The 60,948-nt window shown below is 47.0% G+C and overlaps 4 protein-coding genes across 5 annotated transcripts in view; 2 read left to right on the top strand and 2 right to left on the bottom strand.

The window, feature by feature from the left end:
- The first annotated feature begins 2,693 nt into the window (after nt 1–2,693).
- On the top strand, nt 2,694–3,397 carry LOC134496781 (zinc finger and SCAN domain-containing protein 2-like). Its single transcript, XM_063302492.1, has 2 exons — nt 2,694–2,745; nt 2,853–3,397. The coding sequence occupies exons 1-2, from the start codon at nt 2,694–2,696 to the stop codon at nt 3,395–3,397; spliced, it is 597 nt and encodes a 198-aa protein (XP_063158562.1).
- Nucleotides 3,398–4,872: 1,475 nt separating this feature from the next.
- On the bottom strand, nt 4,873–28,492 carry TGFB1I1 (transforming growth factor beta 1 induced transcript 1). Its single transcript, XM_063302491.1, has 11 exons — nt 28,303–28,492; nt 20,048–20,190; nt 18,233–18,312; nt 17,051–17,193; nt 15,017–15,113; nt 14,062–14,161; nt 12,592–12,858; nt 11,721–11,894; nt 10,060–10,141; nt 8,844–8,992; nt 4,873–6,643 (listed from the first exon to the last, which is right to left on the bottom strand). Exons 1-11 carry the CDS (start codon nt 28,490–28,492, stop codon nt 6,377–6,379), a joined length of 1,692 nt encoding a protein of 563 aa, XP_063158561.1. The 3' UTR covers nt 4,873–6,376.
- Nucleotides 28,493–31,745: 3,253 nt separating this feature from the next.
- ARMC5 (armadillo repeat containing 5) lies at nt 31,746–42,096 on the bottom strand. Of its 2 annotated transcripts, XM_063301402.1 has the most exons (6): nt 41,674–42,096; nt 39,825–39,932; nt 37,319–38,150; nt 35,026–36,302; nt 34,095–34,227; nt 31,746–33,327 (listed from the first exon to the last, which is right to left on the bottom strand). In XM_063301402.1, exons 1-6 carry the CDS (start codon nt 41,996–41,998, stop codon nt 32,532–32,534), a joined length of 3,471 nt encoding a protein of 1,156 aa, XP_063157472.1. In that variant the 5' UTR covers nt 41,999–42,096; the 3' UTR covers nt 31,746–32,531. The 2 variants fall into 2 exon arrangements, with proteins under 2 accessions (XP_063157472.1, XP_063157473.1); XM_063301403.1 differs by lacking the exon at nt 41,674–42,096 and having other exon boundaries at nt 39,809–39,886.
- Nucleotides 42,097–59,412: 17,316 nt separating this feature from the next.
- Nucleotides 59,413–60,948, top strand: part of LOC134496779 (carbonic anhydrase 4-like) — an 8,204-nt gene continuing 6,668 nt past the window's right edge. Inside the window, exon 1 of the mRNA XM_063302490.1 lies at nt 59,413–59,611. Coding sequence (XP_063158560.1) covers nt 59,413–59,611 — 199 coding nt within the window. The remainder of the gene's footprint in view (nt 59,612–60,948) is intronic.

Genomic DNA, 60,948 nt, shown 5'->3' with positions numbered 1-60,948 from the left:
TGATAGCCACAACAGTATGATTAAAGACCCGCCCCTTTTCATCTGTGTCACCCATGCATGTGTCACCTACAATTGCACTGTTGCAACCCCCATCTTGACTTTGTTGACCCTTCCCTGCAGATGCCACTGATGAGAAGGAATTTGGGCAATTGTTGATAGGACAAAAAATTGAGAAGAAGGACTAAGTGAACTGAAAGAAAAGTGGATACTCTTAAGTGCCTATTCTCCCATTTTCCCCACACAAATGCTGGATTCACACAGTACATTAGAGGAGGCTCGACGGTGGTTAGGTAATTTAGAATCTAACATGTTGTGGGAACATGTTGTCTCAACCCATTGTAGGAACCTGGCTATCACACTGATCTCTAATAAGGTGTATTTTGCTTAGACATGACATGCTCTGTGGAGAAGTCGTTGCATGGCTGGCTGGCTGGGGAATTCTGGGAGTTGGTCCACAAACCTAAAAGCGGCCAAATTTGAGAAACACTGAACTAGTAGAAAAAGGTGCAACCGGATTTTTGGCCACCATAGGCCAGGACGGCTCTCCTCCTCCAAGTGGAGACGCACCTGTCCCCATCATTTCCCCAAATCTCCCTTATTCCGGGTGAAAAGGGAGGGAGGAGACCAAACTTGCCCGGATGAAGCCATCATAGTCTCCCCTTAGTGCAAAACTCAAAAGCGTCCGAGATGGCGAGCGAGGAGTTAAAACCACCGAGCGAAGGTGGTATTCCTAGCGATCTGCGGCTGACCCGCGGGAGAGTGGCGGGGGGATGCTCTGCCTTTCCCTTCATGCCCTCCGGAGGTTTTGCTTTGTGTCCCGCGCCCTGCAAGGAGATGCTCTGCGCCGCCCGGTGCAGCGACTCTTGTCGGGAGCTGCCCGCCGCTAATGCGGGACGGCGGGGACGCAGTCGCTCCCGGAGCGTCGTACGTTGGTAGAGGTCGCGCCGGGGAGCGGGGAAGCATGGGGGTTGGTCCGTCTCGGCGGCAGAAACTGGGCGGAGGGCAAAGCCTCCAGCGACGGGGAGGAGCGCCTGGAGGGACCAAGAAAGAGGCGGCGGGGGAGCTCCGGAGCGATACCTAGCCATAAGCATTTCCGTCCTGCAAACAGTTACAGCGTTGGCATCAACACGTAGCCGTTCGCCTCTCCGTCTATCCAGAGCAGAGGAAGAATATATCATTTGTAGGAAAGGCCACCCCAGTTTGAGGCTCTCCAAATGGATTGGACGTGGGTACTACAAAGTCCCTACCAGCCTAGCCAAAGGATACGCTGGCTGGAATTGATAAGAATAAACATCTGGGGATGCGTTAAGATGTTTTTTGGAAGTCAGACTATTACACGTGTATAAGCATGGTGTCTTCAACTTAACTTGCACTTAGCTGTATCTCCCCTAGAAAAAATGCATTTTTTCCAACAGTGTCCAAAGCTGCAGTCAGCTCTGATTACATTCTGCTGTCCAATAAGCTCAAGACATTTTTTTTTAATTTGTGGTATACTTATTTCAAGTAAGATTCTCTGTAGCCCAGCTTGACTTCAGGTCTGTGTAACTAGCTTTATATCGTTTTGAGGAATATTCTCAAACCTTCATATATAAGATATCAGCAAGTTTTACATCAGTACCATAAAGTGGGATAGTTTTATTATCTTCTTATTGCAGCTAGGGTGGATTAGAGCCTTTGAAGAACAGTAGGTAAATGTTAAACACTTCAAGTTCTTTAATAAATTCACTGGCCTACCTGCAGTGAAAGTTATTCTAATTTACTCAAAGGTACGCTAAGTTGGTGGATCATGAATTGGGTGCATGTGTTCAGTTGTGTTAGCTGGCAAAATTATCTGTCTTCCAGATACAGTGTCTACTATACTTTAAACACTGGAAATGTTTGAAGTTTCTCAGGCCACCAGATGTTTACTGAATTCAGAGCTGCCCCCAAAACCCACCTTCTCATGAAGTGTTTGACATAATGTCTATGCATACTATATCATTAGTAAGATATACTGTATATTCACTTTAGTAAAGATGGCAGCTGTTGATTACACTGTCTTATTTAATAATCCCATTGCCTTACTCTGCCTATCTCAGCTTTTAAAACTAGCCTCATATACATCTTGAACTAATCCAGCTGGGAAGTTTCAAGGGCCCTGATGACTGAAACAAAGCTTACCTCTATAAATAAGGATTTCTCTGCCACCAGTAAGATCAAAAAGCAGCTCCAAACTAGAAGATTTGATGTGAGAGAGCATAAGCCTGTCCAGAGCATCAGTGCCACTTTCAGCCCACTATTAAGCAGAACATTGATTTATACTTTCAACCTCTTACTTGGTCTAATGAAAAAAAAAATTGCTAGAAGCATTTGTATAGTATTATTTATTTTTTTATCTGAATGTATAAGCCACCCAGCTCCAATGGGCTCTGCTTGCTGTGAATCACCAAAAAACCTCAGTGGCTTCATGTGGGTAGGGGTGCTGTTTAACCACTACATCAACCTAAGCTTTTTGGAAGGCAGGTAGGCTGGGATATAAATATTACAAGTAAGTACATAAGACAATGTGTGAGTAAACGTAATGACTCACATGGTACCCATATCTTTTTTTTCCCCTCCTTCCAGTCTCTGTTCCTAGCTATCCACACTTAGAATGGAGCAAGGGTTTATTTTCTCAAATTTCAGTAGATGTATCTAAGACTCCAGAAGGCCATATGGCAGATGGTGAACCTGGTATGGAGGAACTCATGGACAAGCGGGCCCCCTGTAAGTGTTCCATCTGCCGAAAGGGTTTCACAAAGACTTCAAATCTTGTCCAGCATGAGAAGATCCACACTGGTGAAAAGCCCTACAAACGTTCCTTGTGGCAAAAGGTTCACCCGGGACAGAAGTCTTGTTGAGCATGAGGATCCGCACAGGGCAAAAACCTCACAAATGCCCCGAGTGTGGCAAGACCTTCAACCGCAGCTCAGTCCTGCTGAGGCACCAAAGAATCTACAAATGCCTGAAATCTGGCTTTGATGAGAGTGCGAGGCTCCAGGTACGCCAGAGGACGCATGGGACAGAGATGGCCCACCTCTTTGACAGCAACGGGGAAGCCACAGCTGTTGCGACCACCAGAATGGCTCACAGCTGCCCTAACTGCAGTGAGACGTTTAGCTTTAATCTGATTAAACACCAAAGAATCCATACAGGAGAGAAGCCCTACAGAAGTGTCCAGTGTGGGATCAATTTCAGTGAGGCTTCTAACCTGATCCAGCGCCAGAGGTACCATGCCTGGGAAAAACCTTATAAATGCTCCATGTGTCAGAAAAGTTTTGGCCAGAGTTCCCATCTCAGCACCAGAAGGTCTACACTGGAGAACGGCCTCACCAATGCCCTGTTTGTGGGAAGAGCTTCACTGAGACCTCAACTCTGAAAAAGCACCAGCGAGTCGACACCAGAGAAAAACCTCACCAGTGCCTGGAATGTGGGCAAAGCTTTAGCCTCAGCTCCCACCTGGTGACACATCAGAGAAGTCGCACAGGAGAGCAACCGTACAGATGCGAAGATTGCAGCAAAGGATTCACTGATATGTCATCCCTCATTATTCACTGGCAAAGCCACACAGGGGAGAAACCCTACAAGTGTGGTGTGTGTGGAAAGGGGTTTGTCCTAAGCTCTGTTTATCTGAACCACCACCAGACTCATACCAGAGAGAAACCTTTTGGATGTTCTGATTGTGGCTGGTCTTTCCGCCAGTGGTCCCAACTGGTCATCCACTGGAGATTCCATGCAGGGGAGCAACCCTACAGATGTCCTTGTTGTGACAAGGGATTGTGTGATAGCTCTACCCTGACCAAACACAAGAGAAGCCACACTGGAGAGAAACTGAATACGTGTGTAGATTGTGGGCTCAGCTTTGGCTCAAGAACTCAGCTTCTGGAACAGCAGGCATTCCATAGAGAAGAGGCATCAACTATGTCATCCTCTAGGCCAGCGTTTCTCAACCTTGGCAACTTTAAAGATAGGTGGACTTCAACTCCCAGAATTGAAGTCCACCCATCTTAAAGTTGCCATGGTTGAGAAACACTGCTCTAGGCCTAGCCTGGAACTTTACCTTACATACAGCACAGTATTAACTTCAATTGCCCATGAAATAATTGGATCACGCCTACTGATCACCTCTGTACATCTGCGTTCGCTCTTGATCCTGTGCTTCCAGTGCTGGTTAGCACTGTGGCCTTCATCTCTTGCCTTCTCATGAGCTGAATTGGGTGGGGATGCAGATGGCCCTGGAATGAACATGGCTGCTGGAATGATAGCTAATGCAGAGGTGTCTCTCTGAAGATGGGAATTCAGAGTGATCCCCACATTTGGCATTTACACAGGGAAGGAGATTTCCCCCTCATTCTTAACTAGCAGGGATGTTTGAGGCTAGTGAAACAGTTCAGGTGGGGAAGGCAGATATGGTTGTAAAACACATGAACGCAAGGAAATTTCTGCAGAAATAAATGTTCTTCTCTAACCTTTCTCTGTGCAATATTTGAAGAATATTCAATTTGCCCATCAATTTGACTCTAGTGATCGGCAAATCACAACCCCACATGCTTTGTTATACACACACACACTGCACCTCCCCTAAATAGTCCCTAATGATCAAAATATTGCCCACAGAACAGCCTAATATTATTCTTTCAGGTGCAGCACTGGTCAACTGCAGAAATAAATGTTCTCTTTTATCCTTTCTCTGTGTAACAGAGAAGTGAAAATAAGGCACTTCAGCCTCCCCAAGCTTATAATGGGATTGTCAACTCAAAACACAGCAAACCTTACCTCAGCTTGCTGAGGTACTTGGGGGAAAAAAATCTAAATGCTGCTCCCCACACACAGCAACTGACCTAATTGCTTGCTTTTTTTTAATTAAGTGAATTTTATTATATAATACAGCAGTGAGCAGGTAAAAAGTTGGCATAAAAACTGAGTGGCAGAAGGTGGAGCACATGCTCCTTATTCCCGGCCAAGTTGCATTATAATAAAAGCCACCATGGGGGTTTACACCATAAGATAAAAATGGCCCTGATACAGCCAAACAAGCTTTGATGGATTTCCCTTCCCTACTTTCTCCACAGTTTTTTTTAAAAATAAAAGACATGTTGTCATTTGTGGCATTTTTTCAACATGCAAGGGAAGAGGGCAGGACAAGATGCCACATCCTTTTCCTCCACATCAGCTGGTCGCTTATCAAAAGGCTCCTTCAAGGAACTGCAGCATCCCATAAACCACAGACCTCCACAGCAGGCCACAAGAAAGGAAAAATAACATGTGCAAGGTGACATCATGATGCAACCTCCACCCTTAAACACTTGCATCCTGAGATCTGATGCAAATGCATAAGATGCAGTATTGCACAAGAATGTGTGTTTTGTCACTCCCCCCACCCCCCGCCATTGACACAGATGCTTGTGCTACTAAGTTCCTCAGAAATACTGACATCCCTTGCCCCCTCCCAGGAGAAAGACATATCCCTGCCCCACAGAGGAACCACTCAACCCATCAAAACTCAACCCTAAGCCAGTGTGCAAAGCTCCAAATGTTCCTAAGCTTTTTCATAGCATCTTTCTCATAGCTGGCTGGATCTTTGGGGAGTTGTGGTTTTTAGCAAAGTTTCAATGGTCATGGATTCTGCATTCCTACATGATTAAAAAAAAGAAGTGGGCTAAGGAGTTACTATTAATCCTCCTTGGTTACAACAGAATTAATTGGGGGGTTGAGATCATTAGGGCTTTCAGGTAGACCTGGAGCCAAGTGGTCACTGCTGTCCACAAATTAAATACCAGGATAAGAATGCCTAGAAGTTCCAAACAACCTTGGATGTGATTTGGCCACCTCTCACAAGGGTGGCTTTATGGTTTGGAAGAGCTGTAGGGCCAAGCAGCTCAACCCCTGCGCCCCCCTCCCGTACAACTGGACATAATGGTAAAGATATCAGAGGTGTGGTTCTACCACAGCCTGGTCTCCTGCTCCGAGGGCCTCACCAGCTGGTCTTGTGGATGGGGCTTAAGGCAGTGCCTCCTGTCAGAAGTGCTGGTGCTGCGGGGCTTAAAGTGGCCTGTGATGAGGTGGGAGCTAACACTCGGCTGCTTGTGCAGGAACAGAGGCCTGGCTCCTGAGATTGGGAGGAGCAGATCCATCCTGCTTCCCTCCTTCCTTATTTGCGTGTGGCTCTGATCTACGGGTGTGGTTTTTGGCAATGGTGCGTGGGCTCCCGGGATGAGGGGCAGAGCCCCTAAGGCACAGGTCTTTCCCATGCGTGGCAGTGGGCGTGGCTCGCTCAAAAGCCGACGGTGGGCCCTCCCCCTTTCCCATGCCAGCAGAAGGCGTGGCTTGGCCACAGCGGGGCCAGGGCCCCTCCCAGTCACCCAAAGAGCTTGATAAAGCAGGGGTGGCAGTACGGCTTCTCGTTCTGCTCCTTGAAGGTGCCCTTGTTGAGCTGCTTGAGACAGAAGGCGCAGACAAAATGCTCCGGGTGGAACTTCCGTGCCATGGCTGTGATGCAGCGGCCGGTGATGGGTTTCTCGCAGCCAGAACAGAGCGAGCCGCGTTGCTTGTGGTAATGGATTTCACAGAACGGGCGCCCGGCGTGCTCGAAGAAGCTGCCATTCACGAATGGGGTGTAGCATTCCTAGAATGGAGAACCAAGCAGGGAAGGTTAAAGAGGGTCACCCACAACCCCTTGGAGGTCTAGGAGGCTGAATTTCTCTCCAATGGCTTTCCTACGCTCCGGGCAAAATCACACACAATCCCGGCCCAGTGCACATGCTCATCCTACACATGCCTCTCCCCATCTGGGGTCTTCACATTTGTTGGCATACAACTCCTGCCATCTCCCCAGCCAGGAAGGCTAATAGAGTTTGAAGTCTGGCCCATCTGGGAGGCAGCAGTTGGGAAAGCTGTGCAATCTAGCCAGGACCAGTTCACAAATCCGTGGGATTTGACTGTCTCCAAGCAAGGTTTGAGCAGAAGTTGGTTTCAGGCTGAATATTTAGAAGATGAGCAATGCTGGAGTTTGTCAAGAATCTCTGGAGCCTGCCAGGTAGACCTGTGATGTCCTCATTTGTTTTCACTCGACTTAATGTTGCTTAGTAGACATCTTACTTGGTTTTCCTAACTTGGGCAGATCTTTCATTTTGTAAAAGAAAATTTCCTTGCCTTTTATGCTTCCTGAACTCAGCCTAGAAATCCCTACTAAGGTTCCACTTCCGCCTGATGGCATTTTTCCCCCCTAATTCGTGCCATACATTCTGGTTTAGCTTCTATTATTTTGGCTTTAAACAGTGGCAGCTGCAGGAAGGGGCCAAAAAAGGCAAGGTGGTGGAAGGGGCATTGCAGTGCATTGTGTTTCTTCATAAAATTAAACACAACCATGCTGGGTCATTTTCAGCAAGAGGGTCCGGCCTTCCATAAGACAGGGAGAGTCCCCCACCTCAAGTGGCAGAGCAGGAAGGGGGGTGGATCGCTGTCTCCCTCCTCCCCCTCCCACCCTGGCACAGATTCAGATATGCACCAACTCCCTTGCCCTGCAACCAGAGTTCTCCATCCCTACCAGCATGACCCAGTGCATCCAGGTAAGGCATTGGGCCCGCTCTCCAAAAACAGCTTTGCTAGCCTCCCTCTCTCTATGGCAAATGCCACGGGATGAATGTGGCTACTGCAGTTCCCCAGCTGACCCAATGGCACATTCTGAGGACATCTTCTGCACCTTGGCTCCGTTCCTTTCCAGCAACACACATGTTGTACTGTTAGCGCTGTTCTGCATCAGGCCAACCCCACATACAGGTGACTTGACTTACGACCACAGTTGGGACCAGGATTTCCATCATAAGTTGTTGCGGTCATAGGTTGAGTCACCACGTGACCAGACCCGATTTTACAACCACTTTTTATGGCAAATCATGGGTCATTAAGCGAATCCAGCTTCCCCAATGGGCGTTTTTTATTCTTCAATTTATTTATTCTTCACATTTCTATCACCGCCCATCTCTCCCAAAAAGGGGACTCTGGAAAACAGCAAAAAACGTTGCAAAACGTGATCATGTGACTGCAGGACGCTGCAACTGGTTGTAAATGCGAGCTGGTTGCAAGTGCCTGAAATACGATCATGTGACTGCAGGGGGGGCGACATTTTGTGACACTCAGAACTTTACAGACCATAAAGCACCCATTCCGAGGCCGTCAAAACTTCAGACCGTCATTAAACAAATGGTTGTAAATCAAGGACTACCTGTACTTGGCATTACGTATGAGAATCTAGGATCACAGCTGTTTCAAGGCTCAATCATTTAGTAGGTCCACATGTGCTTGGTCTCTGTCCCACTTTAACATGCATATGAACCCCAACATGAGGGTTCTTGAAGGTACTCAACCTACCACACTCCCCCTAATTTCATAGCTTCCTTCAATCGGCACAAAAGGATCGAGTTATTTTGCTAAGTTAAGAGAAAGAAATAAGGAAAATCCTAAATTGCTTTCAGGAGCTAGTTTGAAGAGGAGCAGTGATCGGTTGTCTTCTTTGTCTTGCAAATGCAAATGGGGGCGATGATACAACCATTATTCTTCTCCCCATCACCTTTCCAAGGAAGAGCCACAGGTAGAAATAGCAACAATTCTTCCCCCCAGAGAGTTTCCCCATCAGCTGTAGCCAAGGCAAAATTAAAACTAAAGCAGTAAGACTGAGAGGGAACGGCAGCCTAGCGGTTCTATTTTGAGCTCGAGAACTCAAGGTGACCACATCTTCTTCAGAAAAGCCATTTCTCTTCCCTGGCTTTCTGGCCCTCCCATCAAGACCACCCACAACCCAGCCCTGGCCCAGAGCTCGCGCTTACCCTGCAAACAAAACATTCTGGGTGCCACAGGGCGTTTAGAGCCGAGATGTAGTTCTCCAAGATGGCCTGGCTGCACCCTTGACAGCGGGTGGAGAAGAGCTCGTAAAAGTCCTGGCGGCAATACTGCTTCCCATCTTTCTCATGAAAGCCTGCAGGGGGCGACAGAGAGTCGGCGTGGAAGGGACCAAAACTGATGCAGCTCAGTGGCCACACAGGGTGAACCACAGTATCCCAAGAGATCCAGCTCCTGACCAGGCCCGATCCAGATTTCTTTTCCAATGCTGTCATCAGGATCGGGAACCTGTGGAGCTTTAGTTAAGGGCAGTACAACCTTCTCCAACCTGGGGCCCTCCAGATGAGCTGGCCCTCAAGCCATGTGACATGCAGCAGCCTGTTGGGTAGGGACAACAGGAAGTGAAGTTCAAAAGTTTTGAGGAGCCACTGATTGGGAAGACTAGAGGCCAACAAGGACCATTTTCATAGTTCCCAGAGCAGTGTTTCTCAGCCTTGGCAACTTTAAGACGTGTGGACTTCAACTCCCAGAATTCCCCAGCCAGCATGCTGGCTGGGGAATTCTGGGAGTTGAAGTCCACACGTCTTAAAGTTGCCAAGGTTGAGAAACACTGTCCCAGAGCCATTTAAGACCATACAACATAATTCATTTTTATTTTATTTATCAAATTTCATCACCGCCCATTTCCCTCAAAAGAGGGACTCTGGGTGGTTTATTACAGTTTATAATGGTGTTTAATGGCACATTTTTGTGAGTGTAAAATGACTACAAACCTTTTGTGCCCAAACTTTCTCCATGGCATCTCTGCCATTCTCCCTATAGCCTTTGGAAGCAGAAATGAATAGGCGGCCTCTGGTGCAAAAAAGACACTTGCCCATGATTTAGTAGACACGCTCACCTTCTCTTTAGAAAGTCCACCTTGTCTTTAACTCTCAGAGCAGAGAGAGAGCAGACGCTACCTTATGTCAAGTAACACGTCATAATAACCTGCGTGGTGTCTTTACTTACACTGACCGCCAAAAGGCACCGTGTGACGGCTTCAGCCTATCTTGGGACCCATCAGATGTATGTAACTCACGCGAGTTCAATTCCCAGCAGAAAGTTTGAACCCCATTGAAAGATCTGGCTATGTACGTCTGAAGAGTCCCAAACAGGATGAAACTGTTAAAAGTAAAAATCCCGCCCTGCCAGCTGTTTACTGACCTTCCTCTCCAAAGGGCCGCCCACACTTGACGCAACAGAAGTGCTCCGGGTGCCAATTCTTATCCAGCGCAGTCACCATTTTCTGAACGGACCATGGGGATGCCGGAGGAGGGAGGGAAAAAAAAAACCTTGCCGAAAATGCATTAAATATGGTATCGCTACTCTGCACTTCCCAGCCTTTCTCAGGTTGTTGTTGTTTATTCGTTTAGTCACTTCCAACTCTTTGTGACTTCATGGACCAGCCCACGCCAGAACTTCCTGTCAGTTGTCAACACCCCCAGCTCCCCCGGGGACGAGTCCATCACCTCTAGAATATCTATCCATCTTGCCCTTGGTCGGCCCCTCTTCCTTTTGCCTTCCACTCTCCCTAGCATCAGCAACCTTTCTCAGGTTACACAGCCTTTTTTCCAGCCTCCCACATTTAGCTCATTCCTGTTGTATATAACCGCCCAGAGCCCCCTCTCTGGGGGGAGATGGGCGGTAATAGAAATTTGAATAATAAATAAAATAAAATAACTCAGTGCAGAATATGCTGAAACTGCAAGCTATTCTGTCCCGCTGAAGGCTTGCATGGCATCAAATTCAATCTTAGATGCTGCGAACATTATCTCGCTTTTTGACATGTCACAACTTTGGGTTATCGGGCATGGGCCCACTGTGAATCTTCCAGCAAATATTTAATTGTAACCCTATTGCTCAGATACCACCTTCAGCAAATTGTTTCACTGACTATATAATCTGCACTGTAGTATAGTAAAAACAAAACCACACATTGGTGAATGTATTTAGTAAACCACAGATGACTACGTTTCAAAGAATTAGGACAGGGCATGGGAAAGGTTCCCAGCTTCAGCTTCTATTACTAGGTGAAAGGAAGACATAAAACCCATAAAAATATAATCAAACTGGTTAGCGATTCAGCCAAATAGCACTATTATAAAACGTCATATTTCCCGTCCTGCACTAGGCTTTCAAAATATTCCTTGCAAATGTGTTGGTACTGTGATTCACAAAAATCTAAGCCAAATTACGCCAAGGGGTATGTGTGTGTTGGGGCTTCTGGAACTGACAGCTGTGATCCACTGTGCTACAATGCAATCTGAAGTGCTGCATTCTGGTTAGCATGTGGATGGGGCACCACCAGGAAATCCCACAGATGTAGACTAGACTGGGAAGTTAAAAAAACATATGGGAAAAAGACACTGGCAAACCACTTCCATACTGCTGCCAAGGGAACTACAAGGATATCCACATAGTGGTCACTAAGACCCAAGCTAGCTTGGAGGGAGTCTCAGTCCTTAAACCCTGGAAATCACCATGGGGACATTCTTGTACCACCCACGTTGTACTACGATTCAGGCACTGCCAAGATGCTATCAGCTCCCCCTGCAAACAACCGACCATGACCCCAGTTTGATTTCTAACCCTATCATAGCACAAAAGGCAGAAAAGGCCGTTTTAATAGCTCTGTGGTCTGAAATGAAAAGGGAAACTGCACTGCTGACATCCCCCCCACTATCCAGCCCTCGGGCTATTGACAGGAAAAGCAAATTAACAAATCCCAGAACTCGCATTCAGAACCAGACTCTCCCCAAAGCCACACAGATCACACAGAACTCACTCAAGGCTGCATCATTTCCAGGCAGAAGGAAAAAACTCACATCCAGGATGGGTTCATTGCAGAATCCGCAGCGGGGAGAGAAGAGCTGGAAGTAATCTCTCTCGCAGTAAGGGGAGCCGTCCTTCTCAAAAAAATTGCTGCCCCCCATCTCCTTCTGGCAGTAGGTGCAGACAAAGTGCTCTGGGTGCCAGGTACTCCCCAACGCGGTCACCACCTGCACCAGGAAACATGGAAAAAGGCAGGCCACGTTAGCTACCTGCGCATCGGCCACTGGGTAGCGACACTACGAAACAGCCTCCGCTCCCAGATGTGCCTTGCTCCTCTGTTCTTGCACCAGCTGCAGTTGAACAATGCTTAACCCAGTCCCTGAATCAACCCATTTCCTGGATTCATACAAGGCACTGACCCTTAAAGTAGCCAAACGGGCTGGGCTTGCACAACACCAAGGATGAAGATTTAAAAAAGAAAAAAAACTAACTAAAATGAGCACTAACCAAGCTTGGCCTTTTGTGCAAATCCAGCTGTTAATGGGCTCAAGGATGGCTTAGCCAAGCCCTGCTAACTCCATCTCCTTGGCCGGTGTGCTAGAGCTCTGAAGTGCCTGGGAGGGTTCAAACCAGGGCACTTGGCAGCTATAAACCTAAAACTAGGCTTAAACCAAGCCTAAACCCAAGATTAAGCCTAAACCTGAGTTACAGCAATAGAAAGGGTCAGCAGTTTCTGGGTGCCCTCCATGATGATTCAGAATGACAGGGAAGATGGAGAAGGAGTTAAATATTCCTAAGAAGGGGGAAAGCTTGGCAGAGAAGTGCCTTCCTAATTCCAAATGTGATGTTTATTCATCCCGACTTCCCTGCTTGCAGCCACCAGATCCACCCAGATATCTGACCCACATACAAGGCGGCGCTGACCTGCCCAGCAATGGGTTTCTGGCAGGAAGCACACAGCCCCTTGGCTGTGGTGGAAATGCCTTGGCGGCTGAGATCCGATTCCAGCATCACAAGCATGCTGTCCAGATTCCCACTTGGCTGGCCCGGGGACGTCTGGGGTGGCACAGAAGTGGGACCTGGGCAGACAGATGACACCACGGGCTGCTGCACTGAGGACACCTGGGCAGGAGCAGGTGCTGGTGAAACGGTGGTGGTGGTGGTGCTGGTGGTGGCAGAGACTCCTGGAAGCTGAAGCATTAGGAAACGTCAGGTAGTTAAGAGTCATGTATGAAGAGCACTGAATAGCATTTTGCAGCACGAAGACAACAAGCCAATCTGCGGAAACCCAGCTGCTATTTCTTTTCTTTGGGCAAGGCTTCAGGGCCAATCTAGAAGAGACTTTTATTAATAGAGCTGCTTCCTTCTGTGCTACGTGAAAAGGACGCGGTGTGGATTTGCAATATGCTCCCATCAAATACAGTTAGCATATTACAACTTTCGGTATGGGAATGTCGCAATATGCTCTGATCCGATAAAGTTAGGACAGTGGTCAGCATAGCTGGAAAAGAAAACGGTAGGAGCATCTCATACGTCTGAGTAAATTCATGGCTCAGCAGTCAGCCAGAGGATCTTCAAGCATTTAAAAAAAAAGAACTTTTGCACAGTTCCACTCCAGGGGAAAAGATTCTGAGCACATCGAGAGCCATTTCATTCTGAAGAGGCAGCTGGAAATAGGCTTGATGCAGGGGGGTGTGCATACATGCATACACAAACAGAGAGAGAGAGAGAGAGGTTGATTATCATATAATCCAGTGTTTCTCAGCCTTGGCAACTTTAAGATGGGTGGACTTCAACTCCCAGAATTCCCCAGCCAGCATGGCTGGCTGGGGGATTCTGGAAGTTGAAGTCCACCCATCTTAAAGTTGCCAAGGCTGAGAAACACTGGTATAATTCAACCTATGCTATTTATTTTAATTTAGGCAAACCTGATCTTTTTACCCTATCTGTAGAAATCACTGGGGGGGTGGGGGTGGGAAACAATAAGGATTGAGAGAATCTCCTCTCCCATAAGTTCTATTTGTATGGAAACATATACATACCCGCACACACAAAATCATGTACACACAGCTTCTGTAGTTTATCAGACTCTTCTGCCTTTCCCTGCAACTATAAGGACCAGGGACCTAATTTTTAAAAAGGAAGTCCGTAGTTTGCAGAATGCTTCATCTGGCACTCAAATGTCCACACCAGTGTTTCTCAACTTTGGCAACTGGGGCTGGCTGGGGAATTCTGGGAGTTGAAGTTGAAGTCCACCCATCTTAAAGTTGCCAAGGTTGAGAAACACTGGTCTACACTTACATGCACGATCCTGTTGTCAAACCGCAAACAGTCCTGAAAACGATTGGGTCCCCTTCACCTTCAGCCTGAGGTCGACCTGATGAGCATGCTTACATTGCTCTGGACGCGGAAATCCGACAGGGAAGCCATAAGCTTGTCCAGCTCCAGAGTTGCTGAGGTGGCAGATGGCTTGGCAGACGGCGAAGTTGTTGACCTGGGGTAAGATCAGCCATGAAAAGGTGGGAAGGGAACGTGGAGGACGGTTCTCCCAATTGTAGCGTGATGCTCAGATACTCTAGGCCTGGTTCTCCTGGAGTAACAGCATCTCCGGTTCAGGCGCTGGAGGTGGGGGTTACATATCCACATCCTCACTCTGATAACCAGCTGCAAGCCCCAGATGGTTTCTGAACCTTGAGAACCTCTCTGATGGAGAAGCTCCAACTTTGCAGCTTTTCCTCCTATTTCTATGGTAGAAGATCTGCCCTTGAAAAATTATCCCTTTTTTATAACTCTCAAAGAGAGAATACCTCGAATGAGTTGGGTATGGCAATATCTCCACTTCAGCAGTGGATATTTTACTCTCTTGATTTTCCAGGCCAGTGTTTCTCAACCTTGGCCACTTTAAGATGGGTGGACTCCAACTCCCAGAATTCCCCAGCCAGCATGCTGGCTGGGGAATTCTGGGAGTTGGAGTCCACCCATCTTAAAGTGGCCAAGGCTGAGAAACACTGCTCTAGGCTGTAAAATGGGAAATACTAATTACCTATCCTGACAGAGAACTTTAGTTAGTACTTGGATTTGGTGCATCAAAAAAAATATTTTTCCGACCTTTTTAGGAACAGTGGCAAACTCTATCTCAGCTTCTCCAATGTATGACATTGTATGACAACACACATCATCCCCAGCCAGCTAGACTCCTAAAGAATGTAAACTCTTTTATTGTTGGGGCAAAAGGGATGCATGTAACAAATCTTTCTTCTCCAGACCTCAACATGCAGCTATTTCTGGAAATAAAAGAGCCTTGATTTGCAATTGATCTCCTTTGCTAACCCAACAAGCACCCACTTACCGGGATAGAGAAGTACCGTCTGTTGAATCATCTGGTCTATCTTTGTCCTTGTCTGCAGCAGGACTTTTGCTGGATGGGAATTGGGACATTATTTCATCTGGGGATGAAAAGAAGTCCAAGAGAATTGGGGAAACAGAGAGAAAGAGAGAGAGGGAGAGAGAGAAGAAGAGGAGGAGGAGGAGGAAGAAGAAGACAATAACAAGTCTTTTAGTCATGTGCTGTTCCAAACCCCTGCCATCAGAGGGCAGCACTGCCACACTTCTAGGCAGGACAGAACACCTGGAGGACACACACACACAAACAAAGTGCATGGTCAAAAAGACCTATGGGGAGATTGGGCAGAGCGCATTCAAAGGAAGAAGCAATTACCTCCTGCTGTGTTGAACTTCCATTCCTAACTCACACCTGCCTCATTTTGGAAAGCAAGCACCATAGGAAGCCAGCAGAGGGAGGAATAAATAGAGCCCCAAAGACATAGAGGGGACTCTGTTCAAGAAAAGGGCAGCTGCCCCCAGGAGAGCCAGCCCTACCGTTAGACCGGCTTTGGAAGTAACAGGCTTCGACTGGGAAATGGAGCACTCTTGGGTGCTCTGCTTTATGCCAGCCCAAAACTATTTACAACAGTGTTTTTCAAACTTGGCAACTTTAAGATGGGTGGACTTCAACTTCCAGAATTCCCCAGCCAGCACCAAACACCCAGCATCTCAGACACCAAAGCAAAGAGCAGAGACTGGAGCCAGTTTTGACAGCACTTCCACTCAAGCCAACACTTCTATTAATGGGAGTTTGAGGACCACAGAGATTCATTTATGTAGTACTGAATGTTTGAGGACCTCTAGGTCTGTGTTTCTCAGCAGAAAGTTTGAACCCCATTGAAAGATCAAAGAACTTGAAGATGTGTGGACTTCAACTCCCAGAAATGTGTGGACTTCAACTCCCAGTAAGGCTGGCTGGGGAATTCTGGGAGTTGAAGTCCACACATCTTCAAGTTCCCAAGGTTGAGAAACACTGACCTAGGTTCAGATTGAAGGGGGGCAGAAAAGACCCTATTCAAATCCCCACTTGACCATACAGCTTACTGAAGCTCTCTCAGCCCAACCTACCCCACAGGGTTGTTGTGATAATCCCACCTGTACCAACTTGAGCATCAAAAGAAAAACAGAACATGCATATAATGGCTAAATTTTAAAAAATTGGGAGAGAAGGGTGCAAAACCAGGAAGAGATGACAAAAATACCAAGGAGGCAGGCACATTATCCCAAGTTTCTCTTGTGTCACAGCTAGTCCAGTCTCAGCTTCAGGACCTGAACCAACCCTGGAAGAAGATGCTCCCTCCCACAGACCTGAAGTTCTCCAGATGTATTGGACTACATCTCCTATAACTCATGCCCCATTGTTTTCCTAGGCTGGCCAGAAATTATGAGGTTGTAGCCCAGCACATCCGGAGGACACTAATCTAAGCAAAAGAGACCTGTAACGTAGGCTTTTAAAATCACTTTTCTGGACAATAGCAAACTTTGGCACTAAAAGCCATGATTTGTTTAGCTATGGTTTACTGAAAAATCACAGTGGGCTGGGTTCACACAAGACACCAAGCCATAAATCACTGTTTACAAATGACAATGGCTGGGTTCACGCATCATACCAAGCCAAAAACAACAAACGTTCTGGCTTGGGATGATGCAGAATCCAGTTTGATGCCCACTTCTGATCATGCAAGGGAAGATAAGGGAAAGAGGCTTCCAGGGAAGTTGGCAGGACCAAAAAGTGCCCCTGTTGTTGGTCTGCAGCATCTAATTCTCAGAGGTAAAATGCCTCTGTCCATGGAGGTTCTGTTTTAAAGTCAGTGGCCCACAGCTCCTCTATAACCAGAGCAATTTTTTCTTAAGCCATCTATGCTAGTGAATTCTACGTGCCAGCAGAAATGTATGTATGGGTACCTAACAAAGTAACGACTCTGAGGCCCAGCATTTCTGCATGTGAAGGACGATCCAAAGCACCATGCCCCCCCACCCCCCCACCCACTCCCCGTACCGGTAATGTTGAACTGGGTTGCGTTCAGTTCTTGAAGAAGCCGATCCAGTTCGCAAAGTCCGGCTCCAAGCACCCCACTGGAGGAGGAGAACGGCGGAGGGGCCCCTTCCTTCGGCTTGGGCGAGAGAGGCTTGCAGACCGTACTAAAGGGGGAGGCCAAAGGGGAGAGGATGAGCGCCTGCAGAGGGCTTCGGGGCAGCCCCTCCAAGCGGGGAGCATTTGCGGGGAGGAGGGAGGGGACACTGAATTCATGCCACACCCCAAAGAGACCGATGCAGCCACGCCTGCCCCTTCAGAAAGATGGAGAGCACAGGGTGGCAGCTATTTATAGGATCCCTCCGCTTAATGGAAGCTCTGGACTGAGGCCAGGGGATCTGGGCAGAGCTCCCAGGAAGCCAAACGCCTCCAGAATCCTCTCTCTTCCCCCCACTCTTCCTCCACCCCCTGGTAATTGCTGCCCCCAAATCCAGCCAGTTTAAGAGCCAGTCTGGGGGACTGCACACTCTCCTCCATCAGATACGAAGCTTCTGCGATGCTAAGAGGGCAGAGGAATGTTACCAGCTGTGATTCTGCCACCCAACAGCTGCCCTCGTAGCAGAAACAGCAGCCGCTTATGCTGCTTTCATCAGGGGCGGCGCAAAGCTTAAAAACATAGCCTGCCTTCCTTATGGAAGCAGACCAGTTCTGTGGAACACTGGGGTGACTTCAGACTTCTGCCTCTTCCGCACAGCACCTCCTCCTCTTTTCCTCCCCATGTAGGTTTCCTGGTCTTCTCTATCCTTTTCACCCCCTAACCTCCACCAGATGGTTTTCCTTAGTATAGAAAAATAAAGGATCCCTTTTAACAAGCTTGATCCCTGGAGACGCCCTAGTGATCTTGGCAACAGCATGCAAGTGGTTTGTCAATGTCTTTTCCTTTTAGAAGTGTTTTTCAACTTCTAAATCTAGCTTAGAGCTTTGGGATTCCCTAGTGGTCTCCCATCCAAGTACTAATAAGTATACATAGAATTCCAAGGATTAGCCAAGGTCTGTTAGATGCAGTTATTTCTGTCCTTTTATATTTCAGGATCTTTTTCTGCAATGGTAAACAAAATAAAATCAAAAGAATGGTACCCACATACATTAAAGAAATCCAACCACACACCAAAACCTTCCCCGTTCACACAACACCCTATGGTTTACCTATACAGATGCTCCTTGTCACTCCCGCCTTGCAGGGTTGATGTTGGGATTGGATCTGCTGGCATGGCTGCTTTTCCAGCCTGAGACAGAGAGAAATGGGATGATGCAATTGATAAAGAAGAAGTAAGACCTGGAATATCATTGGACTCAGCAGGCAAATATGAATTTCAGCGTTATGGGCCTGAATAATGCAACTTCAAAGCAAAGAACAGCAGAAGACTTGGAAAATTGAAGTCCACACATCTTAAAGTTGCCCAGGTTGAAAAACATTGCTCTAAACCAATGTTTCTCAACCTTGGCAGCTAAGACGTGTGGACTTCAACTCCCAGAATTTCCCAGCCAGCATGGCTGGCTGGGGAATTCTGGGAGTTGAAGTCCACATGTCTTAAAATTGCGAAGGTTGAGAAATACTGCTCTAAACTCTCTGTTTTCTTCTCCTGAAATCTAAAGCTGGGTGGATCACACATCCAATGGTAGGCCTACAAAACCAGGGTGCCCCCTTAAGTGCAGCAGTGGACTCTATTCCATCAGCAGAATTGCCACAAGTCTATGATGTCACTATGATGTCACTGGGGCTTCTACCAGACACCAGTGAGAGCTGCAGTAAAATTCCAACCACTTCCCACATGTGCTCCAAGGACAGAACATTATATTCTTTCTCCTGGAGGCAGAAAACATCTGAAGTTGGCTCTTAAAGTTTTTGCAGGTTTATGTAAAAACCCATTTGACCATAAGTGGGCAACTGGACCAAAAATGTGTGTACGCACATTATTCAAAGGAAAATTGGGCTCAAATCCCATCTGGATCTGTTGAGGTGCAGACACCAACACCTAAATGGAGTTGTGTTCTCTCTATTTTGTTAGAGAAATTACCTTCTCTGGCTGGAAACTAATGAATACAATTAACGTGTCTCCTCCCCAATGAAGTCTTATATTTTTTGGAAACTGCTTGTGATGCTGTCCTTTACGGACAGACAAAAATACATTGCACTGAATAAACATTTTTTTTAAAAAGCCACTTGGGAGAAATAAGAAGGAATAAGATCGAAGGTTACTGAAATAGCTTTGAAGTCACTGACCACAATGTCTGTCAAATGAGTTGCAAAGACTAAGGCAAGCCCATCCGAACTGAGGGAGAATAAAAAAAACCCAAGATTCCCATTTCACATGCCTATTTGCAAAACCACAAATCTAATGTCTCTCTCCAACCTCACAGGATGGTTTTACACCTTATGTAAGCAGGAGCAGCTATTTATTTCTCCTGATATCATGATATCTGTGCTGATGGAGCTTTTAGCTAGAAAAGGATTAATGATACCTCAATGAAACCACGGTGACCATCTTTTCTTTTAATAGACCAGGGCTGAATGTCATGAAAAGACACTGCCGGTTGAAACGAAAACATGAAAAACTTTTTGCCACTTCATCTTCAGGCCTCAAAAAGCTTCACCAGTTGATTTCTGCCTTTGACGAAGTCATTTTAGGGGGATAAAGGCTTTCTTCCTAGGAAGACAGGCCAGCCCACTGCATTGCCAAACTAGGAGCAAGTTGCCAGCATAATGCTATTAATTCCAGCCATTGCTCCCAGAATTCATTTCACCCAGCACTTTAAGTGGCTAGCCTACTGTTTTTCAAACTTGGCAACTTTAAGATGGGTGGACTTCGACTCCCAGAATTCCCCAGCCAGAATGCTGGGGGGTGAACCATGCTGGCTGGGGAATTCTGGGAGTGAAGTCCACCCATCTTAAAGTTGCCAAAGCTGAAAAACACTGGGCTAGATTGAACAAGCAGTCATCTTCCGTTTTTTCCAGCCTACCTGTTGCTGAGAGTTGTAAGATGAAGTTGCCGGCTTGGAAACTGGAGCCCTGTCTTGGTTTAGGGCTCCCCCAGAATCGGTGAGTAGAACTGGGCGTTTGGAGATGTGGGAGGTGGTAGTCTCCAGATCAGCCAGGAGAGCATCTGCAGGGAAAGGGACCAGACAGCTGAGAATGGGACACAGGAAGAAACGGAGGCAGCAGGAAGGGAAGGCAGACCCAAATAATACAGGGAGAGAGCAGGGGACCGAAAAGTCTTGTGAACAGGAGAGGCAAAACACGGGGGAGGAAAGAGCAATGTTGCAGAGAGGTACAGGCCCTTCCCGTTCGCTGTTCTCATCCTAAAGCAGAAATTCAGGTGTCCTCATCCAGGCAACACCAAAGTGCTCCCACTGGGAAATAGGTGATTTTTTAAAAAAATATATTCTTTAAAAACCTTTCAGAAACACCAAAACTCCAGGTCTGGACTTCCACCCTATGATTACAATTGCATTTATTATGGGATCTCTTCCTCTTTTTTTCTTCTCCTTCTTCTTTGTTGTTTCGCTAATAGTCTTAGGTGTCTTTGTTGATCGGAAAGCCAGAAAATGAACCCAGCAAATAAGTAAATAATGCCCCCCACCCTGAACAAATGAATCTCAAAATGTCCCAGGCAATATAAAGACAAGACAGAGGGCGTAACAAAGCTAAAACAAATAAAGGTTTGTGTGAGCGTTCTTTCTTCCTCTAATCTCCTGAGGTTTAGGATGATTTTGGTGGGGCTTCCAACAAAAAGACAAATGCTTGACCTATCTGGCTACATCATGGTTCTTCAGATCTTGGTGGAATTTAGAAATGCTGTATCATTCTTCAGGCCCCCTGAAATCAATCAGTAATGGCTAATTAAAGCATAAAATGCAATTCTTCTGCATCAAAATCCACTTTCTGATGCAAGGTGTGTGGAAACTTGCAGAGTTTGGGCCTCACCAACTCCCTGGCCCCAAACCCCTTAACTTGAAGCAATAAACCAAAGAAGAGGCTTGTCCAAGTCACTAGTCCTCACACAATAGGAAATTCCACCATTGTGGTGCACCAGCCCCTTCCAGTGAGTCCTTTCTCAGAATCAGGAGTTGGGCCTCACTTTGCCATAAAATCCTGTTTTGAAACTAACATCAACTTTAGCCAGATTGATTGATTGATTGATTTTCTATCCCGCCTTTATTATTTTTATAAATAACTCACAGCGACGAACATATCTAATATTCCTTCCTCCTCCTATTTTCCCCACAACAACCCTGTGAGGTGAGTTGGGCTGAGAGATTGAGACTGACCCAAGGTCACCCAGCCAGCTTTCCTGCCTAAGGCGGGACTAGAACTCTCATACCACGCCTGATTGGCTCTTGGGCTAAGCGAGAGGGACTGGCCCAAGATCACCCAGCCAGCTTTCCTGCCTAAGGCGGGACTAGAACTCTCATACCACGCCTGATTGGCTCTTGGGCTAAGCGAGAGGGACTGGCCCAAGATCACCCAGCCGGCTTTCCTGCCTCAGGCGGAACTAGAATTCTCAGTCTCCTGGTTTCTAGCTGGAGCCTTAACCACTAGACCAAACTGGCTGTCTTATAAACAGTTATACTGTTCATAGTTCAGTATTGATCCACATGGGGACCAAATAAGAAAAACAAAGGCAAGGCTAGAAAGAGAGCCAGTGTGGTCTAGTGGTTAAAGCACCAGACTAGAAAACAGGAGAGTGTGAGTTCTAGTCCCACCATAGGTATGAAGCCAACTGGGTGACCTTAGTCCAGTCACTCTTTCTCAGCCCTAGGAAGCAGGAAAGGGCAAACCACTTCTGAAATCTCGCCAAGAAAGCTGCAGAGACTAGTCCAGACAGTTGCCAGGAGTCAATGCTGACTCAAAGGCAAAAAAAAAAAAAAGGCTAGAAATAAAAGGACAACAGGACAGGATGCCATAGGCCAGGAGAAAAGAACAGTTCTGGGTAACAACAGTGTCATAATTCTATTTGTGCCCAGGGCTTGTCAGCATTGCTTCTGAGCTCCAGGCTCGATTGGGATTGGTCCCTTGCACATGCTCAGAAACTCTCTCATTGCTTCATATTGACAACATGCCCTTGGTCTAAAAAGCCCAGGATATGTGACTCTGACATAATTTCCCCGTACACATTCGCTGTTCCATTTCTCTCTGTCTTTTCCTGCATCATCTTCAACCCTCCAAAGCACTCTCTGCTTTCCACACAATTAACCTTTTGTGCAAGACCCTTTTTTCCACCCGGAGCAAGTTCTACAGAGGCCCTTTTGACCCACCCAAATTCAACAGCCTGCAAGCTGGCTAGATCATAAGAGCTATCAGGAAGAACAGCAGCTGGCTTAAACAACTCCCAATGGCCCACAGGGTGGTGTTGGGGTGAAGGTGTTGGACAAGGAGAGGGGAGACCCCAGTTCGAATCCACCCTCAACCGTGGAAACTCACTCTCTCTGCCCAGCATTGCTGTCATGGGGATAAAATACAGCAAGATCTCCCTTTAAACCACACTGAGCCCTGGAAGCAAAGCTGTCCGCATTGGGGGGGGGTGTTTTAAAAAAATGCAAGTGTGATCAAAGCCCTGATCCTTTTTTAAAGTGTGCCACCCAGATGTAAAAAAAGGGGCAGAGGTTCAATTGCACATTCATCCCAGCCGTACTGACTTTTTTGACTCCACCTAGGGATCCTCCGGCCTTAGAGAAAAGGCATTTTTATTAAACAAACAAACAAACATTTATTTATTTATTTATTTATTTGCAGGGCTGATATGCCACTCCAGTCGAAGCTGTGCCTTACTTACATCAATCAGATTAAAAAGTATACAGCCTAAAACACAAATGGCCACCTCATGCAAAACACAGGGCCAGAGATAAATAAAATTATGTTTTCATTAATCTCCAAATTATAGGAAGGAGCAGCTCACATCTCCCTCTCCCCCCTCACCCACAAGGCCTGTTGCAGAAAACAGGTTTGGATGGCCTTCCTGAAACCCATCCAGAGATCTTCATCTTCCTCCCCCCATCCTCTTCGCACCACCCACTGCTCCCAGCGTTTGAGAACGTTAAAAGGAGGCAAACATTCTTTGAACTGGTCTGTAAGAACATGGCCATTTATGTTAAATAATCTGTCTATTGCATTTTCACCCAACCTCATGCAATTCTCTAGTTCAATGTTTGTCGATCCTGGCACCTTTACGTTTTGTGGACTTCAACTCCCAGAATTCCCCAGCCAGCCTTGCTGGCTAGGGAATTCTGGGAGTTGAAGTTCACACGACATAAAGGTACCAAGGCTGAGCAACACTGCTCTAGTTATTTAAAATAGATTTCTATTCGGCCTTCAACAGTGCAAAGCTCTGTCAAGGTCCCTCCCTGCCTAAAGCAGTGCACCTTTTAAACTAGGATGGCAGGGGTTTTTTTCGTTCTTAGCTTAGCCCTTCGTCTTGAGTGCACAAACACAATTCACATGTATCTCCATAACCACAATTCCAGCCTCAAGATGTCAGCATGTTTATCTCCACAGTATCTGAAGAAGCAAAGACAGCAAGTCGAGCTGCTTCCTTGAGGTTATCCAGCTGCCCCGTGGCTGAATCGGGGCAAAATCTGAATTATCCCTCAAGTTGCACAAGGAGGCACTGCTCTTCCAAAAAGCCCACCAAAAGCCCAGATTGGCAGAGGGCAGGTAAGGCTATCTATTTCTGTTGCAGAACATGCTGTCCTTTTAAATTTCAAGTTAGACTTTTCTCTAGATCTTTGCTGCTGTCCCTCCAGAGTTTTGCAAATCTGGTAGCCCTATGCCTGAAAGTATTGGACTAGAGCTTTCATAATTCCAGCCAGCAATTTTGGGAATTCTGGAGGCCCCAGACTAGGGAAGGCTCTATTCTACCAACTTTTAAACACTGCCAGCTAAAACATTTCCTCCAAGTTTCTCCATACCCCGGTTCCCTCTTCAGCGTGGGTCTACGGCTACCTCCAGCAGGATTGCGTTCAATCTTGGGTTTTGAGGGCAACCAATGGATTGCGGAGTCTTGACAAAAGGTCTTACCATTGGTAGAACTACCAATCCCACCACTCCTGACCACTGTCCATGCTAGTTGGGACAATGGGGGGTAGAAATGAAGCCCTTCCTGGAGGACCAGTCCCCTTGGTTACAGTTATCAGTCCAAATCATAACCAAAATATGTTTAACAAAAATGTGTGTATTTTAGATTTGTTATGGATTCCCCAGAGACTTTGGTCAGTGGGAAGAAAACCTATGAGCTGACACATCTGGTAATACTTGGTCCCAAAGGCCAGTTTGGGTATTTCCTCCGTGGTGCTTCTGCGATCTGGCTGAACTACCTTGTAAGCTCTATGGGAAGGACTGTGCCACCTTTGACTCCATGCAGACTGTGGCACACCCTGTGGATGCTGCTGAAGAAACGTTAGCAGCAGCTAACCGCACCAGAACAACACAGAAACGTGCTACTTTGAAGCATCTGGGCCGAACGGTCTTTTCAAATACCGTGTGCCAATTTTATTCATATTTCCCATCTTGTAATGTAATTCGTATGTGTGGCCCCTGATGTGTTTCACATATGCAAGTACATACACTTTCCCAGCAAACGTTTTACCTTCCTTCTTTAAGCAACTGACTCCTATTCAGAAGACCAAATTATTTCTAATTGTTCTTGATCCTTGGGGGAAATGTATTTATTTATATAATAAATTTATTTGGCCACCCATCTCATATACATGACTCTGGGGGGCTGACAATTAAAACAGAATAAAAACTACCAAAGTAATAAACATAAATAATTTAAAATAGCAGCTGAGAACACTCAGAGCATCCCACAATCAATATAAGCAAGAAACCGGCTCACCCAACTATCAGGACCCCAGGCTTGATGGCAAGACCAAGTTTTTAATGCAGTGTTTCTCAACTTCGGCCACTTTAAGACGGGTGGACTTCAGCTCCCAGAATTCCCTAGCCAGCGTGGCTTCCTGGGGAATTCTGGGAGTTGAAGTCCACCCATCTTAAAGTGGCCAAGGTTGAGAAACTCTGTTTTAATGCCTTGCAAAAGGCCAGCAGGGTCAGGGTAAATCTGATGGGGGCGGGGGGAATGCTGTTCCAAAGGGTGGATACCACGGCAGAAAAGAGTCTCTTCTATAATAAAGAGTCCAGTAAATCTCTGATCTCTTCTAATCTCCAAATGAGTAGGTCTCCCCAGACAAGATTTGGTCACCAATTCTGGTATCCAAAGATGTGTGTTTTTTGCATGTTCCCTTATGCAGAAATCCCTGGCCTCTCACATTTTTGTGGGTACGTCTCCCATCCCCCTGCATCCTCCCCTTGACCCGCAGCCCTCCACACCACAGCAAGAGACCTCCCTCCCGTGCGCATCTCTTCGCCAGCCAACATAGGTTCTCGTCCCCAGATTATCCCTGGACAGAAATGGAAGAGGGTGTCGGAAGGAGAGAGCTTTTGAAACCCTAATTAGAAGAAGGGAACATTTAACTGTTCTTCCAGCCGCTATCTGGGATGGAGAAGCATTAAAAAAAGAAAACGGGTGGGGGGGAGGAAAAGGGATGAAGAAAGGTCTTTCTCATTCCTGCTCCTTTTCATCTGATGTCACGGGGCAGAAATGCGTCTAGGAAGAAACCACAGAGGGAGAGGCAGGAATGTAATGCGCTAGAAGGGTGGGTAAGCCATGGAAAGGGGTGGGATAGGAGGGAAAGAGAAGTGAACAGGCCACCAGGACCTCCTTCAGAGCACAGAGCCTTCGCCCCAATGTCCCAGCCAGATGAGCCAATTGGAAGACCCTCACCAGAGCAGCTACAGGTAGTCCTTGCTTAATGACCACAACTGGGACCGGAATTTCGGTTGCCATGCAAAGCGATCATTAAGTGAATCCGGCCCAATTTCATGACCTTTTTTGCAGCGGCTGTTAAGCAAATGACCACGGTCATTAAGTGAACCACATGGTCGTTAAGTGAATCACACGGTTCCCCATTGATTTTTCTTGCTGAAAGCCAGCTGGGAAGGTCGAAAATGGCGATCACGTGACTGCAGGACAGTGACGGCTGTAAATGCGAACCGGTTGCCGAGCACCCAAATCATGATCAAGTGACCATGGGGACATTGTGACTGTTGTAAGTGCGAGGATGGGTCGTGAGTTGGTTTTTCAGCACCGCTGTAAGTCCAAACCACCACTAAACGAATGGTCATTAAGTAAGGACTACCCATACTTCATTCTAATTTCATTTCCTCCTCCTGTTATCCCACCCACCTTTCTACCCATCAACCCACCACTGCATCTCCACAACAGTCCTGCATGGTAGGCTGGGCTGGGAGCTAACAGCCAATCAAGATCACCATGTGGATTTCTGAGGCTGCTTTGGAAGAATTTCGCAAAAGATGATGGCCCAGCTCAGGACCCTGAGTCTGCTTCCTGTTCTGTAGAAGTGGTATTTTGCAAGTCCTTATGGGACACAACTTAGAGAAGGCAGATAGCAATGCAGAACTTTTTTCACTCAGGTTGGAATGGAGGTTAAATATGAAATATGTGCCCTTACTCACAAGCATGTGTTGAGGGATGGGGCAAGCAACCTCCACGTGACCCCAGCAACTGGACTGCTGGAGTCCCCCCTCCGTCCCCATTAAATGATGGCTTGAACTCCTACATACAAGAGCAGTGTATCTCAACCTTGGCCGCTTGAAGATGTGTGGACTTCAACTCCCAAAATTCCCCAGCCAGCCGGGGAATTCTGGGAGTTGAAGTCCACACACCTTCAAGCGGCCAAGGTTGAGATACACTGCTCAAGAGGATTCCCTGGGGCCTTTGGATCATTCAGACCAACAGCCAGAAAGTCTGTGTCTCGTTCCAGATAAAGACCATTGGAGGACGCCAGATATAAGCAAACCCACTCTCAGGAAGAAAGGGGCAGAGGGAAAAAGACAGGGATAAATGCTAGGAGTCCTCTTTTAGTGTTTGGCAGCTTCTGCCTTGGGTAGCCCTCCACAACCTGGCATTGCACAACCTCCACCCAGCTGGCTGGAGCTGATGGGCTTTGTAGTTTCTGCACAGGGCCAGACTGGGTAAGCCTAGCGTTGAGCTCCCTGGGTTCCAAGGCAATGGGAAAATGATTCAATATCAACAGCAGGCACAGTGGGGAGCCTTTTGCGGTGATCAGGACTCCTCATTCTTAATTCCGTCTCCTTTTTCCTGCTTTGCACACCAATATGCCAAGTGAGCAGAGGGAGGCCCTGATTTCTCCCAAGCAGTTGCAGGATGCAGGAGGACAGGGTGAGCTGCAAAGCAAGCTTGTCTAGCAGGCTGGTTCAGCAATTCCGCAAAGCCACAGGAATACGCTGAGAAATAGCATTCCTTCCTTCTCCAGATGGGAAGGGCTGAGGAAATGCACCCTCTCCCCACCCCACCAGCTACAAGGATGGGGGAGAGACTGGGAGAGGCCCTGGAGAAAGACAAGGGACCAGAAGAGGCAATGCGTGAGAATCTGCAATCAGGAAAGTTGGCAAAGCAGGACAGCCAATTCACATGTTATGGTTCCATCAGGGGTGTTAAGCTGATCCCTCAACATATAAAACCTGGACCCAAGTGAAAGGCAAACCTGGCTTTGCAAACGAGTGTCCAACGCAGCAGCAGACACAGTCCCATGTTCTCGTTGGAAACCAGACATGCCCCCCCGGCCCCCGCTTCCCTCCCAAGGGCAATTCCAGGGAGAAAGGGAGGTTGCCCTCGTGCAACACGTGAAAAAGTCCCAGAGGAAGGAGGGAAAGGGGAATTTTGCAAAGGGGTTGGAAAAGGGCGTGGGATAAAGTTCTGGAAAAAAAAAAGTTAGTGCCAAAATAAAAACGCTGCTGTGGCTGCGCAAGAACGCGATTAATAGAGAAAGGAAAAGAAGTGGAATTGGGGGAAAAGGCTGTGCAGCGCCGGCACCGGCCCCCCCCCCCGCCCCTCCCGGTAAATTAAAAGAAGGAAGAAAAGAGCGGAAAGAAAGTCGCCCGAAGGAGAGCTAAAAGGAAACAGAGCAATAGTCGAAGGCGGGAATGTTAAGAAGGCGGGGGGGCGGGGGAACAGCTAGAAGAACGAGAGCGCCGTCCGGGAAGAAAAGAAGGATGGTCAGTCATGGAAAGAAGGGAAGATCGACCGGGAAAACGAGCGAGCCAGCCCGGGGAGCGAAAGGGGCGAGGGGAAGAGGCGGGAGCCAGGGGTCCCCCGGCTCGCCGAGGCAGCTCGTCTTACCCAGATCGTCCATCACGGGCCGGCGCGGCTGGGTCTGGACTCCGGGCGGCGGTTCCCTGCTGGGCGGCCCCCGCCCCAGTGACGCGCCTTCCCGGAGCGCGGCTCCGCTCTCTTGCCGCGCCCGCCCGCCCGCCTGCCCGCTCTTTGCTGCGCCGCCGCCGCTGCTGCTGCTGCAGTTGCGGGTGACCATTTATGGCAAAGGGGATTCGCGCTTGGGCAGGAAGGATGGACGCGCCCCCGCCACGGACACAAACACACATGCACACGTCGCGCGTCGTGGCCTCACGTCCACTCCGTTTACCCTCGGCGGGGTGGGGGAGATAATTAAATAGGGGCAAGGAAGCATCAGACCAGCGAAATGGCCCCTCCCGCGTCCCCAGCCAGGACGCCCGGTCCCACTGAGGTTTTGGGGATGGGGGGGAGAGGAGTGGATCGTGAGTAGATTAGAGTTCTGGGAACCAGGATATTGGGACGAAGAACGAAGGCGCGTGGGAGAGAAGTCAGCTCTGTGAAAAGAACCCCGTGTCTAGCGAGAGGGGGATTCCCACGTGCTGTGGGGCCGAGAAGCGAGAACCGCCGGGAGTTCCAGGAAAAGACGCGACTTTTTCGGCTTCCTGTTCCAAAAGTCTAGCCCTCTTCTGTGAGTGAAGAAAGGGATCCTCGACGCCCTTCGGGTTGGTTAGAGAGCCTAGCACAGTGTGGCTATATTAACACGGATCGGTAGCAACGACCCAGAGAGTGCAGAGTTTTAGAGAAGGAGAAGCGATTAAACCTTTCCGCACCTTTCCTGGGTGTTACTCCAACTGACGACGCACAATTTAAAATCAAAAGAGGGTTCCGAGTTCCGTGGAGAAAGCGCGGGAGGGCTAGATGCGTTCAACATTCGTGCAGTTCTCATTCTTTCCTCCCCACACTTTTTGAGGTTTATGCACCCAGGGAGAAATAGGGCACCCACAAGGTAGCTCACTTTGGTCACTTCTATACTGTCACATCTCTGTGGCTGGTCACGTATTCTAGATGCCAAAAATGAGGAGAGAGGTCTGTAGTTTTGCAGTTAAGGGGTGGCCACAGTCTTTGTAGACAGCAATGCTTTTGGCTGAGACGCAGCTGAGAATGACCGGGAGAATTTAGGCTCTGGACCAGTGTTTCTCAACGTTGGCAAGTTTAAGATGGGTAGACTTCAACTCCCAGAATTCCCCAGCCAGCAATTCCCCTTGCTGGCTGGGGAATTCTGGGAGTTGAAGTCTACCCATCTTAAACTAGCCAACGTTGAGAAACACTGCACTGGACAATTGAAATGATTTGACTCAGAGGATGTTTTTGGAGAAGAAAGGCAAGGGGGATCTGAACAAATGTTGGAGAATGAAAGAGGAGAGAAAGAATCTGTGAATGTTAGATCCAGCCCAGAGGAGGAATGAGTTGGGCATAGCAATAGGAAGGCATTTGAACACTTTGAGGGAAAACAAAGCTGGATTTTCCCATTATTTTGACTCTCCCCACCATGGTTTTAGCAAGAGGGAAACTGAGAAAAGCCAAGTTGGTGAAATTGTGTCAGCGGGATCTAGTAGCATAGTTAGCTGTGGGAGCCTTGAGGCAAGAAGGGCCTATTCCAGGCCACCTAAGTCAAACACACACAGCCTTTTCCTCCAAAGGGTGTGTGTGTGTGTGTGTGCGCATGTGCGCATGTTTGTGCATTCAGAGTTTACAGGACTCAAGGCTAGAGACTACCCTCCAGTTATTAGGTCCAAGTAGCAGCTTTTACAAAAAGCTTTCAGTTGAAACTCTGGCATATACTGTGCCAGATGTGAAGGGGCTCAGTCCTGTGACATCTGGAGGACATCAGGCTAGATGGAAAAGTCAAGGTACCTCCCCCCATTTTGGTACAGCTCTTGATGAATAGATAGTATTGACTGCGGAGTGTCCTACTGTTTTATTTAAAGCCACAAGGCTTTAATCTGAGCAGATTTCCCAAGTCACATTATTCTGAAACAGTTATTTTTCCTGAATGAGCTCCATTCTCACCATCTGCAATAAGACAAAATCCCACTCTAGGAAGCTGTACAGTAAAGTACTTTGAAACTCATATGAGTATGACATGCAGCAGAATACAGTGGTCCTGGGATGAATTCTGGAGCCAGAGACTCATTTTGGAACGACACTGTAATTACAACTATCATATTTACAACTTCCTGAATGCTCTAGGGCAGTGCTTTTCAACCTTGGCAACTTCAAGATGTGTGGACTTCAGCTGCCAGAATTCCCCAGCCAGCATGGCTGGCTGGGAAATTCTGGGAGTTGAAGTCCACACATCTTAAAAGTTCCCGAAGTTGAAAAAACATTGTTCTAGGGAGTAAGAACCTATTCCAGAAGGAACATTTTATAAAGTCCTTGGTGAGATCACATAAAACATGAAATCTGGATACACCAAGGGCTTAAGCATCCCTTAAGAGCTGAATGCACTCTCAAGCAAAGATGTGCACCTATCTCAATTTTGGGCAAAGGAGGTGGGTTCAGAAACAAAGTGGTTATAGGCTGGAACGTTAGACCTGGCTTGCTTCAGCACCAAGCTGACAGCTCTATGATAAATCAGCTGCCAACGCTGGTGCTGACTCCCGTGGCTTTCCATAACATCCAGCCCCACCAATATTAAACAGGCAACCCTTTGCCTGGCAGACAGACAGCAACAGGAAAAGCTTCTCACTTACTTTAAAGCTGCAGCAGGAGCAAGGAAAAAAGGAAGCTAACATAAGAATGCATTATTTCATTATCTTGGTGGAGAAAGGGTTGCATCTCTTCTGCTGCTGCTGGATGGAATTTGCGAGTGGGGATGGTCTGGCAAAAAACGAGTGGAAAATCCAGACAGCCCACCCTCAAAAAAGGAAGCCAAAATGGGGACCAAACTGGATCCCACTCCCACCCCATCCCAGACAAATGCAGACTATAGAAACCAGGCCCTTAGGAAGTGGTTTCTCCCTCCCTCCGCCAGTTCTCCAGACCATCTGGATGCAGTTAGAAACAGGCGTTTCCTGTTCTCAGCATGGAAAGGCGACTGGGAGGGCAGGAACAGGCCCAGGAGGCCTCGCAATTCAATTCAAAGGGACATAACTGGCATAAGAGGGCAGGCAAATTCCATCATCCCTCAGCTTATTCAGAGGATCAGAGAAACGGGCGCCCCAGAGGCCTTCGCGCTGAAAGCCCCAAAGCAGGCCACAGCATGGTATCCAGCCCACGCCTTCAAAAGGAGTTGGGCTGGGGGAAGAGGGGAATAAACCTTGCCACAGCCCTCTTTGGCAGCGGGTTTGCACAATGTGGTCTTTCAACCAGGTTTCAATTTCGATTCCGCAGAGACTACCCACGTGCGTTAGTCTTCAGCGGGAGTTGTGAAGAGCGGCCCCGTCTTCCTTACGTTCTGTTGAGGAAATAAGGGCAAGCGACACAGACACTCTGAGCATTTCGCGGCTCTCTGTATTTCTCTATGTACAGCAGCTTACACACATTATCGTCCCAACCGCATCACTGGGCCAGCCCCCCTTGAGCCGAGCTCTTGGCGTAAACGCTTCCCCACTTCCTCTGGAAGGAGGCGGCATCTTGACCCTCTGCAGGTTCCTTCAGCAGCGTGGGGGCGTCAGGCGGGCCTCCTCCTGACTCAGTTTCCTTCGGTTACAGCCACGCCCTTCTGACGCCTCCTGGAAGCCTTTCTGCGCAGAGTGGAGAAGGAGCTCTCCAGTTCTGAGGCTCATCTCTGAAGTATCTAGCACCGGAACAGAGCTGCCCCAGAGGCTATATATTCAAAGCTGAGTCCTTCCCACAGTTAGCTCGGACCACAACGAGGTTTCCCGCTTTGAGTTTCAACCAGCCAAAAAGCAGGACTCCCTTTTTGACCAGAAGGATTCCCAAAGCTCCCAAATAAGAGTTCTATGGCTTCTACCCACGTTGGTTTGCCTAGCAGCTGGTAGGGCACTCCCCGTTTCTGATACCCGACCTCCCCCTTTTCCCCCCCGTCTCACCCCCAACCGATCAAGGAGGGCTTGCTCCCACATCCTTCTCCCTGCTAGACTGAGCTCCGACAGCTACGGGACCATCCACTGACCCAGACTCCCCTTTTCTGAGCACCTTGCCATTTATTCACTTAACACGCCAGCCGCCCTCCCCCTCACCCGATCCACAGCAGCGTTGGGGCTTCGGCTGTGCGTCAGACCCGGGAGGGAGGAGACACGAGGACCTGTCCATCAGCTCAGCTGCCCCTCCGAGCCACAGCCCCACGGAGAGTCCAGCACCACTCCCAGCAGCTCTGCAGCTAAACTGCTGGGATTGACCACAGATCGGAGCAGCTCTGCCAGGGCGGCAGCTCGGCGGGTGGGGGTGGACCCCTCCCGGAGGAAGATGGAAGCCACACAGTTCCGAAGCAGTTGGGGCCGGTTCTGCTGCTCGGCCAGGCGGTACACCTGCCCGAGGGTGCCAGGGCGGAGAGAGTCTTGGCACAGGGCCTCGTCCACCAAGGCCTGGAGCTCTGGAAGGAGATACTGTTCAGCCACCACCAGGATTTCTTCTGCCAAAGGGAGGGGGAATGGCACTCCCAAGACCCGGCAGGGCTTGCCACGACAGCCATGGAGGAAGTGCGCGAGAGCCAGGAAGGGTTCCGGCGACACGTTGCGGAGAGTCACGGTGGAGTGGGATGCTTCTGCGAACCCTCCACTCAGCATGGCTCGGAAGACCTCAGAGGCATCACTGACAACCCGGCGCAAGGCCGGCACTCTGCAGCCGGAGTCCAGCTGAAAGAACAGGTCAGCCCCACCTTCATCCACACTGCAAGAGTAAGGGCAAGGCGACGGGGAATCCAGGCGAGGCCGCTTCTGGGCAGGAGACGAGATGGAAGCAGGAGCCGGGGCTTGGGAGCTCAGGAGAAGGGAAAGGGTGTCTGAGGCGTAGAAGACAAAGTAGGGGTCTGGATCCCGCACCAGGACCCCCAGCAAGAGCCGCAGGCCAGAGAGGTCCAACAGGAGCTTCCGACAAAGAGAATCCTTCCTGCAGTGGAGGGGAGACACAGCAAAGGGCATCGCTGCCTGTTGCAACTCAATCTCATTTCTCTCCCCCCATCTCCTGGCAATATTTCTCCTCAAAACTGAGGCAACCTCTGATGGTATGCACCCTTCTCCCCACATCTTCCAGAATTGTGAGATCACACCACCACACCACTGTCTCTTTCAAAGATCTCCCGAGGCAGTGTTTCCCAACCTTGGCAATTTTAAGATATGTGGACTTCAACTCCCAGAATTCCTCAGCCAGCCATGGCCGGCTAGGGAATTCTGGAAGTTGAAGTCCACACATCTTAAAGTTGCCAATGTTGAGAAACACTGTCCTACAGTTTAAAGAATTGTTCTCCATCTGCAGCCTGTTTGGGGATGGAGAACATGGACGTTGCTTTGTGGTTCCAGAGCCACTAACCCACAATGTCTAAACCTCTGGGGATAAATAGAAATCTGAGACAACTCCATCCAGAGGATGCATTCACATATCATGGCCATTCACCTCTCACACTGAACTACAGGCTAAGAATATGGGCTGCGTTCACACAATACTCAACCGCAAACAGACCACCATTGTTAATGCCTAGTGAGTGTCTGCTAGGTCTTTATTTGACCTGCTTAAGGGAGTCACATGAATGCAGCCAGCGCCCATGTCTTGTTCCAACCGGTGGCTGCCATTTTGACAGCTACTTGAGGAAGAAAATGTTTTCCCTCCTCAGCTCGGTTTGAAACCTCTTCTGATGCAGAAAGGGATGCCCAACTCACCGGCAGATAAGGGGCAGGGCCAGTGCGGAGGCTGCTTGGTCCGATTCGCAGCCTGACAGCAGCATGTGAGTGAGAACCCCCACGCCAAAGGGGGACTCTGCTTGCACGCACAGGTTCATCAGCAGCGCCTCTCCTGTAGAGGTGGGGGGAAGGCAGCAGGTCAGACAAGCATCGCCATCTAAAGCAGCAATCTGTCTTGACTGGGAAGAACAGCCACAAACAAGCTGGGGGAATCAATATGCCATACTACCTTTCCAGGTTTTTTCCATTTCTCTTCCTGCTCCATGTTAAGCTCAAGAGGCCTATTTCACCGACTATATGGGAAACAAGAGGCTCTCGCTTGACTGAAAAGCAGGCAGGGACAAATAATGTCCCCCGCCCCACACTGTTGAACCCCAATCTTCTCAGCTATAGCCACTATGATCACCAACAAGAGATCAGGGAAACTGCAGCTCAGCATCTGCAATGGCTGCCTGTTGTCCATCCTGTCACCAAAACCTACTGACTCTTGGTCAACAGTACCACCTGTAATAGCAAGGGGAGACAGGAGTCCCAGCGCTTCGGTCTAGATCAGCGTTTCTCAACCTTGCTGGCTGGGGAATTCTGGGAGTTGAAGTCCACCTATATGAAAGCTGCCAAGGTTGAGAAGCACTGGTCTAGATCCATGGCTGCCCTGATATCAAAGACCCGGTGAGGTGGGACATTAAGGCATAAAGCAGAGATGAGAAGATCCCAAATGTGGTGGTAGGGGTAGAGATAGAACCCCAATATTCTGGACAGCCTTCCCAACCTATGGATGTAGTCTAACACACCCAACTCCTGTAATCCCAAGGAAGCACGCTAGCTAGGGTGAGGGGAGTTATACATCTGTCCCGGGTGGGGGAAGACTGTCCTAATCTATAGGGATGGTGTAGCACGCACATACACCCACCAAGTTCCTTGAATCTTCCAGGGTCACACTTTTCAGCGTCCAAACCACTCGGCTCCTCTTCCTCTGGTTCACTAGTGACGGCAGTAGCGGCTTGCTCAGGGGATACGCCCAAGACCAACCAAGCCCTGATGAGCGAGGGCCCTTGGGAGCGCACAAAGGCTTCCAGGCAGGCTGGGTTGCAGGTGAGACGATGCAACAGCCGAAGGCAACGAGAGGAAGGAGAAGGGCTCCCGGTGATGTAACGCAACAGCCCCTGCAGCGTGACCGGCGTCACTAAGCTGCGACTGGGATCCTCAGCCTGAGAAAACCGGGAGAGGAGGAGCAATGCTGGGGCTTCGGGCGCATGGAGGTCTGGGTCACCCTCGCGCGGGGAGAAAGAGAGGGGCAAGGCTAAGGAGAGCCAGGGAGATGAAGCCTCGCCGACAGGGCGCAACCCCTGAGGTGGTGTGCTTTGCTCAAAGGTGGAGCGGAGCCTGGCACGCCGTTTCCAGCAAGAGGTCGGCGTCTTGTACTCCTCGGGAGAACTCAGGAGAGTCTGAACACTCAGCTTTGGAGGGACCAAACACACTTCCTCTGTGGCCGGGGATCTGGCAACAGGCCCGGGTGACAGCTGGCTTGGGTCATTCTTGCTTGGAATCAAGATCACTGGAGCGGAGCCGGAGTTACTGGGCCCAGGGTTATTCTGGCTGGTTACCAACGCAATCCAAGTGGACTGTTCAGCCCTTCCATCGACTTTGCCTGGATTTATCATCCCTGAATTTGGCATTTCCCCTGACATGGATGAACAAGGCAGCCTGAAGGCGTCATCTCCAGTGAGCTCCTCCTCTAAATTTGCCACTTCCGACATCCCCAGCTCCTTTTGCTGCTTACTGGCCCCGGCTGTTTTTTGCTCCTGATTCCCATCCGAATGTGGAACCTCCGAGACAGGTTCTAGATGGAGATTTTCCGATTCAGCCAACAAAGGCAATGCTGCAGGACAGAGGTTCTGGTCTGGAAGAATGCCATCTCTCGCTGCTGAATGTAAAGCCTCCGAAATGCTGGGTTGCCCCACAAGAGGCAAATCCAAGAAAGGAGAATGTAAGAAATCGGGAGATTCCGCTCTAGAATGGGTTTTCATCCCAGACGTGCTGTGGCAAGGTCCCAGAGATTCGTCTTGTAGTTCTTGGCTGGGACTAACATCTCCTTGGACCTCCAGCTCAGAAAGGGTGGTATCAGGAGACCATTGCGGAGAAAGATCTCCTGGGCTGGAAATATAACCTTCTGAAAGAAGCCAGGATCTGCATGGGGTACAAAGAAGAGATGCACAGAAGAATAAGCCTTGAGATGGAAGATCTGGAGTGGGGAGAGAAGGGGTCTCAAGAGCAAAAACAGCACCCCTTTGGTCAGAAATATTGGAACAGATATTCTGTACAGATTGTACCGCTCAGCTTGCAGCCTCTCAGCTGCAAATGTTTCAGTTATCTGTATTAGCATGACAGAAGACTCTCCATCTGCAGAGTGATGCTGTCACAGGCATCCATACCTGGTGGAAAAATAATGAAAGGTGTGCCAAGCCATTCAGGGCACAAACTCCACCTTTTCATAGTTGCATCCCTTGACATGGTTGGCCAGGCACTGTCACCTGCTGAAGCACAGGAATACAGTTTTAGGGAGTAAACCAAATAGGAGGCACCAAATTCAGAGAAATGCAACTTCCCATTAAAAGAAAAACAAACAGCTGAATCTGTAAGCCATGTGAATTTAAAACTTTGGAGGAAGAATTCAGAAGTCGCTCTGCAGAGCTGGCAACAATCAGAGAAGGGAGTCACATACCTGCCCAGCTCTGCTTACCTCCAACTGCCCACCAGCTCCCAATTTTGATACTTGTCTTTTTCAGTTTGCCAGGGCCTTCCTAGAATTCCCAAAATTTGGAATACCAGAATCAAGTATGCAAGATAGACAACTGTCCTTCATTTGCGTAAGTGTAAAACCTTAACGTGTTGATGCAGTTTTTATTTTTTATTGTCTGCCCACGTTTCCTATCATAGAATTGCATTTCCCAAATGGACTTCAGAATGTAAGAGCCTTTATTTAGCAGCTTTCAAACTCACTTCATCCATCTCTGATTTATAAACCTGCCTTTTCCACTACAATACCCTTGAGGCACTTCGGAATACAATCCTTCTTACTGGAACACAAGCCCAACATGGCCACCAACCATTGGGCTGCAGACAACAGGAGTTGTCAAACGCATCTGAAGCTGTTCAAAATGGCCCCTGCACCAAGATGGCATCCAGTCGAAAACCAGATTTACCTGAGACTCTGAAAGCTGGAAGACTCTGCTCCGGGTAAGGCTTGCTCTCCTCGTCGCCCCTCAGCAGGGAAGTCAAACGAGGCCGCCTCTTTCTCATCTTCCTGTTCGTCCTCCTCTTCCACCTGTTCTCGGCCTGCCCACTGGCCCTGGGCTGCCAGCCTGCTGACCAGCAAGGACACCAGCCCTCCAGCCTGCAGCACCTCCAGGGCTTCCTCATCATAGAAAAAGGCCACAAAAGCCACCACCACGCGAGCATGTGAAGAGCTGTGACATCGGTCCCGCAACAGGGAGAGCAGCAACTCCAATCCTCCGGTTTCACGCACCCGGCTTCGATTAACAGCCTCCCGGCACAGCAGACACAAAGCTTTCACCAGTGGATGGAGGGAGGCCCCAGGCGCCCCGGCCCCCCTGCGTCGTCGGATCTCCCCCACCAGCAATTCCACCCCGCCGGCGTTGCCAATGGCTGGCCTCAGCATGCCCTGCAGACAGAGGTTGGCGAGGACCGCAAGCGCTGACTCCCGCACGACCCGTTTCTCATGGCCGGCCAAGGCCACGATCGGCCCCATCCCGCCTCCCAAGCTGAGCTGCTCCGCACAGTCACGACTGCAGCCCTTGGTCAGCTCCACAAGGGCACGTATGGCCGCCGCAACCAGGGCCCCGTCATCCAGGGAGGAAGCCAAGCGCTTGGCTACGGGGCGGACTGCCCCCTGCTGGGCCAGCGTAAGACGATGCGTGGGAGTGTCGGCTAGGTAGCGAACGGCCCTGATCACGCTCTGCAAACATTCGCTGTCCTGGGAGGTGGTGAGGACCTGGATGAGCTGGGGCACAGCTCCTGTGACGGAAATATTTGGGGAGTGGGGAAACGGCATAAGAGAAAGAGAAGTCCCGTTACAAGGTCCTACGTATTCTAAACGTGAGTCAGCCAGAGCACATTTCCAGGCATCTCAGTAACACGCATCTCTGCTTATTCTTAGATACTCAGCTTTTTATTGACTGCGGTGACCAAGCAGCGCTCAAAAGTACCATATTGACCACGGCGACTTGCCTGGCAATTGATTCAGGTCACCTTGCTACCGTCTACCTGTCAGGCCAATTGCACTAACTGGGGCTGCTCCCTCTACTCTCCGCTTAAAGGAAGCGGCAAAAGGAGGCTTCCATCAGGAGATCTACCGGAGATGTGGCAGGCCTCCACCCTTTTAGCCTTCTGGAAGAGCTGACTGTTCTCCCAAGCGCTGGGCTAGGGTGCGGGCGTTGATTTTGGTATTCTTGTTTTCTTTTTATGTTTTATTGTTGCTGCTCTGAGTCACACAAGTCCTTTAAACAGATGGATGAAGAGATATGCTCTAGTTTCTAGTGATACCGTTTCTCCCCAGAATATGGAGAATCCTATAAAAGTCTGCCCTGGAACTTCAACAGAGTAATTTGGAACTTGATCCCCGATCATGGAAAGCCACTCAAACCCCTCCCAGCAAAGAGAGGGACACCTCCACCGCCTCCCCACCCCACAAATTAGCAGAAAGAATGCTCTGGATCCATCATGACGCAGAGACGCTTAACAGATCGCTGCTTTTAATTTGCGGTCAGTCTGTAGAGCATCACATTTGGCAAAACTATTATTGCAAATGTTCTACCGTGCCATACAAACGCCACTAAGGAGTTTTTAAACATCCTTCAGAGCTGACATCAAATATTATTATGAATAGAATATATAAAATGTGGAAGTTTTTATTTAATATTTCAAGCATTCAGCATACCCAAGGATATTATAGATGGTATGGATATACAAGAGCGCACAGAGTTGATAATGATACGCGTATTGGTCAGGGGGAGCTGAGACCAGGCAAACAGAAATTTGCCTGAGGGCGCCTGATACAGCTGAACACAGGACCTTTATCCGTCAAGCCATATTGACTCTAAGCAATTCACAGCTCTTCATCCATGTGAGTGTGTGTGGGCATGACAGAGAGAGGGAGGGAGGGGAAAGTCCAACTAACGATGTTGGAAAATAAACTTGAGGTTCCCTTTAATGGTTAAAGGGGAGATGGGTGAGAAAATAGCTATTCCTCCTGTCTCCACAGTACAGGCAGTCCTCATTTACTGACCACAATTGGGACTGACAACTCCATCACTAAGAGGCACAGTCATTAAGCGCAATGTCAGGTGACTATGCCGACTTACAACATCAGTTCCAGCTGTGGTTGTTAAGTGAATCACCCACAGTCATTAAGTGCAATGTCGGGTAACTGCAACTTGCGACTTCCTGCTGGCTTCCCCATTGACTTTGCTTGTCGGAAGCCAGCTGTGAAGGTTACAAAGGGTGATTACATGACTGCGGGGCCCTGCAACCATTGTAAATGCATGCTGGCTGCCAAGCGCCCGAATCACGATCACATGACCGTGGGGACACTGCGACGGCTGCAACTTCGAGGACCGAAAACACACACACACACAGAGTTGTACACTCACAGAGATCCTACCCCGCTTCCCCACCCAGCCCCTGTTCAACCTGCTTCATGGATGGCCTGGCAATTTTCTGAGTCTACAGCCAAGTTGCCGAGTGCCCGCGCTGTCCGATTCTGGATACTTTCCACAGCAAGTGACTTCAGGATAATAACTACAAAAAGAGAAAATGGGGAAAGGGAACAGTTTGATAATCCAGCTGTAAAACCACAACTTTCACAGAAGTAGCCAGTTACATGTGGGGGGGGGGAGTTTGTGGCACTTCAAAGACTAACACATTTAGTCTTTTTTTTATCACTTTCTACTAAGAGGCAGTTACTCCAGGATGGAGAAAGGATGGGCAACATTTGCTCTCTGATCCCAATCCAACCCAACCTGTGCATTACAGAATATCAGCTTCTAGATAAGAAACACCAGCTTCAAGAACCAGTTTGGTGTAGTGCTTAAGGTGCCAAACTAAAAACTGGGAGACTGTGAGTTCTGGTCTTTCCTTAGGCATGGAAGCCAGCTGGGTGACTTTGGGCCAGTCCCCCTCTCTCAGCCCAACCCACCTCGCAGGGTTGTCATTCATGGGGGAAATAGGAGGAAATAGAATTATGTACATTGCCTCAAACTGTAAAAAATAAAAGCAGGACATACCTGTACATCTAATTAACAAATAAATACCAGATCCCTAAATTTTATATATTACACTGTCTGCCATGCACTATATGATGCTAGATATTTCTGAAAAAGCTGCAAAATCTCTTGCACGGTGAGTGTACATGTATTTATGAGATCTTTTCACAGCTAGGGCATGCACCAGTACGACCTCCAATTCCGAAAACTTCTACTAATTTCTCTTCAGAGGAAAAGCCAGCCAATTCTTTCATGCATTTATTCACTCATCTAAATACAAAGTACTTAGCAGAGCCTCACAACTTGGCATCAAAAAGGGTCTGAGAAAATCAAAAGGTAAGCATTAATAGAACCTAAACCTGTTTCTGCTGGCTTGAAACCATGAATAGCTTTCAATTTTCCCTGTCCCTCCATTTAAAGAATGAAGCTGTGGTACTCACAATATTAACAGGCAGATGGCGTGCCAACTACACCAACTGCAGACTGCAAGTTACAAGCTTAGGCATAACTTAGCTGTGATTCTTAAGCATCTCGCCAAGCATTTTAGCCCATCAAATTGTCACAAATCTAACCTGAGATGCTGCACATTTAGCAGCATCTCAGGTTAGATTCTAGAGTCCAGGCCGATACACAAGGCTCAGAATGGTATGGTTTAAAATCCTTAAAATTGATACAATATTTAACGAATGAGATTTACTTCTAGCTAAAATCCTCTCTAAGGGGGAAAGTCTGAGGTTTCAGCTTGCCCACCTCCAATACCCCGAAGCCCTTTTTAAGGTTACAAAGTTGTCATCCTTTTGAATCCAAAGGTTATGCACCATCCGATTTAAGGGGACATAAAAGTGACCCCCCCTCCTTCCCCCCCCATGTGGATGCCCTGATATGAGAAGGAAGCCCCACCCACAACAGGGGAGGCCTCACGAGGCCCAGCTCGGCTTGATGGGAACCGGACCCTCCCCCTCCCCACCAAGGCTGCATCTTCAATCCTTGGCAAGCCAAGATGCCCTTCCCCAAGCCCCTACCGATGCGACGGACTTCAACTCCCACAATCCCGACGCACCTCCCCCATCGCCCCGGCTGGCTGGGAATCATGGGAGTTGAAGTCCACGACGTGTACAGGCATCAGGCTCGGGCGGGTGGCTCTACCGATGACGGCAGAGTCTGAGTCAGAGGCTGAAACAGCCCCACCCCCCCAGGGACCCCTGAAGCTCTTCTGGGGGGCGCAGAGAGGCTCTTCCCCATCACGCCCCCGCTCTGCCCCCCCCTTTCGCACTCACCTAGCGGTGGGATCCCCCCAAGTTCGCGCACCTGGGTGCGGCTGCCCCCTTCGGTGCAGCAGTTCCCCAGGATGCTGAGGGCCAGGTCCAAAGTGCGGCGCGGCCGCGGGGGGCCAGACAGGATCCCCAGGAGTGGCGCCAGCCCTCCACGGGTCCTGAAACGAGCAATGCCTCCCGTCTCCTTGATGTGCTGGGTCCTGAGGGCCAACAAGGCCTTGCCCAGCCCTGGCTCGGTCCCCCTCTGCAGCTGGGCCAGGCAATAACCTAAGGAGCTGGTGGGGGCACAGGCTCCACCCCCCGAACCCCTTGAAGCAGGAGCCGCCATCTTGGGGAGAATCCCTTTCCTAAGGTCTGAGGGGGGTTGGCGTCAAAGCACGGGGGCCCGGGGCACACTGGGAATTGTAGTCCTCTCCCCAAAGGAAGGGGGAGAGGCTACAAGTCCCAGGATAGATCACACGGCTCCAAGCAGGGCAGGGGAAGGAGTGATGCATGACGGTAACTGTAGTTCCTTCCTCGTCCTTTGTGATAAATAACGTCAAGAGGATGGACCGCAACTTCCATAGAGCTATGTGCCAGCAAATGACAGGCGTGAGCGTGTGCAGCAAAGGATGACGGGAACTAAACCGTATCCTACATCTCCCATTGAGACCGTGATCGTCTCAAAAATGGGAGGGGCGGAGTGGAGAAGTGCATTTTGGGAGTAGTAGTTTCACTGGTAGACTAGGTGGGAATAAACAAACCATACATGTGTGGCTTTTTGCAACGATTTTTCATGTTCTGAAGAAGAATGCAAAAGAGCATATAAGTTTTTTGGAAAACTGTTGTAGGCCTCAAAAGAAACAAAGTGAAGCATATTTTAATACTGTTTTGCATAGTAAATTTTGATACTAGGTTTTGTGTTTAAATTGCAGTTAAATTATGCTCAGTGATGTATAGAATATTGTAAGCAAATTTTTAAAAGGAAGTGCTAAAAAAAGAAGAGAGCCTTCCCTCCATAAAACTTAAAGCTCAAATCAGCCAGCCTTCCTCCTCATCTTCCACCCCAGACTACTGGATGACTAGGGGACTGATGTCAAGATTAAAGACCACGGAACAACGTACTGGTTTAAGATTGGGAAAGGAGTACGGCAGGGCTGTATACTCTCACCCTACCTATTCAACTTGTATGCAGAACACATCATGCGACATGCTGGGCTTGAGGAATCTAAGGCTGGAGTTAAAATCGCTGGAAGAAACATTAACAATCTCAGATATGCAGATGATACCACTTTGATGGCTGAAAGCGAAGAGGAACTGAGGAGCCTTATGATGAAGGTGAAAGAAGAAAGTGCAAAAGCTGGCTTGCAGCTAAACCTCCAAAAAAAAAAAACACCAAGATTATGGCAACCAGCTTGATTGATAACTGGCAAATAGAGGGAGAAAATGTAGAAGCAGTGAAAGACTTTGTATTCCTAGGTGCAAAGATTACTGCAGATGCTGACTGCAGTCAGGAAATCAGAAGACGCGTAATCCTTGGGAGAAGAGCAATGACAAATCTCGATAAAATAGTCAAGAGCAGAGACCTCACACTGACAACAAAGGCCCGCATAGTTAAAGCAATGGTGTTCCCCGTAGTAACATATGGCTGCGAGAGCTGGACCATAAGGAAGGCTGAGCGAAGGAAGATCGATGCTTTTGAACTGTGGTGTTGGAGGAAAATTCTGAGAGTGCCTTGGACTGCAAGAAGATCAAACCAGTCCATCCTCCAGGAAATAAAGCCAGACTGCTCACTTGAGGGAATGATATTAAAGGCAAAACTGAAGTACTTTGGCCACATAATGAGAAGACAGGACACCCTGGAGAAGATGCTGATGCTAGGGAGAGTGGAGAGGGCAAAAGGAAGAGGGGCCGACCAAGGGCAAGGTGGATGGATGATATTCTAGAGGTGACGGACTCGTCCCTGGGGGAGCTGGGGGTGTTGACGACCGACAGGAAGCTCTGGCGTGGGCTGGTCCATGAAGTCACGAAGAGTCGGAAGCGACTGAATGAATAAACAACAAAAGGGGACTGATCGGTGGTGGAACCAACAAATTTGGACAGCATGAGGTTGGGGGGGTGGGGGAATGAACAAAATTAAGAGGGATTACACAAGCAAGTCCTATCATCAGACAGAGTGAGGAGGCTGTCTCAGAAAACAATCAAAAAGCAACAAAGTGCTTTGTTAGTATTGCTGAATTTTTGCCAGGGAGTGGGAGAGGTTGAAGGCATTTTCTCTCTCAGCTGCCAAGATTTCCTTTGGATATTGTGCCCCTTGATTGGAGAGGGAAGTGGGGTTTGCTTCATTTCCTCAAAGAGCTAAATGTCTTAGAGCAGGGCTGGGCAGAGGGGAGCAGAGAGAAAGGAGAGAAGGAAGGGCTCCGTGGTGCAATCCAGAACATAATTGCTATCGTATCTGTTCCCACATCTTTACTTTGAGGAGCCCAACCCAGCACATGGTTCGACCTCTCTGAACTTCTGCAGCCCTGCTCACATCCTGTTTCAAGAGGCGGCTGAGTCAGAGTAAGGATGCTGGTACCCCAGGACAGTCAGAGTCTCCTTGGTGGAGGCCCACCCCTTGCTGGGATCAGCTTGAGTACCTCTAGCTTTTTTCCTAGAGAACTGGCCTCATCTGGAAGTGTAGAGGCATCTTTGCTTTCTCCGTGGAAGGAATGTGGAGGACATTCAAGCTGGTAAACAGAGGGCTGATTACAGTGTAAACTCATACTACCTGCAGCCACTACTATCTGTGCAGATCAGATTATTGGGGTGGGGGGGGAGCAGGAGGAAGAGTGTCCCCAAGAGAAAGAGAGAACAATCCCACATTTCCTAACAACACACATATCAGGTCATCTTTTATCAACTGGACAATCAAAACAAGTGTTGGCTAAACATCTAAGAGGAATGGAGCTTAGGGGCACTGTTTTTCTATCTTTCAACTTCCTCCACCACTGTTCCCAGTTCAGACAAGCACAGAGGGAATGTAGGTTGAAGGACATGTTCATGTTCACCCCTCTTAGCAAGGCCACCTGCTTCATCCCACACTTGAAATAGCCACCATCTTTGAATTAAACTTACAGGTGTACACAGGTCCAAAACTTGCATTCATTCCCATTCCCAACATTTGGAACAATAATGGATTGGTTATTAGTCCTGCACACACTGGATTTTGTACATACCAACTCACTCTTGTTATTTTCTCTCCAAGTGGCACTCAATAAATTCAAAATCGCATGGATGCAGTGAGGCAGGTTGGAGCATGCATGTTCTCACTTCCTTGCTGCCTACAACCCCTGGAGTTTGTCCAGGCTCTCAGCAAAGACAAGAGGATAATTGTTTCTGCTTCAGATGTGATGACATCTCAAGCCAAATGGGTCAGAGAGCAGGAAAGTGCATTTCATCAAAAGTCCCTTTCTCATGCTTGCAAGTTATATAGTAGATGCAATATATTTGGAGGAAAGCCAATCAAGCCATAATATGCAGAGAGGAAGACACTCTCTGGAAAACACAGGAAAGATGAGGTTCATGGTAGGCATCACCATTTGGTATTCCGGCATAGAAGATGTGGCTCATATATTTATTTGTTTGCTCCTTTTTGGTTCTGCCACAGTTAAGAGACTTGTGGTAGGTTACAGTTTCAATAGTAAAACATACATTGTACAAACAGTTTTATATAACAATAAACAATAATTGAACCACAGATAAAATAGATGGCAACACCTATAACCAAAAGCCCTCTTAAAGAATTCTATTTTTTATAATTTCCTGAGGCCTATCAAGGCAGATGCTGATCAGATTGCAGGAGGCAGGGAGTTCCATAACTTTGGTGCTGCCAAAGAAAATCATTTGCACACCTTCTTCTCCCTAATCTCACTGAAAGGGGGGACTTCTAATAGATACTCCTGGGAGCTCCCCATTGGGCAAGTTGATAATGATTGGAGGAGATGGTCCTGGAGATATTCTGGAGTCAAGCCATGTAGGGCTTCAAAGTTCAAAAACAGTGCTTCAAATTGGATATGGAAGCTAATAGGAAGCCAGTGCAAGACTACTATAGGTGTAATATACTCATGGTGGCACATAATCACCAACAACTGGGTCACTGCATTCTGGACTAATTGAAGCTTCTATGTAGCCTTCAAAGGTAGCCTCATATACAGTACATTAAAATACTCCAACAAACTGTTCATGAGGGCACAAGTCAGTGCTGCAAGATCACCCTCTCTTAAGTAAGGCTTCAACTGTCCAGCAATAGCCAAGAGTCCAGGGGGACTCCCAGCCCCCAAACCTGATGTGGCATTGCCACCCCATTAAGAGATACAACTGGAGACATAGAGAACCCACAGTGAACAAGCAGTAACTCTATCCTGTCAGAATTCAGCCTCACCCATCCTGCCCCACCTCATAGCCTCAAAATACTGAGTCAAGCTAGTGACAGCATCATCTGTATGGCCCTCAGTAGCAATGTACAATTGGGTGTCATCAATGTATTAAAGCCTGATCCTTCAGATGACCTCTCCTGGTGGTTTCATGTAGCTTTTAAAGAGTAAGAGATAAAGGACCAAGCCTTGCAGTATATCACAAGCAAGAGGCCACTCAGCCAACCTCTCATTCCCCCCCTCCCCCAAACACTGACTGGACTTGTCCACTGAGGAAGGAGCAGAACAACTTCAACCGTGCCTCTATCTCCCAACTCCTGCAGGCAATCTAGAAGGATATCATGGTTGATGGTATAGAAGGCTGCTGAAGTAGGTCCAGAAGGGATGCATCTCTCCATCCATTTCTTGATACAAATCATCAATTAATGCTGTCTCAGTTCCATGCCCAGGCCTGAATCCCAACTAGAAAAGGTTCAGATAATCCCCTTCTTCTAGGGGGCTCTGTAGATGAACAATGACCAGAGTCTCAATAACCTTCCCCCCGAAAGGAGCAGGAGGATACTTATTAAATACAGATGGACCCCAAGAGGAACTCCAGAGGAGGAAATGAGCCCTGGCCTCCTTGAAGACTGGTGACATCAACTCCTCATGCAGTGAGGCATTGATTACCTCCTAGATCCAATCTGTCACTCCTAAAGAGTGACCACTTAAAGAGCTAGGGATGGGGCAGTGATCAAGGTCACAAATGGCCAATCATGAGGGCACCATGTCCACTCCATAAGCCAGAACTGATCCCAGATAATAAAGCCTGATGTTGCCCAGTCATCACAATGGGCTGTGCCCATGCAGAGCCAAGATTTATTTTTTATTTTTTATTTATTTATTTAAAAGATTTACAGTATATAGCCACCCATCTTATGCAATATAATCCTGGGTGGCTCACAACCAACAATAAAAACATAAAAACAAATCCGGAAAACTCCCAGTGCCCTCAACTGCCCCACATCCACAAATAGAACCTTTCTGGGCTCCAGCCTCACACTACTCCAGTGCTGTGGGAAAAGCCAGACCTTCATGGCGTTTTGGAAGGCTAGGAGGGTAGGGGCCTGCCAGACCTCAGTGGGGTGGGTGTTCCACAGGGCAGGGGCAGCTCTGGAGAAGGTTCACTGCCTAGGTCCCACTAGATGTCAACATTTAAGGGACCTGGAGCGCACCCACCCTAGCTGACCTAGTGGAAGGGCAGATACCTTCGGGAAGAGGAGGACCCACAACTAACTTGGCCCTGTGCCATTCAAGGCTGTAAAGGTGATAACCAACACCTTGAATTGCACCCAGAAAGAAACTGGAAGCCAGTGCAGTTCATGCAGCAGTGGTGTAACAGGGGCGAATCATGGGGCACCCATGGTGGGGTAACGTTTACTACCGTATTCTGAACCAGTTATAGTTTTCAGATGGTCTTCAAAGGCAGCCCCATGTAGAGCGGGTTGCAGTAATCAGCCAAGAATTGTCAGGCCCGGCCCAAGAATGACAAAGAATCAATCCAGCCAAACTCCAGTTCTTTATTTGCTCACACCGTGTAGACAGAATCTTGCCGGACTAAAGCAACTCTACCTAGCCTAAGGGGAAATAACCTGGGATGGCTCTAGGGCAGGGCTATTCTGAACCTCTTAGTTTTCCTACAATCTCCTCCTGGACTGTCTCCTCTTATCTTGTCCTCCTCCTTGGAATGGGCTCCCTCCTTCCTAAGAACCGGCAGCTTTACTGAAATCCACCACAGGGCATGAGTGACCATGAGCAAGGCCTCCCCATCCAGGAATGGGCATAATTGGCACACAAGATGGATCTGTGCAAAGGGCCCCCTAGCCACAGTTACCACCTGCTCCTCGGGCAGGAGCTGAGAGTCCAGGAGAATCCCCAAATTGCGCAATAGTCCATCTTTTGGTGAATATGAGCAGTTTTGTTTGCAAAATCTTGTGCTGGATAGTCACAGCAGCCAGGTGGGAGATCTACCTGCTGTCCTTTTCCTAAACAGGAATTGGCATCCTAAACAAGGCTGGCAGACAACAGGGGCCAACACAATAACAGAGAAGTGGTAACTCTTTGCTTCCCTTGTTATGGAGTAGGCTCAAACATGAGCTGGTCTCCATGCTTGGTCAGATGCTCTTCTGTCTTCCTCCATGGGTGTTCTAGGCATCTCCTCAGTCATTTCATTTCCCTGAGGTTTTTGGAAAACCAGGAGCGATCTGGGATCAGCCAACGGAGAGAAGAACAACCCTGTCAAGTGCCCATGTCAATACTTGCTGCCAGGTAAATACATCCAGTCCTGGTTTAACTAAGGGTAAGATATGAAGTTAGTATAGTAAGCATTTATATCTGTGTCAGAGAAGGTTGAAAGTCACCTTCTTCTTATATTTTCTTGCTATTTCTGCACTTTCTTAGTTTGCCTTTTTTCTTTAACTCTGTATTCAAACTTCTCTGTACTCTGTATTTTGCATTTTAACTTTACTTTGAAATTTTAATAAAGTTCTTATTAAAAAAAAAAGAGCAAATATATCCAGTCCTCTCATATATTTCTTTTCTTAGGCTAAGGTTTATCCAGGAGGCAACTGAGGAGCTGCCATTTTAATATCCCCTCAGAGCCCTCGAGCGGTTCCATGCCATGCGTTCTGGGGTCCTAAAAATGGCAGGAGGTTTTCAAGCATCCATTGCCAAGTGTGTGACGTTGCCAAGTGATGCCCGCTGCTCTCCAGAAATATGGGTCCACCTCACCTCAGTTGGAGGCAGCATGGTCAGTGATGAAGGATTCTGGGCATTTAGAGTCCTAAACCTCTAAAGTGAACAAGTTTCCCTAGGACTATTTTTAAATATTATTTTAAGAGAACCTTCTCCTTTGTAGGAAGTTAGCACAGAGAAAGAATTCCATTTTTAACATCCAAGCAACCTTGTCAGGAAGACTAAAAGTGAGCCTTTGGCTTTGAGTATGCCAAGGAAATGAGTTCTGAGCAGGGGTGTCCACAGGAGGAGGTCAGAAAAGTCAAGATGGCAAATGTGACCATGCAATCAAAGCCCCACCCATTTTAGGCTCATTGCCTGTGCAGTGCACCTAAAAAAAAAGAGACAGAACGTCCATGACATGGTCATGGATGCCATCTTGATTTTTTTTGACACACACCTCGAACACCTCTGCTTCTGAGAAATATTTTGAAGAAGCACTTCTTAGCTTTGGCCTGCTCTGTTCAACAGGTGGCATGGACTAATGAGAGGAACGGAGAGGACCCAAGTCATAAACTCATCATTATACATGTCACTTCTTTGGTTTATTAGTCTTGGCCTGGAAAGTAGGACACTTCTTAATTGAGAGGTGCTTCCTGGACAGCTGCTAGGTTCCTTGTTGGCAATTAGCAGCCAATAGTTGAGTAAGTTGGTCCATTTTTATCTTGTCTTTCATGCAAATTGGCTGTTACCTGTCTCTGTTTCCTCATCAGGTGAAACCAGGGCCTGGCAGGTAGAAGGATGATGAAAGGAAGGGCCTCCTCAAGTTGCAATATGTAAAGCAACAGAGAAGCTGATTCTTTTCTCGCTCTCTGCCTCAGGCCCTTTAGCTGACTTAAAGCCGCAGAAGCAAAAACAAGGTTAGGATAATGGGGGGGAAGCTTGGTTCCCCAATTTCCTGTTAGAGCTTCTTCCTTAATTTTGAAAACTAGCTTCTTCCTACCTACTTTGTGGATGCTCAGTTTCCACCTCTCACACCACCTCACTGAATCACCTCAATTTGGATCAACTGCCTCTCTTAGGGCTGCAACCCCAGCCTCACGAGATCAGAACTTCAATTTTTTTAAAAAAAAAAAAATATATTAAAAGTTTTACAAAGAACATAAAAACCAACACAAAATAAAAAGGAGTAGAAGGGACAAAGAAAGAAAGAAGAAAGAAAAAGTGCAAAAAAGGACAAAGAAACAGAAAGAAGAAACTTCCAATTTCCTCTGCAGCAAAACCAAGCACAATTACAAAATCAACTCTATGATTAGACAAAAAAGCTCACTTCTTTCTTTTATCCAGTTTTTTCCCCTAATCATCAAAAGCAGAAATCACAAGTGCATTTTGTTCTGTTTCATGCAAAAAGTCTGTAAGGGTTTCCAGTCAATCATAAAACGGGGATCAAAACTTTAGAGGACCTCAGTCCTCTTCACATTCTTTTCCTACCCTTCCCCTGTATGAGGGAAACCTTCCTTTTTTTCTCAGAAAACTCAGAAAAAATCCTTTCTTTTCCATTTCATACCTCTTCCTCAGCAGCAAATCTCCCCACACTATTCCACATTACTGCCCTGTCTACCTAAAATTGGGTATTTCATTCTACCAGTGTTTTTTCCTCTTCTAGGCAACCAGTCCTACCTCTTCTGCTGGACCTTCTCTGCAGACCAACATGAGAATGAAATCAGGGCAGCGACTAGCCAGCCTGGGCTGATCTCAAAAATTTAACCCATGTTAGATCTTGTTAATATCACCAGGGAACCTCAGACTAGAGTGGTAAGGTGAAAAAAAAATCTGGGACAATGCCAAACCATTTCTGTATTGCAAGAAAACTTGGATATTTGCATGTGATTGTAAGCAGCCGAGCTACACTTATGGCAGCTTTGTCTGTCCCAAAAGGAATGGAGGAAGGATTATCATTGATCATTGGAATAAGGGGAGGGGGAGGAAGAGTGTAGGATATAGGTCAAAGCTGGTCTGTCAACCTGCCCCGACCCAACCGGTTCTCCTGTAATTGACAACATTTATGGTGATGACAAAACCATGACCAGAAACAGAACAGAGTGAACCTGACCAGCTAGTAACCATCCAAAGTGACTTAGATCAAAGACATATTTATATTTATTTGAAAGGGAGGAGAGGGCAGAGACAGGATTCCTTGCTCTGTTGAGGGAGATACAGGGAAAACACCCTTGTAGAAGTGCATTTTCCAATGTGGAGCTCCAAATCCCAGAATGAAACTTTCTCCAATGAGAGCCCTGCCTTGGGTGGGGAATGGCAAACCATGGTCAAAAACTGGGGAAGGTTAAAATTAAAATTTTAGGTCTGTAGGGTAAGCCTCGTGGGGCGTAGAGTGGTAGGTGGCAGTATTGCAGCCGAAACTCTCCCCACGACCCGAGTTCGATCCCAGGGAAGCTGGATTCTCTCTCGGGTAGCCGGCTCAGGTTGACTCAGCCTTCCATCCTTCCGAGGTCGGTAAAATGAGCACCCGGCTTGCTGGGGAAGGTGACGACTGGGGAAGGCAATGGCAAACCACCCCGCTCTATAGTCTGCCAAGAAAACGTCATGAAAGCGGTGTCTGTCCAAAAGGTCAGACATGACTCGGTGCTTGCCCAGGGGACCTTCCACCACCACCAGGGTAACCATATCATCAGACAAGGGAAATTGGGAAAAAGCAACTGGAGGTTAACTGTATTTAATCTGAATTAGGCTTAAAGGTAAGTAAAACAAAATATACAGTACTGACTTGGACAGAAACTCCAAGTTCCTTTCCTTGATCCCTGAGAGCTCAAGCCTCATTCTTGGAGTCTCTGAAAGCTGAAAAGAATCTAGTCTGTGAACCCAGATGGGTCAAGGAATAATTCCTGAGATTTTATTCCATCCAGGGAGAGAAGGGAGGTGGATTGTAGGGTTATTAGTCGTTTTATGCATCCCTATCCCTTTATCTTCCTTACTACCTAGAATTGCAGATATCATCCAACAAGGCCATGAAAAGCTTTTCTTACTGATTCAAATGCTTTAGAAAACACCCCAGTGTCACTGCAGCCAATCTTTTTTTTTTTTATCATTCTGGAAAATTGGCAGCCCAGAATGACTTAGCACTATTTCTGGGTGGTTTGTGAAAAGGAAGTAAGGATTTTAAACATATAATACCAGAAGAATGGTAAATAAATTCCTAGAGCCAGTGAACAATAGCTGATGAAGGGCTATGCGGGTGCAAACTTTGGTTATTTTCAAGGCTCCTGTGATTTTAAGAGTAGCCCAGGAAGCTGAAAAGCATGAATGCACAGCAGATGGTTTTATACCAAATTTCTCCTGGCCTGCTCGGATGGAAAGGCACAGGAGTCCTTCCAAAGGACTTTTTAAAGTTGGAAATCATAGTTGCTGGTGAAAATGAACCAGTCAGGCTTCTCTGGAAAGTAACTGTGGTTAGATTAAAACAGGACAGTGGAGATTTTTTTTTATGAAAGGTAGCCCACTCCTTCCTCAATATGCAAGGGTGTTGGTGTCAGGCCCGTATATATATATATGGAGGGGGAAGAGCCTAGTGGTTATATCAACACCCTGTTCCTACGAAGACGAGGAAAAGGATTGTGTCCTTCTGTAGAAAGGCAACTTCTGCTGAGAATAATTTCCTAATAATTGTGTAACTCCAGCCTGCTTACCCATCCCTCCCTTGCACGTGAATACCGGCTGAAGGTCGGTAGCCTTCCCGACCTGCTTCTTTTTCCTCTCCTTCTCTGTAATTCACCCTCCTTGGCTGGTAATTCCACCCGCCCCAGTAGCAAACTGGGTGGTGACCTTATTGCATGCCCACACACACATATAAAAAGAAGCCGGGATGCTTCTGCCATCATCACTGTCACCTTGTCCAGCAGGGCAAAAAGAGGCACCACCAGACAGGTGAGTCTTCCTGGGGCAAAGAAGGGAAATGTGGTGGGGTGTTAAATGACAACTAGAGATTGCAAAGCCTTGAAAGATGGCCTGGGGACCGATGCTGTAAGAGTTACTGTTTTATTTTGTGATAGATCATTGATGACTAGTTTTCTAATGGGGAAGATTTTGTGTTTCTGGCTATTTTCAGTGATTATTGAGGCACTTTGCACATGCTCAGAGACTCTATTGTTTACTAAGAAAATAAATGCTATTCAGGATCACTCCAAGGACCCATCAGGTTTCATAGCCTCGTTCTGAGAACTGGGTATCAAACCCATGAAAACAACCTCCTTTTCCTGTTGCTTATTCTCTGTTTTTTTAATATATAATTTTTGTTAAAGATTTTTTAAAAAGGAAGATGAAAACTAATACAAACTAATACAAAGTAAGAAAAAGAAAGAAAAGAAAAAGCTAAAAATGCAAGAAAAGCAAAAAGGAAAAGGAAAATAGAAAGGAAAGGAAAAAAATACAAAGTAGCAGCTTCTGATCATCTTTATAGCAGTTATAAATTTACATCTTTCTCTAAGGTTGCAACATAACTCTCTTCTTTCTATAATCTATCCTAACCATCAAAATAAACCATGGTCATTTTTTTGTTTCATGCAAAAGTCTATAAGGGGTTTCCAGTCAGCAATAAACATAGATATTATCTTTTCTCTGATCTCCTGTTGCTTATTCTGAACATAAATATGTTGAGTGTACAATAATGCTCCAACTGATGAATTGGTACCCACTATAGAGGAATGGTTGGTGAGGTTGCAAGATTTTGCTGGAATGGATAAATTGACTTTGATTAGAGAAAATACACTATATACGTCAGTGTTTCTCAACCTGAGCAACTTTAAGATGTGTGGACTTCAACTCCCAGAATTCCCCAGCCAGCATATGCTGGCTGAGGAATTCTGGGAGTTGAAGTCCACACATCTTAAAGTTGCCAAGGTTGAGAAAAACTGATTACATTTATTGGTGACTTGAAGCCTCTTATGGACTTTTTGTGTAAAAATGAAAAAAATGAACTTGTGATTTTATGGTTTTGATGTTTAGACAGGACAGATTATAGAAAGAAGAGTAAATATGATGTATTGTTAGAGAGAGAGGTTAAAATGTATTGTACTTATAGCTGCTGTGAAGAATATTGGAAGCCACTTCCTTCTGTATTTCTTTTCTTTTTCTTTTTCTTTTCTTGCACTTTCTGCTTTTCCTTTGATTTCTTTCTTTTCCCCTTTTCCTTCTTACTTTATATTAATTTGTGTTCGTTTTTAACCGTCTTCTTTAAAAGCTTTAATAAAAATTATTTTTAAAAAAAGAATTGGTTTCCCAGGTATTTGTCTCATATGTTTTCATCACATCCTGTGGCAATGAGGTCCATAGATTAATTATGCATCAGCACTGTTATCATTAATCATATTTTAAGACTTAGCCTTGTTTTTTTGTTTTAAGGTTCAGCTTATACTTACTCATAAACACTTTCTGGTGTGTAGAGAAATTCTCCTCTGTTGCAACAGGCATGACAGTTCCATACCAATGGTCTCATGATCACACATTTATTTGTTGTTACGTAAGTTTTTGCCTTGCCCTGTTGAAGTTGATTGTGGCTTCTTGTGCCCATGAACATGTGCATGAGAAGACATGTACCCAATCATATATTGTTTTTTTTCCAAATTTGGCAACCTACTACACCCAGAATATTGTGCGGTTTATCTGGCCATTCTGGTGCCAGAACTGAATACTGGGCCATTACATCTGATTATACAGACATCCTATTTTGTTTATATGCATCCTTTTTCTTTGTAGCTGCATCACCAGCCCATTAAGCCTCTTTCATGTTTTAGTTTTAAGGAGGCCCAACAACTGCAAATGATTGCAAATGACAATAATTAATATTAGTCCTGTTTTCGAAAGAAGGATTCTATACCTCATGATTGCATGATGGGGAGTAATTTGAAATAATTGTAAAGATTAAAGCAGCTGCAGGAATGAACTCAACAGATTGCTCAGCCATTAACTTTACCAAATGTACGCTCATAAATTTATATAATATCTGATAATAATTTATTATCTAACAATAACTATTGTTGTTATTAATCATACTTTAGGACTAAGCCTTGGTTTTAATTTTGGACCAAGTTTCAGTTCTACATCGATGTTTCTCAACCTTAGATGCTGGTTGGGGAATTCTAGATGTTGAAGTCCACACATCTTAAAGTTGTCAAGGTTGAGAAACACTGATCTACATTTATTGGTGACTGCATAAATCTCATAAATGCTTTCTGGAATATAAAAAAAATCTCCTTTGTTGCAATGTCAACGGTCTCATGGAAGTAAATATATTACTAGCAGTATTAGTACTACTACTATATAAGTCTACTACAGTAAAGTACATATACTACTACTATTAATTATAATAATACTAATACTTGCCTTATGCATTAATCAATATGCCTGTGCTTTTCCCCGTAGCCAGGACAGTATCCCATCCCATGGCTTCTCTCAAGCTACTCACGACCCTCATAGCGGTCTTTTCGCTTGGAGGGGGATGCTATGCCAGTTCTGAAGGTAATGCCACCCCATTTGGAAAGTGCCTTGCTGGGGAGGAGGGAAGTAGAGGGCCGGAAAATGCTGCCAGGGTAAAATTAAATCCTGTTTGGATGGATTTGGCTTGCCAACCCTGGGCAGCTAATAAGGCTGAGCCTGGTTTGGACTCCAATTGGGAATGCCAGGCTGGAGATGAGATTGAGAGTTGGGAAAAATCTGGAAAAAAGCAGCGACTTACCCAGTGTTTCTTAACCTTAGCCACTGGAGAATTCTGGAAGTTGAAGTCCATACATCTTAAAGAGGCCAAGGTTGAAAAACACTGGACCAACTCTGTTTTGCGGCCAAGAAAAATGTGTGGAAGCGTTCATGAAGTTGGAAGGATACAGCGTGGTTCAAGGCATCCTTCCGTTTATCCAACCAGGGTGTGATCCAAAAAGTCAAGATGGCAGGCGTACACATAAAAAACGAGACCATCATGGTCTCCATCTTGACTTTTTCACCATAACTTGCAGACACCCTAGTTCCAAAATCTTACACTCTTATGGGATTGGGGTGGAATCCTTTGTTGTTTATTCATTTAGTCGCTTCCAACTCTTCGTGACTTCATGGACCAGCCCACGCCAGAGCTTTCTGTCGGTCATCAACACCCCAGCTCCCCCAGGGATGAGTCCATCACCTCTAGAATATCATCCATCCACCTTGCCCTTGGTCGGCCCCTCTTCCTTTTGCCCTCCAATCTCCCTAGCATCAGCATCTTCTCCAGGGTGTCCTGTCTTCTCATTATGTGGCCAAAGTATTTCAGTTTTGCCTTTAATATCATTCCCTCAAGTGAGCAGTCTGGCTTTATTTCCTGGAGTATGGACTGGTTTGATCTTCTTGCAGTCCAAGGCACTCTCAGAATTTTCCTCCAACACCACAGTTCAAAAGCATCGATCTTCCTTCTCTCAGCCTTCCTTATGGTCCAGCTCTCGCAGCCATATGTTACTACTGGGAACACCATTGCTTTAACAATGCGGACCTTTGTTGTCAGTGTGATGTCTCTGCTCTTAACTATTTTATTGAGATTTGTCATTGCTCTTCTCCCAAAGATTACGCGTCTTCTGATTTCCTGACTGCAGTCAGCATCTGCAGTAATCTTCGCACCTAGAAATACAAAGTCTTTCACTGCTTCTACATTTTCTCCCTCTATTTGCCAGTTATCAATCAAGCTGGTTGCCATAATCTTGGTTTTTTGAGGTTTAGCTGCAAGCCAGCTTTTGCACTTCCTTCTTTCACCTTCATCATAAGGCTCCTCAGTTCCTCTTCACTTTCAGCCATCAAAGTGGTATCATCTGCATATCTGAGATTGTTAATGTTTCTTCCAGCAATTTTAACTCCAGCCTTGGATTCCTCAAGCCCAGCATGTCGCATGATGTGTTCTGCGTACAAGTTGAATAAGTAGGGTGATACAGCCCTGCTATACTCCTTTCCCAATCTTAAACCAGTCCGTTGTTCCGTGGTCTGTTCTTACTGTTGCTACTTGGTTGTTATACAGATTCTTCAGGAGGCAGACAAGATGACTTGGTATCCCCATACCGCTAAGAACTTGCCACAATTTGTTATGGTCCACACAGTCAAAGGCTTTAGAATAGTCAATAAAACAGAAATAGATGTTTTTCTGAAACTCCCTGGCTTTTTCCATTATCCAGCGGATATTGGCAATTTGGTCCCTAGTTCCTCTGCCTTTTCTACACCCAGCTTGTACATCTGGCAATTCTCGCTCCATGAATTGCTGAAGTCTACCTTGCAGGATCTTGAGCATTACCTTACTGGCATGTGAAATGAGTGCCACTGTTCGATAGTTTGAACATTCTTTAGTGTTTCCCTTTTTTGGTATGGGGATATAAGTTGATTTTTTCCAGTCTGATGGCCATTCTTGTGTTTTCCAAATTTGCTGGCATATAGCATGCATTACCTTGACAGCATCATCTTGCAAGATTATGAACAGTTCAGCTGGGATGCCATCATCTCCTGCTGCCTTGTTATTAGCAATGCTTCTTAAGGCCCATTCAAGCTCACTCTTCAGGATGTCTGGCTCTAGCTCACTGACCACACCGTCAAAGCTATCCCCGATATTGTTATCCTTCCTATACAGGTCTTCTGTATATTCTTGCCACCTTTTCTTGATCTCTTCTTCTTCTGTTAGGTCCTTGCCATCTTTGTTTTTGATCATACCCATTTTTGCCTGGAATTTAGCTCCAATGTTTCTAATTTTCTGGAAGAGGTCTCTTGTCCTTCCTATTCTATTGTCTTCTTCCACTTCCGTGCATTGCTTGTTTAAAAATAATTACTTATCTCTTCTGGCTAACCTCTGGAATTTTGCATTTAATTGGGCATATCTCCCCCTATCACTGTTGCCTTTTGCTTTCCTTCTTTCTTGGGCTACTTCTAGTGTCTCAGCAGACAGCCATTTTGCCTTCTTGGTTTTCTCTTTCTTTGGGATGTATTTTGTTGCCGCCTCCTGAACAATGTTGCGAACTTCTGTCCATAGTTCTTCCGGGACCCTATCTACTAAGTCCAGTCCCTTAAATCTATTCTTCACCTCCACTGCATATTCCTCAGGAATATTAGTGAGCTCATATCTAGCTGATCTGTGGGTCTTCCGTAATCTCTTTAGACTGATCCTAAATTGTGCAAGAAGAAGTTCGTGATCGGAACTACAGTCAGCTCCAGGTCTTGTTTTTACTGACTGTATAGATGTCCGCCACCTTTGGCTGCAAAGGATGTAGTCAATCTGATTTTGGTGTTGTCCATCTGGTGAAGTCCATGTATAAAGCCGTCTCTTAGGTTGTTGGAAGAGAGTGTTTGTTATGCAGAGTGAGTTGTCTTGGCAAAATTCTATCAGCGTATGTCCTGCTTCGTTTTGTTCTCCCAGGCCATGGTTACCTGTAATTCCAGGTGTCATTTGACTGCCCACCTTAGCATTCCAGTCTCCCGTGATGAAAATAACATCACTTTTAGGCGTGTTGTCCAGTAGGTGCTGCAGATCCTCATAGAACTGATCTACTTCAGCTTCTTCAGCATCTGTGGTTGGGGCATATATTTGGATCACTGTGATGTTAGATGGCTTGCCCTGAATTCAAATTGAGATCATTCTATCATTTTTTGGATTGTATCCAAATACTGCTTTAGCCACTTTACTATTAATTATGAAGGCTACTCCATTTCTTCTGTGGTCCTCTTGTCCACAGTAGTAGATCTGGTGGTCATTTGATGTGAAGTGGCCCATTCCAGTCCATTTCAGTTCACCGACGCCCAAAATGTCTATCTTTAATCTTGACATCTCACCAATAACCACATCCAATTTGCCCTGGCTCATAGATCTTACATTCCAGGTTCCAATGGTGTGTTGATCCTTAAAACATCAGATTCGCCGTTCACCACCAGCACCGTCGGCTGCTAGCCGTCCTTTCGGCTTTGAGCTAGCTGCATCATCACGTCTGGGGCTAGTTGAACTCATCCTCTGTTCCTCCCAGGTAGCATTTTGGCCATCTTCTGACCTGGGGGTCTCATCTTCCAATGGTATACCGACATATCTCTGGTTGTACTGATCCATTTAGTTTTCATGGCAAAAATACTGGGGTTGGTTGCCATTACCTTCCCCAGGGATCGCATTTAGCCTGACCTCTCTGTCATGACCTTCCCGTCTTGGGTGGCCTTTCACAGTTTAGCTCAGGGCATCATTGAGGTGCTCAAGCTCCAGCACCACAACAAGGTAATGATCCTTTGCTGAAGGGTGGAATCCTGGCTCACCCTATTTCTTTCCTTTATAGGTTCCTGGTGCTACACTGAACCACACTGCGGTAAGAAACACGAAGCCACTTTTCCTTTTGACCCCTAGATCACAAGCTGTGCTTACTTTCAGCCAGGGATCCTCCAATGCATTTAAATTCCAAGACTCTCCTTTGTAAAGAACAAAATGTATCTCTGCACATCTGCAGTGTACGTTTCTTATCAGTAAAAAAAACAAAACTGTTCATATAATTTTGGTAACCATGAGCAGGGTGCCTAGCAGAGACAGTAACTTTTAGGAAAGCTAGATTTCTGCTGCTTTTAAAAAATGTATTTACTTTGCACCTCAAGTCTAATGACCATCCCTTTTCTTGGGGACTGTTGGGAAGGTCCTAAAACATGGATATCCCTTGGTCATTGCAACGGCAAGAGACAGTCGCCTATCAACATCATTCGGAGCGAAGTCTCCCACAACCCCAGTTTGGGTCCCGTGGCTCTGGTTGGTTATGACAGCCGCGAAAAGCTGCTGGAAATCAAGAACACGGGGAAGACAGGTGAGGAGACATGTGTTCTATTTTAAAACCAAAAGGTTTCTAGTCCTTAAGGTAGCAGCAAGGGGGGAAAAACCCTCCAAACTGCCAAAATGAAAGAAGGGAAGACCTCTGCCAGACTGTGTGTAATTCTTTGGGTCAATTTCCTAGGGAAAAAAGGGTGTGGAAATGTATGTCCTGCGCTTATAGGCTGTTCCAATCACTAATGACTCTGAGTTTCCGAATATTTTGGGATTTGTGTTGGGGGCTGGGGAAAAGGATGGAGGGGCTCCAGTGAGGGGGAATTTTAATAGTTGACAGTTTGAGGAGGGAAGGAGATGCTGGGTCAAAGTGGATCTGATGCTCTTCAAATGTTGGGTTGTTGGTGGTGGTATGGTTCTTCCGGTTGATAATGACTCCTGGTAACAACAGGAACAATTCCCTGTAGACTACATAGAAACCTTGTCTGCCACTGATTTGCCCTTGTGTTCCTATGGCTGAGCAAGGGGGGCTGGGCCCAAGGTGCCCCAGCTGCCTTCATGCCTAAGGCAAGACTAGAATTCACACTCTCCCAGCTTCTGATCCTGCTCCTTGAACCACTACACCAAACTCTAAATCAGTGTTTCTCAACCCTGGCGACTTTAAGACAGGTGGACTTCAATTCCCAGAATTCCCCAGCCAGCCAAGCTGGCTGAGGAGTTCTGGGGGTTGGAGTCCACCCATCTTAAAGTCACCAGGGTTGAGAAACACTGCTCTAAATGTTAGATTCAAGTCCCATAATCCCTTAGCTCTAGCTGTATTCATGCCAGGAATTGCTTTATTGTGAATGTCTTTGCATTGTTCCTCAAAAACAAGCAACCTTGTCCTCTGTGAATGAAATGATGAGTGAGTTTGGACGGACGTCTGTGAAGTGAAAAAAAAACCTACATTCTAAATTGTTGCCAATAAAATTGTGTGCATGTGTACAGTGGCTGAATTTAATTTGAAGAAGTGTTTACCTTGTTAAGTGGATTTACTGGTGCATCATTGTGCAAAGGAGAGTTAGTTATGAATGGATACAACTAGCAACATAGCCATTGTCTTCTGAAGTTTGCTTTTGCACAGTTGCTTGTGACTGCAAACAAATTACTAAAGAAGGGGGGAGGAATAGAGTATTTCTCCCATCAGATGAGTAATGCTAGTCATCCAATTGCTGATGCATTAGAAATTCTTGAGGCATTTTTCACAAAAGAATGAGACCTCAAGCACCAACTAGAAATAAACATAAAACACAAATCCTTGCTTGAAAAGTTAGCCCCACTGAAATCAATATCCTTGGATAAGAAAATGAATGTAAAACATACTGTATAAGGCTCATAATC

This window comes from Candoia aspera, chromosome 4 (assembly GCF_035149785.1).
Source record: "Candoia aspera isolate rCanAsp1 chromosome 4, rCanAsp1.hap2, whole genome shotgun sequence".
Lineage (NCBI taxonomy): Eukaryota > Metazoa > Chordata > Lepidosauria > Squamata > Boidae > Candoia > Candoia aspera.
The sequence above is the reverse complement of the archived record's forward strand: the minus strand, read 5'-3'. Positions and strand labels throughout refer to the sequence as shown.

What these genes read in the sequence shown, in the direction of transcription:
- LOC134496781 (XM_063302492.1), top strand. Translation starts at nt 2,694, where the DNA reads ATGGCAGATGGTGAACCTGGTATGGAGGAACTCATGGACAAGCGGGCC. An exon ending in CATGGACAAGCGGGCCCCCT is followed by an intron (nt 2,746 to 2,852) that starts GTAAGTGTTCCA and finishes TTGTGGCAAAAG; the next exon opens with GTTCACCCGGGACAGAAGTC.
- TGFB1I1 (XM_063302491.1), bottom strand. Translation starts at nt 28,492, where the DNA reads ATGGTCACCCGCAACTGCAGCAGCAGCAGCGGCGGCGGCGCAGCAAAG. An exon ending in CTTACAACTCTCAGCAACAG is followed by an intron (nt 18,313 to 20,047) that starts GTAGGCTGGAAA and finishes TCTCTGTCTCAG; the next exon opens with GCTGGAAAAGCAGCCATGCC. An exon ending in CAGAATGTTTTGTTTGCAGG is followed by an intron (nt 6,644 to 8,843) that starts GTAAGCGCGAGC and finishes TCTCCATTCTAG; the next exon opens with GAATGCTACACCCCATTCGT.
- ARMC5 (XM_063301402.1), bottom strand. Translation starts at nt 41,998, where the DNA reads ATGGCGGCTCCTGCTTCAAGGGGTTCGGGGGGTGGAGCCTGTGCCCCC. An exon ending in TGGGGGGATCCCACCGCTAG is followed by an intron (nt 39,933 to 41,673) that starts GTGAGTGCGAAA and finishes CTCTTTTTGTAG; the next exon opens with TTATTATCCTGAAGTCACTT. An exon ending in TGGAAGATTCAAGGAACTTG is followed by an intron (nt 34,228 to 35,025) that starts GTGGGTGTATGT and finishes CCACCTCTACAG; the next exon opens with GAGAGGCGCTGCTGATGAAC.